At 41.2% G+C, this 72,089-nt stretch overlaps 1 protein-coding gene across 1 annotated transcript; it reads left to right on the forward strand.

The window, feature by feature from the left end:
- Positions 1-29,921: 29,921 nt before the first annotated feature.
- On the forward strand, positions 29,922-54,721 carry LOC145397010 (glutamate receptor ionotropic, delta-2-like). Its single transcript, XM_080270231.1, has 10 exons — positions 29,922-30,010; positions 32,633-32,723; positions 33,932-34,090; positions 34,205-34,208; positions 42,578-42,922; positions 50,607-50,788; positions 52,141-52,321; positions 53,470-53,569; positions 54,142-54,271; positions 54,599-54,721. Exons 1-10 carry the CDS (start codon positions 29,922-29,924, stop codon positions 54,719-54,721), a joined length of 1,404 nt encoding a protein of 467 aa, XP_080126357.1.
- The last annotated feature ends 17,368 nt before the right edge of the window (positions 54,722-72,089 follow it).

The following is a 72,089-nucleotide window of genomic DNA, read 5'->3' on the forward strand; positions in this document are numbered from 1 at the left end:
TTATGTAATGCCACTCAGGGATGAGTGAGGTTGGTCACTCTCATCTTAAATGTCGAGACCAACTGCCTAGCCCCGGGCTCCTACGCTCCTCGTGGGGTAATGTAGGATTGGATGATATATATATATATATATATATATATATATATATATATATATATATATATATATGGATGGGGTGATGAGAGAAGTATAGACACGAGTAATGGAGAAAGGGATGGTGTTGGTAATGAATGATTATGAATGGAATACCTCAAATTTGATGTACTGTACGCTGATGAAGCAGTGCTATTATCAAATACCGGACAAGAGCTTGATAAAGTAGTGCAGAGTTTTGTGGATGTCTGCGAGCATCTTGCCTTGAGAGTTAATGTAAAAAAGAGTAAAGTGATGGTTACAGAGAGAGAAGGCGACTGCCAGTGTGATGTTACAGTGAATGGAGAGACTAGAATTGGTGAGAGAGTTCAAATACCTCAGTACAGTGATCGAAAAGAAAGGAAACTGTGCAAAATAAGTGGAAAGTAGAGTGACACAAGGAAGAAAAGTAGTTAGTGCTCTGAAGGCCTTGACAAGAAACAGGCTTGAGTGTTGCAGCTGCGTGAGGCTTGCATGAAAGAGCATTGGTGCTAACTATTACATATGGGTGTGAGACTTTGGTGTTGCATGAAACTGAAAAGTAAAGAGTAACAGCAGTGGAGATGGGACTGCTGAGGAATGTATGTGACGTACAGTGAGTGGATAGGATACGGAATAATGTGATTTGTGAAAGATGCGGAGTGAGAAAGTCTATGGACACCACAATCGAAGAGAGTGTACTGAGATGACATGGCCATGAGGAGAGAATGGATGCCAATAGAGGTGAATAGCGTATATCTGAGCGAATTTGAAGGAGGAAGGAGGTGAGGTAGGCCATGAACAAGGTGGAGGGATTTGGTGGATGAGTGTGTGAGGAAGAGGCATGGAAGTTGGTGAGGTTAAGGGACTGACAAAAGACCGAGCTGGTTGGATGAATTTTGCACGAGGAAGCACATGAACAAAGATTTGGCACCCCTTTTTAACGTGACTGCGTTCGGATTGACCCTATCGGATACGTATATGAGTAGCTACAGAACTTGGTGAAAGTTTTTGACCTATCAGATGGAGACAGTGTCATAAAAAGACTTTGTAGTTACTTGTAGAGAAGTTATATATATTAGACTTGTGGACGAGCGGTTGTTATACTTGAGTTGTTTGTACGTTGATAATCTTGGTTCCCATTTGTCATGCAATGACAGGAGAGATAAAGAAGAATATGGGACTATTTCTATTTGTCTTGGAAATATTAACAAGTCTCTCGCACACGAGTGAGTATAAGTAGAGTCCCTGTCTCCCTGTCTCGCTCTCTCTCTCTCTCTTCCAAGTTGCCAGGCCTTTCTCCCCACTAGCTGCCGATTCTATGGCCTCTCTCCTTCTGAGCTCTCTTTCCTATATTCTGATAAACAGGGGTCGTGTCACGTGTGTTCACTGTGGTTGGAAAGCTCTAGAAGCCTGTGTGTGAGTATGTGTGTATGTGTGTGTATGGTCACGAAGCGCTGTCGTGTGCCTATAAAGCATTCCTTGAGTTAAGAGTGTGTAAGCATGTTTAGCATTGCTCGATTCTCGCAGACACAGTACCTTCTCATCATCTGACTTCCTGCTTCTATCTGTCTCTCTATCTATCTATTTATCTATCTATCTGTTATGATTTGTAATTATAATATGGAGTCCTAACAACAGGATTCCGTGGGTTTGAATGATGAGTGAATGGAAGCATGGCCTATTGAACTAGGCAAACTTTATATATAGATAGATAGATAGATATAGATATAGATATCTATCCATCTCTCTCTCTCGCTCTCTCTCTCTCTCTCTCTCTCTCTCTCTCTCTCTCTCTCTCTCTCTCTATTACATATACAAGTATACGTTATATTTATGTTACTACAGTGTTACTGTGCTTCCACAATTATGTTATTATAGTCAATTTTACAATACTGTATTTACATTAACGTGATTGTTTGACAGGTAGATAAATAGTAATGTAACACTGTTAATACTGTATAGATTATCACATCAAGCTAGATCGTAGGAACGACAGTTTGGCGTGACCGAGAGATATAGAGGCATAAATATGCCATGTGCAGTAGTTATAGACATGGATTAATTTTATAGGCATTAATATATAGCTCATAGCACAATAGATACCACTTCCAGTGTCTAGTGTTCAGGTAGAGACGTACATATCCTCTACCCTGAATGCAAAAAGAATGTATGGCAAACATTTTCCATATGACAGAGAATCCCCTTTTGCAGTAATCGCGTGGAGTATCTTGTGGGAACCCGGTTGGACCATGTGATGGAGAAGTACTAGACATTACATACATACCCACCTAGCACTATATATCCCTGAAAGTCAGGTATAGGAGTCAGAGAACCAGAAAGAACGACAGAAGACAAAATGAAGCTTAAGAGGGAGGATAATTAGGAGGTTAGCCATCACGCTACATTAGTGTGTCCAGCACACCAACGATAACTGTGTCACAATAAAGCCCCGTAATTCAAGAGTGTCTATCCCTCACCTACGATATGTGAGAGAGAGAGAAAAAAAAAACTAAACCCACAACGAGGTATCCAACATTTCACGACTTTATATTGGTAGCACAATTCCCCACATCATCCACATTATCGACACTGTTTTTTTTTTTTAATCTACTGTACAGTATTCACCTGACTACCTACATATCTCTCTATCTTATCCTCTTAATAAACCAATGAAACGACACATTAGCCTGGTAGCTGAAGCTGCTTCAACTTGATGTGGCACAGAAAGGCTTAAGTCTTACCTGAATTTTTTGCTCAGATAATGGCACCCAGGAGGTTGCACCTGGCCAATCGCAGCTTCAGTGTCTTAACTAAATTGTCTTGCGTAAGGCCCCTTTGCTTTTGATGCGGTAATAAAGAATGAACTGAACAATGGTTAGATGAATGTGAGACTGAGAACTACTTCCAATAAAGGTGTACCTTCATCCATTAACATATTACAGAGATGAATGAAGCAACACTTCGGGTGGTTTGTCGTGTTCTACTACTTGTGGAGGTTGCTGGGGGCCTAATGCCTCTTGAAAGTAGGTTCCTATGTGTCACTGACGTTCGTTTTTCTGTGGTATTTTGTTAAAACACTGACACATCCTTCTTTCATGTCAGTGTTCAGGAAACTGCGTCTTTAGTATAGGCTGATGATATTTTCAAGTGTATAATAACACTATTAATACAAGTAATAAAAATAAGTCGACTATTCCTGTCATATCAAGTTCATCAAGGAACACTGCTAGTTTAAATTGGTGTGTACTTCTTTTAAGACTTAATGGCAATAACAAAAGTACAGCAAATTATTCTCGAAACTGGGGAGAGGTGTTCCTTTATTTAACCGTATTTCTTCCTTTAATATAGATGCAAGTGCCAGAAAAGTGGAAGCAGAGGCTGTGAACGCTGTATTAGAAGCCGCTCCTCAGCCTGATGGATTCATTATCGTAATAATGGAGGCACGTTCCATGGTAGGTTATCTGGCTGTTATCATCATAGTTTCCACATTATAACACTTCCAAGAAGATGAAATCTTTTAACTGAATTTTTCTCCATGTCAGAGCTATTCATTTCAATTGCTACTAGCATATCTCTTGGTAGGAGTTAATGGTTGCTATATCTAACACTTATAATTCCAAAAATGTATTTTGAGCTGAATTATTTGGACTGAATAAACTATCCAGCTGGTAACAAAAGAGATGAGCAGAATAGAACATAATCCACGTGTTTAAAGTATTTAAAATTATTCTCCACATAAAGCTATCGATTAACAGCTTATTGATGTGGGTGAGCTGGCCACGTCCTGGGCTCTTAGTGTGTTAGAGGTGGATGGGGACGCCCAGGACACTAACGTAACGCACGAACATCTCTTCTGGGTGATCGGGCAGGCTCGCAGGGTAGGTCATATATCCAAACACAATTTTATATATTTATGAACACCTGTGTGTCTCGTTTGCAACTCTCAGGTTTTACCTGCCGGCCACTCTCGATTTTGCAACGTCTTCGAAAGTATCCGTTTCCCTTAACCCTAAGGTCATTTTTTTAAGACTTCATGACTTTAAGAGGAATGACTTTAAGAGTAATTCATTAAGCATTTGCCGCGGGACCCAATGAAGGTAGTAAATGTAAGGGGAAAGACCTGGCCAAAATCCAATCTGCTTTCCCCAATTTCTACTGACCCCCCTTTAAAAACTCACCCAAGCCAGTCTTCTTTATATGGTGGAATCTCCAGAATAAAGAAACAGTCTCAGTTAATCCAACTCTACCTCAGACAGCGTCATGTCTAGAGGTGATGAAGAATGCAAAGACGCATCAGAACACAGTAGTACTGCATGTGATCACAATCTCCACAGTCATAGCTTGCTCTCTGGATATGGAGCCTTCTGGCATTAGCCTCACTGCAGGTATACGATCATAATACTCTGCAATCACAGTCACATAGGGAACAGGCACAAAGACTGTAAAACATTGATAAATTCTTTCTTACTCTCAGATCATCACGGGGTTCGATCATTTTCAAGTCGTTTTCATATCACAGCATGCACTGGACATTAGGGGGCAAGGTTCACCTTCATTTCAGTGTACCACACTCCTGGCTTGACAAAAGTTTTGCTAATGACCTCATTCTCAAAACTGCACTGGCTTGTCTCTGTGTGGTGCATTGCAAATGCAATGTGATGCTCTTTTCATTGTTTCAAATATTACCATCTGTATTTCTCGAACACTTAAGTTGTCAGTGGAAACCATTAGTTATTGCAGTCTCACAGCCTATCCAATAAAATATCAGGTAGTCAGTACTTTGCATATTCCTTTAAGTTAGGAAAATCACTCAGTTAATCTTACCATTACATTTCCAGCTGCGGCAGGTATCAAGGTCCTTGACAGTTGTGGTTGTGAGTGATGACCCAGACTTCCTCACTGCCTTTGCCGAGTGGTCCCTGGAAGGTCGACTCTTTTTGTGGTCAACAAGGCTTCTAGTCCTCACCCGCGTGCAGTTCCTTCATCTCCAGGACCTCCGCCATACTCTTGCCATGACCAACTCCATACTACTCCACTTTAAAGATACACCAAATACAATGTTAGAGAAAACCATGAGAGTTTTTACTACGTGGCATTACAGCTCATAATTTTAAGTCATGAACTGCAGAACATTCACATAAATGTGTACAATATGTGTTCCATCTGGTTGGAGGTTCTGTATAGTATATATAAGCTGATTTTTTGTTGTTCCCTTCCACCCAATTATCTCACTGGCCACAATATATCTGTCACAGTAGTATCATATAGCAACAATAAACTTCCCGCCATAACCAAAAAACCTTACCCTTCACTGATGTTACCAGGTGCAATGTCTACGTGGAACTGCCATACTTACCCTCAGAAGCCAAACCACAGCTGGTAGGGGTCTGGTCTGCCTCGTATGGTCTCACACTCACTTCATGCACATCACTTTTTCCTGATAAGTTTCACACGTAAGATATGTTCTTAGTCTTTGTATCACTGCCAGTGATTTTTCAAGTGTTCAGTCAGCAGTAAAATTACATCTTCAGACAGTTGACAGATTCTATTCATGTTACATTCAGTACATCTTGTTCAGTGAAATGCATATTTTTTATTATTATTATTATTATTATTATTATTATGCTGAAGCATGGGGGAGAGATAGTAGTAGAATGGATGTGGAAGATGTGTAGATTGGCGTGGGAGGAAGGTAGAGTCCCGGAGGATTGGAAGTCAGGTATAATTATTCCCTTGTACAAAGGAAAATGGGAAAAAGAAGTGTGTGGTAGTCATAGGGGCATTTGTCTTCTTAGTATAATATGAAAAGTGTATGGTAGGATACTTATTGACAGAGTTAGAGAAAGAACAGAGGAATTAGTTGGAGAACAGGGAGGCTTTAGGAAGGGAAGAGGTTGTGTAGATCAGATATTCATTCTTAGATCTTTAGTGGAAAAGTTTCTAGAGAAGGGAAAGAAGTTGTATGCGGCCTTCATGGATTTGGAGAAAGCATATGACATGGTGGATAGACAAGGATTGTGGAAAGTATTAAGAGTATATAGAGTAAATGGAAAGTTGTTGAATGCTGTGAAGAGTATGTATGATGGTGCTAAGGCTGCAGTGCGTGTGGATGGTGAACTAAGTGAATTTTTTTCTTTGAAGGCTGGGTTGAAACAGGGATGTGTCATGTCTCCATGGTTGTTCAATCTGTACATGGATGGGGTAATAAAAGAGGTACAAGGTAGGGTAATGGATGTTGGAGTGGCCCTGGTGAGAGTGGATAGTGTTTGGAAACTCCCTGTACTGTTGTTTGCAAATGATACTGTGTGGTTGAGTGAAGATGAAGGAGAGCTGCAAGGCTTGGTGGATGAGTTTGGGAGTGTGTGTAAGAAACGGAATCTAAAGTTGAATGTAAGGAAGAGTAAAGTGATGGTCTTTGAGAGAGGTGAAGGCAGTGAATGTACAGCGAGGTTGGATGGTGAGGAATTGGAAAATGTGAGTACGTTTAAGTACTTGGGTAATGTGATGAGTAAGGATGGAAATTTGGAGGGTGAAGTGCTTGAAAGGGTACAGCAAGGAAGAAAAGTTGCTGGTCCCTTGAAAGCAGTGATAAGAAAGAGGGAAGTGAGCATGGAAGTGAAAAAGTTACTACATGACAGTATTGTGATAGCAACTCTAACGTATGGAAGTGAAACTTGGACGTTGTTGGAAGGACACAAGTCAAGAGTGAGAGCAGTGGAAATGAGTTATTTAAGAGGAGCCTGTGGAGTTACATGGAGAGACAGGCTGACGAATTAGGATATAAACGAGCGTTGTGGTGTGGATGTGGATGTGATAGGAAGCGTTATGAGGAACACACTGAGGTCGTTTGGCCATGTGGAGAGGATGGAGGGTGAAAGACTGACGAAGAAAGTGTATGTGAGTGAGGTGGAGGGGGGAAGAGGGAGGGGGAGGCCGAGGTTGAAATGGATGGATGGGGTGGAGAGGTATATGAGAGAGGGGGGCAGGGTGTGAGTTGGGAGCAGGGCAGTGATATGGCGGGAGACAGGGCGACTTGGAGGCGATTTGTTTGTGGCCACCCCAAACGGGACTGAAGCATCTGGCAATAGATATATAGAGATAGATTATCATAACTAATATTATTATTTTTATTTTTAATTTGCTAAAGAAGCCTGTGAAGGTTTTATATAACTACATTTCAGAAAGTCTTCCCTGAGGTTACTATAATCGCCATCATCATATAGTGTGAATAAAATGAAAATGACATTTAGGGAGACTATACACGAATTAAAGCCAAGTTATAACTGGAGGATGATGGTAAATGCCATTGTGAGCATTCTTTGTACGTATTTTCCAACAGGACTCGTATGTATGAAATACTGGCCCTGTCCTACCATGTCCTATTTAGATCCTGGATTTCCTAGATCCAAGGTTTCCCAGTATTTTATGGAGGTATCAAGCCAGTCTGAATGGGATGCATTATTTGGGTTTTCATATAAGCCATTCTAACGCAGAGGTTTGCTGTATGTCAGTGTGACCTGTTGGTGCATATTGCTGTTAGTGTGTGTGTGTGTGTGTGTGTGTGTGTGTGTGTGTGTGTGTGTGTGTGTGCATACGCACTTGTTATGTTCCGAGTGGTGACGTCATCGGAAGGGTCTTTCGGTATGCAGGCGGAGTCTCACTTGGAAGTGTGACGCCGGTGAGTTCGGTTGTTTCGCATCCTAATACTGGTAGCAGAGTGTAGTTCGAGCATAATGGCGTCGTGCTTAACTAGGTGGCCTCCAAAACTTGAAAATGATTCTGCCTATGAGAGTTGGAAGAAGGATATCGACATTTGGTGTGAACTGACGGACTTACAGAAAAAGAAGCAAGCTCTAGTCATTCACCTTTCATTGTCAGGAAGAGCGAGGGTGGCGTCTTCAGAAACTGACGCTGCTGATCTGAAAGATGATAATGGTGTTCAGACCTTGTTGAACAAACTAGACGGTTTATTTCTCGTGGACAAAGGACGTCGGCAGTTTGCAGCTTTGCATGAATTGTACAACTTCAGAAGACCTGGTGTTATGAACATTCGTAAGTTTGTGGCAGAATTCGAGCATGTTTATTTTAAATTTACGAAGCAGGACATGCAACTACCTAATTCTGTGATGGCTTTTATACTTCTGGCTTCATGCAAACTTTCAGATAGTGAGCAACAACTAGTGATGTCTGGAATAACTGAGGTAACTTAAGAAAATATAAAATCTGCCCTGATTCGTATTTTCGCTGGGGAAATATGTGGGCGGAACGATGCATCGGTGTCTGCCAGTGAGGTGAAGAGTGAACCAGTTTTTTGGAGTGATGAAGTTGGGGGTGAGGAAACGTTTTACGTTAGGGGTACTCGACGAGGAAGGACAAGGTTTCGGGGTGGTGCAGTACGTGATCGAGGTCGTGGTGATGGCCGTTCAACTGTGTCTGCTAGAATTTCCCAACGCTCATCCACTGGGAGGAGGCAGAACCCGCTCGGGCCTGATGGTAAGGTGTCGAGGTGTTTAGTATGTGATTCTCGATTTCATTGGGCACGTGACTGTCCGGATGCACACGAAAATAAAGGCAGTCGAGAGCGAAATTATGAAACAGTGCATCTGTCATTATTAATGGGCTATGAGGATGATACCGCTAGTAGAGGTAAATTACAGATGCTAGTAGAAAAATCTAAGAGATATGCTATTCTAGACACAGGGTGTTCTACAGTACAACTGTATGTGGGGCTGAATGGATCAATTGCTATCTAAGTGAGCTCAGTGATTACGAACGTGAAGCTGTAATAGAAGAAAAGTCATCCTCAACGTTTACTTTCGCTGATGATGTCACAGTTTCCTCCCTCAAACGTGTTACTCTGCCCTGTTACATTGGAAATATGTGTGCAACCATTGTGACTGATGTGGTGAGCTGCAATATTCCCTTGTTGCTAAGCAAACTATCTGTCTATCTATCTATCTATTGTCAGACGCCTCAATCCCGTTTGGGGTGGCCACAAACAAATCGCCTCCACATCGCCCTGTCCCCCGCCATTTCACTGCCTTGCTCCCAACTCACACACCCCTCTCTCATATACCTCTCCACCCCATCCATCCATCTCATCCTCGGCCTCCCCTTCCCTCTTCCCCCCTCCACCTCACTCACATACACTCTCATCGTCAGTCTTTCACCCTCCATCCTCTCCACATGGCCAAACCATCTCAGTGTATTCCTCCTAACACATCCTATCACATCCACATTCACACCACAACGCTCCTTTATATCCTCATTTGTCAGCCTGTCTCTCCATGTAACTCACAGGCTCCTCTTAAATAACTCATTTCCACTGCTCTCACTCTTGACTTGTGTCCTTCCAACAACGTCCAAGCTTCACTTCCAACAACGTCCAAGCTTCACTTCCATACGTTAGAGTTGGTATCACAATACTGACATGTAGTAACTTTTTCACTTCCATACTCACTTCCCTGCTTCTTATCACTGCTTTCAAGGAACCAGCAACCTTTCTTCCCTGCTGTACCCTTTCAAGCACTTCACCCTCCAAACCTCCATCCTTCCTCATCACACTACCCAAGTACTTAAACGTACTCACATTTTCCAATTCATCACCATCCAACCTTGCTGTACATTCACTGACTTCACCTCCCTCACTTTACCCTTCCCTACATTTACCTTTAGATTTCGTTTCTTACACACTCTCCCAAACTAATCCACCAAGCCTTGCAGCTCTCCTTCGTCTTCACTCAACAACACAGTATCATCTGCAAACAACAGTACAGGGAGTTTCCAAACACTACCCTCTCTCACCTGGGCCACTCCAAAATCCACTACCCAACCTGGTACCTCTATTATTACCCCATTCTGTACTGATTGAACAACCATGGAGACATGACACATCCCTGTTTCAACCCAACCTTCAAAGAAAAAAATTCACTAAGTTCACCATCCACACGCAATGCAGCCTTAGCACCATCATACATACTCTTCACAGCTTTCAACAACTTCTCATTTACTCCATATATTCTTAATACTTTCCACAATCCTTGCCTATCGACCCTGTCGTATGCTTTCTCCAAATCCATGAAAGCCGCATACAACTTCTTTCCCTTCTCTAGAAACTTTTCCACTTAAGATCTAAGAATGAATATCTGATCTACACAACCTCTTCCCTTCCTAAAGCCTCCCTGTTCTTCTCCAACTAATTCCTCTGTTCTTTCTCTAACTCTGTCAATAAGTATCCTACCATACACTTTTCCTATTATACTAAGAAGACAAACGCCCCTATGACTACCACACACTTCTTTTTCCCATTTTCCTTTGAACAAAGGAATAATTGTACCTGACTTCCAATCCCCCGGGACTCTACCTTCCTCCCAGGCCAATCTGCACATTTACCACATCCATTCTACTACTATCTCTCCCCCATGCTTCAGCATTTCACCACACACTCCATCAATTCCTGGGGCTTTCCCCAATTTAACTTTCTTCATTGCTTCCACAATTTCTATCCTACTGATTTCTTCCTGTCTTCTCACCTCCCTCCTTCTCCCAGCCATTCCCCAGCCACTCATACTCGCATTACTTCCATCCTGTATGTTCAACAATTCCTTAAAATGTTCTCTCCATCTGCCCACTTTTTCTCCCTTCTCCACTAGTAATCTACCATTTTTATCTTTCACCCCCCTGCTATCTTCACTTCCACCCTGTCTTACTCTTTTCACCTCTTTCCAGAACATTTTCTTACAGTCCCTCCACTTTACATTCAAGTTCCTTCCAAATTCCTCATCCGGTCTCTTCTTGCTCTCTGAGCAAACATTCCATGAAAAAAGCAAAAATGATTAATTTTGAGAGTGACCAGGTCAAAATTTGTGGAACTAGCATTAATTTGAAGTTCTTATCTTCAGGCCATTACTTGTTTCCAATTCCTTTGTGACTAGGCCGAGAGTTTTGTGAAACGATCGCACTGGCATCTCTTGGGCGTGATGTAGACAAAACAACTTCGAAGCTTCGCAGGCAATTTGGACACCCAACATCGGCTAAACTAATCAGACTTATTACAGATGCTGGAATTAAAAGTTCAGAACTGGAGCAAGCTATCAAGGATGTATCTGATGCATGTACAGTCTGTTGTAGGTACAAGAGGGCTAAGCCCATGGCATCTAAGTTTAACGAAGCCATAGCTATGGATCTGAAAGTTTGGGAAAGGCATTATTTCTTAGTCCTTGTTGATTTGACAACCAAGTACTGCACCGCGATAGTAATTGCAGACAAATGTGCAACCACCATTATCAAAGGAGTATTTCGGAGCTGGATTGTTCTGTTTGGCGCACCTGGAAAAATTCTTACAGATAATGGGTGTGAATTAAACAATGCTGATATACGAGCATTGGGAGAGGCCTTTAACCCGCCCCGTCCCGTCGACGTATGGGTACGTTGCAACGATTTGCATTTGCCAGTCCCGGCGACGTACCGGTACGTCATGCAATTGCAAGGTCCCTAATTTGCACAATTTTCAATTTTCGTGCATGATTTTTCGTATGTATACACGGGACACCTCCCTCTATTCCTCTACAAGATGCCAAGCAGGGACAATGCCTTACACTGCATAACCCCCCCTCCCCCCCTCACGCCATTGTCTTGGCAATTCACCTGTTACCAGTGACCTGGCCAATAAAGACATTCAGGGCCAGAGTGATTCCCCAATCGATGACAATGTGGAGGACAAGGTTTACATAGCATTACAGGAAGAAACAGTCAGAAATGATGATCAGGTAATGTGGGAAAAAAAGGTCATGAATGGTGATTAGTTAGTGAGTGAAACAATGCTTATAATGCCTATATTACTGCTTGAAAACCAATATACTCTCATACTACATATAAATTCGTACCAAGTAAATAAATAAATACCGTTTATGAGTGGATAAAATAGTTACCCTCCCATAGAACTCGTTTTCTTTGGTGCCAGCATGTTAGAAAACCCAGTCAGGTAAGGAGAAACTCCTACCTGGATTGAGTATTTTAAACCTCAGGTGAGCGATTTCTCTATGAATTTTCGATGTTTCTCACCAAAAGCGGAGGTTTTAGCCAAAAAAATTTTTTTCGAAAATACCTCGGGACTGGGGGATGTCGGAGGTGCGGAAAACCTCGGGACGTGACGGGTTAATATCAAGATCATGACGAAGTCTGCAGAGAGTCCATGGAGCAACGGAGTATGTGAGCGTCAAAATGCAGTCATAGGTGACATTGTTAGGAAGATAATGGATGACAGCCGGTGTGACTTGGATGTGGCCTTGGCTTGGGCAGTATCGGCAAGAAATGCTCTCATCAAGTATGCAGGTTTTTCTCCTAACCAACTTGTTTTTGGTCAAAACCCTGGCCTGCCTGATGCATATGTAAATGATCCTCCAGTCTTGGAACCTACATCATCATCAAAAATTGTGAGGGACATTTTGAACGCTCTTCATTTAGCAAGACAAGAGTTTATAAAGACTGAATCAGGTGAACGTTTGGCTAGAGTTCTGCGGCACAACATACGTTCGAGTGACTTAACCCGTCACGTCCCGAGGTTTTCCACACCTCCGACATCCCCCAGTCCCGAGGTATTTTCGAAATTTTTTTTCTTGGCTAAAACCTTCGCTTTTGGTGAGAAACATCGAAAATTCATAGAGAAATCGCTCACCTGAGGTTTAAAATACTCAATCCAGGTAGGAGTTCCTCCTTACCTGACTGGGTTTTCTAACATGCTGGTACCAAAGAAAACGAGTTCTATGGGAGGGTAACTATTTTATCCACTCATAAACGGTATTTATTTATTTACTTGGTACGAATTTATATGTAGTATGAGAGTATATTGGTTTTCAAGCAGTAATATAGGCATTATAAGCATTGTTTCATTCACTAACTAATCACCATTCATGACCTTTTTTTTCCCACATTACCTGATCATCATTTCTGACTGTTTCTTCCTGTAATGCTATGTAAACCTTGTCCTCCACATTGTCATCGATTGGGGAATCACTCTGGCCCTGAATGTCTTTATTGGCCAGGTCACTGGTAACAGGTGAATTGCAGAGACAATGGTGTGAGGGGGGGAGGGGGGAGGTTATGTGGTGTAAGGCATTGTCCTTGCTTGGCATCTTGTAGAGGAATAGAGGAAGGTGTCCCGTGTATACATACGAAAAATCACGCACGAAAATTGAAAATTGTGCAAATTAGGGACCTTGCAATTGCACGACGTACCGGTACGTCACCGGGACTGGCAAATGCAAATCGTTGCAACATACCCATACATCGACGGGATGGGGCGGGTTAAACGACATCCAAAATGGAGATGAGGTCTTCTGCAAAAGAAATGAACATCATTAATGGCATGGTCCTGGAATCGTAATAGGCAGAGATGAAAAACAAATTCTGGTAAGACAAGGTGGTATCTATGTACGAGTGCACGTGTGTCGTCTAGCACGTGCTCCAGAACGAAATATTGCAGTTGGAGACAGCATCAATAGTTATGAGAAGAACAGTGTAGTCCAAGAGAAGCCTAATGACGATTCTTCGCAAGTATTGAATGACTATCCACCGGATGAGTCGCAAAATGATGCAGTTCTGGATGATCAGCCTCCCACAGTTTCTCTTCCGGTTAAGGAGCCTCCCAAGGTTTCTGTTGCTCAACGTATAAATGGAATAAATTCAGAAACTGGAGAGTTGGTGACTGGAAGGATTGTGAGTTGGGCAGGAAAAGCCACTGGATAGTACAAACACTGCTACAATTTGAAAAGGGTCTCTGATGGCAATATTGATTGGGTGGATCTGCAAAATGACTCAGCACATGGGAAGTAGTTGATGATGAAGCAGAAATGCTTGTTCTTTTCAACTCTGAGGATGTATTATGCGCCAAGGAAAAAGAAATTACAAACTGGCAGAATAATGATGTGTATGAGGAAGTAGATGATGTTGGGCAAGATGCCAAAATGGTTCAATGGGTTGTGATGGAAAAAATGAAAAATGAGAAACTGATTGTTAAAGCCCGTTTAGTCACCAGAGGATTTGAGGAAGACACCGTGGATCTCCAGAAAGACTCTCCTACATGCTCAAAAGAGGCTGTGTGTTTGGCACTTTCTTTTGCCTCCACCAACCAATGGGATTGCCATGCTATGGACGTGAAAACTGTTTATTTGCAAGGTAATGACATTGACCGAGTTGTTCATTTACATCCTCCGCTGTGGAGACTAAGGAAAACGGTTTACGGCCTTTGTGATGCTGCTAGGCATTGGTACCTGCGTGTTAAAGATCAGTTGTTGAGTCTCGGAGCTAAAGTGTCATCACTGGATTCAGCACTGTTCTCTTGGAGTAATATGGGCAAGAGCGAAGGCAATATATGCATATATGTCGATGATTTCCTTTGGGCTGGTACACGTGAGTTCGAGCAGCAAGTGATAAACAGTTTGAGCCAAATATTCCTCATCGGCAGTTCAGAATCAACAGCTTTCAAATACGTTGGTCTAAATGTTGTCTCCAACAGCGATGGCAGCATAATGCTTGACCAGTTCCAGTACGCTTCGTCTTTGAAACCAGTCACACTGAGCAGACATCATGCAGCAGTAAAATCAGGAGAGCTGTCTGAGTCTGAGAAAACTGAGTACTGAGCGTTAATTGGGCAGCTCAATTGGATTGCCACACACACTCGACCAGATATTGCCTTTGATGTGTGTGAGTTGAGTATGACTAGCAACCGAGGTACCATAGCAGAATTGCTTAGGCTCAACAAGGTGATCGCAAGGGTGAAGACTGACAACATGAAGCTATACATTCCAAGAATGGGGCCACTCGATGAATGTTATATAAAATGCTTTTCAGATGCCTCTTTTGCCAATCTTGTAGGCAATGGGTCTCAGGGAGGCTTTGTGATCTTCCTACGAGATGCTAGTGGGGCGAGATGTCCCTTATTCTGGCAGACTAGAAAGATCAGGCAGGTCGTCAAATCTACTTTATCTGCTGAAACGTTGGTGCTGCTTGAATGTGCTGAAACTGCTGTATATCTCAGCAACATAGTGCACAAGGTTTCTGGATGTGGAGATTTCAAGATCAAGTGTTTCGTCGATAACAAGAATCTGGTGGACGTGCTTTACTCCTGTAGGAGTGTAGAAGGCAGAAGATTGCGCATTGATATTGCTGTATTACGAGACATGTTGGAGCGAGTGGAGATTGATGAAGTGTCTTGGGTGGATACATCACAACAACTGGCTGACTCTCACCAAGAAAGGTGCCTTGACTGAGCGGCTGCGTGCAGCAGTCAGCCAGGACTAGAAGGATTATAATACTTCAAGGGACACCACATGTCTGTATGTGGTTACAGACTGGGTCTTAATGGTGCTTAAACAAAATTCTATGTATTGGATACATAGTGTGTAGAGGACCCCAATAATCCATTCAGTTTGGTCATTGGGATCTTTCATCAAATTACGAAGAGAGGACGAGAGTGTTAGTGCATATTGCTGTTAGTGTGTGTGTGCACACACACTTGTTACGTTCCGAGTGGTGACGTCTTCGGAAGGGTCTTGCGATATGCAGGAGGAGCCCGCTCACTTGGAAGTGTGAGGCCGGTGAGTTTGGTTGTTTCCCATCCTAATATGACCGTCTGCCATTTGTCAGCAAAAAAAATATATAAATAAGTGGGTCTGAGTACCGTCTACTTAACACTGCAATGTTAGTTCAACTTAACTTCCATACAAGTTTCAAACATGAGATGTTGGTAAGGTCTTCATACCAGTGTCACTGTTTTTCCCCGGATAAGTTTGACACGAGATATCGGTAGTGTTTATATGTATCAGCTATCTTTCTCGAAGTTTCACAAGAAAGATGTAATAGTCTGAAGTCCGTATATCTTTATGAGTAACTTTTCCCTGAAAATTGTTAGAGGATAGAGATATTATTCAGAATTTCATGTCCGTGATTTTTCTATGATCAGTTTTTCTTTGGAAGAGCTATTGGCAGTGCTATTATTTACCTCATTTATTATAGCCCTGATAATTTTGACACGCAACATGTTGGTGTGTGAACGTTGGTGTGTATATGTTGGGATGTTTTTTATGTCAGTTGTTTTTCCTCGAGAAGAAGCACACAAAGAAATATCAATCTTGGTTCGTACTTTTCCGTAAGTTTCACAAAAAAGAGATAAGGATTAAGTTTTGTAGTAGTAAAGTCTCTCTGTCTTGGGCAGTGATATTTTCACCAAGTTCCTTACAAAAGAGAAAATGGTTAAATGTTCATGTCTTTGCCAATGTTTCTCTTCAATGAGATATCGTATTCTAACAGTATTGCTGGAAGGCCAACCCTGCGTGTGGCTCGAGTGGTGTTGCCGTCAGCCAAGACAACAGTGGTGGACGACCCAGAGGCACCTGGGGGCAAGAGGGTCATGGTTTTGTCTCCCAGTTTCACGGTCTTCGAAACCATTGCTGAGGCTATGGGATTCTGGTGAGTCAGTGTTTACTTCCTTCTTGGTATTTGCACGTTGAATTACTATTATCAGACTTCCTGATGCTGTGATATTCTGATGAGGTGGGTTCACGTTCATAATAAATGCAGTAGGTGAATCCATGTATCATCAGTCTTTAATTATACCCTGATAGTGAAACATAAATTTCGCAAGCTTGCTTGAGACACAGCTGAACTGTCTGTTTTCCCTCATGATCTAGACAAGGGTAGCAGATATGGCCTCATGTCATTCCACGTCCTGAAGTGCCTTCATTTTGACTCTTCTGATTCTATGGTCGACAATTCAACCGGCTGCCACATCCAGTGACAGTGACGACCCTTGCACAGTGGAGACGACAAGGGTGTAGCTGTAATAGATTAAAACTAGAATGGGTGCAGTTTAACTTTCCAACCTTCCACTCCGGAATGGAGGCAACATTATCTTGGCCGTTCCTCCCTCCAGGTTGTCAGTAAAAATCAGTTAGAGCTGCCCAGACATTGTTAAACCTTCAAATCAGCAGTTCACCTGACTGTTCAGGTTAAGCTCAGAGGCTGGTTTTACACAGAGGCAGTCCATCTGAGGACGCATCCACAAGTGATCTCGAACATGTGTCAACAACACGTTTGGTAACACATTTGGAAACATGTATGCAACGGTATTTGGACAGATATATGCAAACATGTTTCAGTGCAGATTCGAATTTCTACCTATCTCTGTCTATTGCTAGACGCATTAATCCTGTACGGGGGGAGGGGGGACAAAGAATTCGCTTCCATGTCGTCCTGTTACCCCACCAGTTAACTGCCCTACCTCCTCCTCACATCCTCCTCTCTCATATACCTCTTCACTCCATCCCTCCACCTCATCCTCGGCCTACTGCTCTCTCACCCCTCTCCACCTCACTCACATACATTCTCCTCATTAGTCCGTCACTCTTCATCCTCTGCACATGGACAAACCACATCAGTGTATTTCTCTTACCGCTTTTTATCACATCCACACCACAATGCTCCTTCAGTTCCTCATTTGTCAGTCTGTTTTTCCATGTAACTCCACATGCATCTCTCAAATAACTCATTTCCACTGCACACACTCTTGGCTTGTGTCCTTCCAACAAGGCCCAAGCTTCACTTCCCTAGGTTAGAGTTGGTATCACAATACTATCATGCATTGACTTTTCTACTTCGTTGCTTTTCTCTCTATTTCTTATCACAGCTTTCAAAGAACCAGCAACCCTTCTTCCCCTTGTACCTTTTCAAGCACTTCATTCTGTAAACATCCATCCTTACCCATCACACTACCAGGTACCCAGGTACTTAAATGCACTCGTATACTTCCATTTCCTCACCATCCAGCCTCACCATGCATTCAGTGACTTCATTTATCTCGAAAACCATAACTTTACTGTCCCCTACATTCACTTTAAATTCCGTCTCTTACACAATTTCACAAACTTATTTACCAAGCCTTGAAGTTCCCCATCGTCTTCACTTAATACAGAATCATCTCCAAACAACAAAACAGGAAGTTTCCAAATGCTAATTTCTTTCATTAGTTTCGCCCCAACATCCACTGCCTTACCTTGTATCTCTTTAATAAAGCCCATCCATATGCGGACCAAACAACCATGAAGACATGACACATCCCGGTTTTAGTTCAACATTCAGACAGAAAAATTCACTCAGTTCACGATCCACACACACTGCTGACCTGGGACCCTCATACATACAGTACTCTTACCAGCATTCAACAGCTTCCCATTTACTCCATATACTCTTCCTATTGTCCCCATTTCCTGTCTATCCACTTTGTCATATGCTTTCTCCAAATCCATGAATGCCCCATGCAGCTACTTCCCCTTCTCTAGAAACTTTTCCACTAAAGAACTAAGGATGAACATCTGATCTACACAGTCTCTTCCCTTACTAAAACCTCTCTGTTCTTCTGCAACTAATTCCCATGTCATTTCTCCAGCTCTGACAGTATCCTGGGATATATTTTTCCTATTACACTTCCATTTCCCCTTCGCCTTTGTACAGGGGAATAATCATACATGACTTCCAGTTCTCCGGGACTCTACCATCCTCCCATGCCTATCTGCACATCTTCCATATCCATTCTACAAGTATCTTTCCCCCATGCACCAGCATTTCACCACACACTCCATCAATTCCTGGGGCTTTCACCATTTGCACTTTCTTCATTGCATCAGCTACATCCATCCTACTAATCTCTTCCTCCCTTCCCACCTCCCTCTTTCTCCCAGCCATTCCCCAGCAACTAAAACTTGCATTTTTTGAATGTCTATGTGTAACAATACCTTAAAGTATTCTCTCCATCCACTCACTTTTTCTCCCTTCTCCACAATCAGTCTAACATTTTCATCGTGTTTCCTTTGCCAACTTCTTTATCACCGTGTCTAACTCTCTTTACCTCTTTCCAGATCATTTTCATACATTCCTTCCACTTTGCACTCAAATTCTCTCCAAGTTCGAATATACTGGCAGCAAGGATGATGTGATAAGTGTTTTAGTCGAGTTGCCAAAATGCTGATCCTGCGATGTTAACTCATGTTTTTTGGGGGGCGGGGGGGGGGGAATATGTTCTCTATAGTTAGGAGAGCCAATTTAGCTTGGTTGCTACTTGGGAAACGTTGAACATTTCTCAGAATTGAAGATGGCAGGCTGCTGGCATCTGGGATCATGACCAATTTTCAACCTTTGACTTGAATAAACTTAGTGGGTCATGTAATACCTCTTTTCAGTGGTTTCGAGAGTGAGGAGTCAATTTCTGAAGTTATTTGGGGAATTTATGGTGAAAGTGAAGTCAAATAAAGAGTAAAATTGATTATTGGCAGTGACAGAATACTAATTTTCATTTCAGAAACTATGATTCAATGACTGGGTACAAAACTTATTGCTTCTTACTGCCAATCAATGAAAACCCATTAACATCTATTTCTCTCTATTCATATTTTGTAGAGCTAGTGTGATCAGCATTCCAGCATCAGTCCTGTCATATTCCACACTGTCACAGACATGTCTACTGCAAGGGATGCCTGTTCAGTCCATGCAATGCCAAGGCCAAGTTACAAACATTGAAAACTGTCTGATAATTTACCAATATGCTGGGAATCGAACCAGGGACTCTCAGATGAGAGCCATATTCCACACTGTCACAGACATGTCTACTGCAAGAGATGAGAGCCCGAGTGCCAGGGGGTTAACTCATCCTCTTGATGCCCACAGTGGGGGCGGAGGGACGTTGGTTACAAGATTGTGACAACGTGAGTTAACTTTTACCTGGTCGTGGTGTAGTGGTATGCTGCCTGGCTCTCATCTGAGAGTCCCTGGTTCGATTCCCAGCATATTGGTAAATTACCAGATGATTTTTCCTGTGTACAGTACAGGTTTCTCCCTTCATTGAAAACTGTGACACTGCAGAAGATTGTCGCTACAAGCAAAAGCGAAACGTGATGAACTATACACAACTCAGTCAGAAAGTGAAATTATTGCCCGCAAATCGTGTTTTACTGTACTATTGCGGCCAGGACTTGTTAGCCACCCTCGTCCAGCCAACTCGTGTATGTGGCAGAGTCCCATTCACGAGCACAGAAGTCGCCTTCGATGTATTTCTGTCGAAAAATATCCCTTCAGCTTTGGGCTTGTACTAAACGTTTGGCTCTGATAAGACGAATATATCACATTTTTTATTTAGTAACTATTTTTCTCATACAATACCAAGCAAGTGACAAATATATTTCTTTGATTTCACTCCACGACTTCCAGTTCTGTAAATTTGAATCAGCGAACACAAAAAGTGAACAAGTTGGAAGCATTCATTTGTTACCGAGAGAGAGAGAGAGAGAGAGAGAGAGAGAGAGAGAGAGAGAGAGAGAGAACGTGTTAGGCGGGCGCCTGTGAATTTTGGAGAAATGAGGTGGAGGCAGATTGGCGCAAGGAAGTGCAAGAGATGAGAAACCCTGGATTCCTGTGCTCCACTGAAAAGAGGCCAGTGTGAATATTTCTTCCATCAGTCACTAGAACTTACCTTGTTCTGTGATAATTTTTTTTTTTTTTTTAATGATTGCTATCGGAGGAATAATGAATTAGGAGATAAATCCCGTTGATTTAACAAAGAGCTGTGCTTAACCCATGGGCTCCCGGAGTTCCTGTGTGAGCGATTTTGCTGGAAGGGTGCTAGGCATACAGCCCTCCTCCTGTCGGCTCATAGTTGCCAGACTCATAGGTCCCTTCCCCGGGGTTCCTTTCTTTATTAAACTTTGAAAATGCTCAGTTCCGTCCTATATTGAGGACACTGGACACTAATGGGTTAAGAAAGTAATTTGCCTCTCTGTCCAGAGAGGGATATCCGGTTAATGTGAAAAATACTCATGAGTTTACCAAAAATCTCCAGGTGCCAATCATCAGAGAAAAAAAAAAAAACATAAGGCATTTAACAGACGTTACACGGCCTGGCTAATAATTTGACAAAGTCATCTGGTGTTAACCAGAATAAAACCCATCTTTCATTTTGTCCGACGAGACGTTATCCTGTGATAAATAAACTCCTTCGTCATCAGCCAAAGGAAAAATTCCCTGTTTAGCTTGAGCAGGTTATTTACTCGTATCGCATAAAATCATTTGTATGTAGCCGGAATGAAGCCCATTATCTACGGCCTGGCAACGACCCTGTTAAGAGTACTATCTTCTACTGACAGACTGAGTTAAACGGTGAGACTCATCTTTAGTGTAGGGAAAACCACCCCGCCTGTGTGTGTGTGTGTGTGTGTGTGTGTGTTGAATGGTGAGTCATCTGACTTGTGGAGCATGGTATGCGGGTTGGTAGGTTGGTGACTGGGTGGGTGGATTGGTTAGTATAGGCTGGTGGTTTCACAGACGGATTAGGTGGAGTTGTTGGGCGAGAGGGAGGGAAACGGTTGGTGGGCTGGTTAAGTAGGGTGGAGTGGGGTTCGTGCATTAAGTGAGGTGGGTGGTGAGGCTACCTGTAGGACAAGGCAAGAGATGGGTTTATGTCGTCCAACTTTTGAGACGTACAGTACTGAGTCAGGTTGTGGGTATGTGCGTTGATGGGTGGGTGTGTAGGTGGATGGACGGATTGCGGGAAAACAGGCCTCTGAGATTAGGTCACTTGAGTGAATACGTCCGAGTTGGGAATAGATCAGTGTGCGGAAAATCGGTCCATAAGGGATATTATTCTGGAATCATGCTGAAGTAGGTATACTGCATATATCCAGTGGGTTACAACGGGTCCATCGTGGAATACGTCTGTTGGTTTAGAGTCTGTGTTTCAACTGCACGCATCAGTGGGTGATATAACCACGTCGGATAACAGGTTTATTGGGAAAATTGGTTCATTGTGAAAAGTATGTCCATGGGTATACGTCCATGTAGGAAACCTGTAGCCATGGAGAGATTCAAGGTCGACGGAAATATTGGTCCATGGGGAGAAAATACATCAGTGGGGAAAATTGGTTCATGGGAAAATAGGTGTACGTAGAAAAGTAGGCGTCTTAAAAAAAAAAAAAAATCATTAAGGAAAATAGGTCCATGGGGGATTTAGTTCCAAGTGGTGAAAATGTCCATTGATAAAAATATTCATTGGGTGAAAATAGGTCCATAGGGACATACACGTACTGTAAACATACATGGAGATATTTAAAATAAATAGGACTTAAAATATACAACTTTTAACAGCAACCGTTGCCTGGAATTAGGCTTACCGCTGCGCAACTTGGACCAAACAACCCTTAGCCTGATCCTAGTACCACTTCGCCATCCAGTCATTATATTTCATAATTTACCTTCATTTAGTCATTTAGGCATAGAAAGCCAACCGAAACGAAAGGAAAAATCCCATGTTGAGCACTTCAGTTCTCCACCTCATTCCTCTAAAATTCACAGGCACCCACTACTCTCTCTCTCTCTCTCTCTCTCTCTCTCTCCTGATAACAAATGAATGCTTCGAACTTGTTCACTGTGTTCGGTGGTTCAAACCTACCGGAAGTCGTGGCGGTGGCTGAATCGGTAGAGAGGCGGCTTGCAGTCCTGATGGACCCAGGTTCGAATCCCGGCTGGGGCAGGGAACAGTTTAAGGATTTGAATTTCATAACAGCAGACTTTCCTGATCTACCAGATGACCAGCTGACATGTCGTAAAAATGCCCCTGCTAATACCAGTACACTAGTCCTGTATGAGACAGCCCTAGCATGTATTCAATATGGACGGTGGATGTTAGCGCCGAAGTGGTGACATGTGGAGGTATAGGAGGACTACTGGGCCTTGGGATAAGCTACTGCCCCCAAGATATAGGTCCTGAAGCCTTTGCCCGGAGTCGGAGACATATATATATATATATATATATATATATATATATATATATATATATATACTGTATATATATTTGGCTCTATACGAGAAACAAGTTATTGAATAATAAATATGATATATTCCTATTATCAGTCAAACCTTTAAAGTAAATACTGTATTACTGCTGCTTTATCCATTAGTACAAGACCAAAGCTGAAGAGATATTTTTTGACAGAAATGCATCGAAGGCAACTTCTGTGTTCGGGAATGCGACGCTGCCACACACACGAGTTGGCTGGACGAGGGTGGCTAACAACTCCTGACCGCAATAGTACATACCATATACATCAGAGCAGAAACAAACAATAAAGAGAAAGATAAAGGGTGCATGGCGTGACACTGCTGCTTCCAAAAGGCTGTTGAAAGCTAAATGTACTGACTTTGTGTTCAAGCGAGATTGTCTGTTTTGTGGAAATGAGTGTAAGCCAAACGACAGTAAAAATCCACACAGATGGGAGGAGGTCAGAAAGTGTACAACTGTAGGTAGAGGCAGTAATATCACATTCAAGCAACCGTTGGAAAACCTCTGTGATGAGAGACAGGACGATTGGGCTAATGAGGTAGCAACTCGACTAAGTGGGGTCATTGATCTGCATGCTTCTGATGCTCAGCATCATGTCCATTGTTACAATCGTTTCCGTGTTATTCCCAAGACTCGTACCGCTACCATAGCACCTGTGGAAGAGACAATGAGGTCAGAACTCGACTGACACGTGAACGAAATCAGAGCTGTACTCCATGTACCTTGCTGTCTCAGGCACTGCATCAAAAAAACAGTTTGCGTCCAACGTCACGGCCCACTATAGAGACAATCTGCTTGTTCTCCACATCGAAGGCTGTGACAGTGCAGTTGGATTTGAAGCCAGCCTCGGAAAGTTTATCAAAATTATGAAGAAAAGCCACAGCAATGGCAATGATGACTAGGCTGAGATGCTGGTGAAAAAGATCAGAAGCGACTTCATGGCTGTACCCAGATCTAGGGACTATGATCTCGGTGCTTTTGTTTATCAGAAGGCAATCGAGAGTACCAGTGCAACTCTTCTTGAACTAGTATCCAGCTACGTATCAGGCGGCGCCATAACGAAGTCGTCACTGATCTTGGCTCAGTGAATTTAGCAGCACATTGGCAGAGTTGACAGAAATCAGACCACGCTTGGGCTGGTTGTGAAACTACATCACGAGCATGGCAAGTCAGAGCTCATCAAGACTCTCCATGAGCATGGCATCACAAGCACCTATGACGAAGTGCTGTGCTTCCGCAAGTCAGTGGCCATGTTTGTGTTGGACAATCAGTCAGACTACCACAAGAAACTTGGTTTAAGCATGGAGATCGGCCCTATATTTAGTTGAGCTGACAATTATAACTTGTACAGTCGCTCAGAAAAGTATCCTCCCACCGCATGAACGCAGGACTTCACAATGTGTCGGGCGATTGAAGCAGTGTCGGTATTGTTAGCAAGCCTGGCTCTCTCAAATATCACGATAGATTCGGTACCTCATATCTAGATCCGAAGTTTGAGTCGAGGATTTCAGATATCCGATACAGAGTCTATATTGTTCTGTTCTACTCATACAGGCTACGCATCGGAAATACATGAATAATTCCATTTCATATATCCGAGATAATTCTCTTATTGCATTTCACTAGGGCATAATGTTTCCATATGACATTTTAACTCGTACACTGCTGCGCCGTATGTAAACCGGGGCTATTAACAGATCTCACGCTCACTTAATATTTTCCAAATTTCTTCGTTCGTTGAGTCAGATTGATTCACGGGACCTTTGGGAGGATACTTTTTTGAGCGACTGTACATTGCAAGCCTCAACGGGATGAAGACTACTCATACGTTGGTCATGGAGTTCACACAGCATCCTTCTGGAATTACAGACACGGGAAAACTTGGCATAATGCAGCTCATGATCCCTCCAATAAAATAACACGAACTATTTTCTCCATAGCTCACAAACCAGGCTATTCAGCTGGAACACTGCACAGGGCCTTCTATGCTGAATCCCCCTATGCTTTTGACGAAAGCTCTGTCTGCTACAGTCAGGTTCAGTCAGCAGCGAGATGCAGTGTGGCTGTCACAAGTCCACGAGAGTGACAAACCAGTTGAGTGGACAGGCTTCAATGCCCAGCAAGACTGACTGAGGGCAAGTTCTGCTCAGGAGCCCAGAACACTGGTGGTGTTTGGACCAATGATCAACTCACCACCTGCTCATCCTGACACTGTTCTGACCACACTTGGGTGTCTTGAAAGGTCTGTCAATACTTTCGGGATGCAGTATACTCACCTCATAGTCGACCCCTAACTGTATGTGACTGCGTCTCCTCCAGTGGAACGACCCCTCGTACTTTACCCTGGTACGATGCACACTCTCATAGGTTTCCTGAGCTGCATAGGTACACTGATGAAGGCATCTGGCATGGACGTTCTTATAGTTGCAACATTTGGTGCCATCACCAGCATGAATGGGAAGGCCTGGACCAATGCTCTGCAGGCATACCGTTTCGTCATCGCCATGTTGCTGCAGAGATTCTACTCCAACGGCACCAAGACGTACTAGGAGGTGGGTGAATACCTAAAGAAAGCCAGAGAATACCTAACCAGGAGACTATGAGTAGACTGCCTCATCAAACTGTCCCTGCTGGCCCTAATGTTCTTGTATGAAGAGTGGAATGATGATATCTTCCACCAGCAGGACTGTCTCAAAGAGATGCTGCCATATTTCTTTGTGGCAGGTCACCACAATTATGCCCGCTACCTGCTTTGGTATGTGCACCTTATGGAGAATCTTCCCCAACGTGCCATAGCAGACCTACTTGCAGGTGCAAATGTCTGTCGGCACTCAGACGGAGGGACTGCAGTTTCAGCAGACAAGTTTGGTGAGCAAACGTATATGAAGTAAGGCAAGGGTGTTGGAGGTATGAAAGGCATTTCAATGAACTCTAAGCAAGCAGCTGTCTGGGTCAACAGCTTCAGTGTGTGTGCTAACCTTGACATTGCCATTGAAGATATGTACAGTGAAGCTGGGTAGGAGGAGAAGCATCATGGTGGAGCACACGAGGAAAACAAGCACAAGGAGGAAGAAGAGGGAAGAAGGAAAGTAGACGAGGATGATACGAGGAAGATTTCTGTGGAGCTGGAGAAGTGCACTTACCCTCTCAATGAGCAACATCAAGGTCTGTATAACATCAGCATTGGTTAAAAGGCGCCGAACACGGCGAATGTTCAGGATGCTCTGGCTATTGAGAGTGAGCCGAGCAAGCAGTTTTCCACTTCGCTGAGCAGTGACTTCCACAAAACCATAAGAAAGAATGTACTATTGCGGCCAGGAGTCCTTAGCCACCCTCGTCCAGCCAACCCATGTATGTGGCAACGTCGCATTCACGAGCACAGAGGTTGCCTTCGATGCATTTCTGCCGAAAAATATCCCTTCAGCTTTCGGCTTGTACTAGTGGATAAAGCAATAGTAATATTTACTCTGAAGGTTTGACTTTGATAACAGGAATATATCACCTTGATTATTTAATAACTTGTTTCTCGTATTGAGTCAAGCAAGTGACATATATATATTTGGCTGCACTCCACGATTTCCTGTAGGTTTGAACCAGTGAACACAGAGTGAACAAGTTCGATGCATTCATTTGTTACCAGGAGAGAGAGAGAGAGAGAGAGAGAGAGAGAGAGAGAGAGAGAGAGAGAGAGAGAGAGAGAGAGAGAGACTGTGAATTTTCGAGGAATGAGGCGGAAAAATGAGGTGCTCAGCACAGTTACACAGGGATTTTTCCTTTCGTTTCGGTTGGCTTTCTATGCCTAAATGACTAAATGAAGGTAAATTATGAAATATAATAACTGGATGACGAAGTGATACAAGGATCAGGCTAAGGGTTGTTTGGTCCAAGTTGCGCAGGGGTAACCCTAATTCCAGACAACGGTTGCTGTTAAAAGTTGGATGTTTTAAGTCCTATGTATTTTAAATAGCTCTATGTATATTTACAGTACGTGTATGCCCCTATGGACCTATTTTCACCCCATGAATATTTTTATCAATGGACATTTTCACCACTCGGAACTAAACCCCCCATGGACCTATTTTCCTTAATGACTTTTTTTTTTTTTAACGCCTACTTTTCTACGCAAACCAATTTTCCCATGAACTAATTTTCCCCATTGATGTATTTTCTCCCCATGGACCAATATTTCCGTCGACCTTGAATCTCACCGTGGATGCAGGTTTCCTACATTGACGTATACCCATGGACATATTTTTCACAGTGAACATATTTTCCTCATGAACCTGTTATCCGACGTGGTTATACCAGCGACTGATGCGTGCAGTTGAAACACAGACTCTTAACCAACAGATTTATTGCACGATGAACCTGTTGTAACTCACTGGATCTATATACCTATTTCTGCATGATTCTAGAATAATATCCCCTGTGGACCGATTTTCCGGACACTGGCCTGTTCCCAACTCGGACATATTCACTCAAATGACGTAATCCCAGAGGCCTGTTTTCCCACAGTCTCTCCACTCACCTACTTGTACACCCCCATCCAATAACGCACATACACACAACCTTACTCAATATAGTATGTCTCAAAATTAGGACGACAATAACCCGTCTTTTGCCTTGTCTTACACGTAGCCCCACCACCCACCCCACTTAATGCACGAACCCCACACCATCCCACTTAACCAGCCCAACAACCCTTTCCCTCCCTCTCGCCCACCCAGTCCACCTAATCTGCCTGTGAAATCATCAGCCTACACTAACCAATCCACTCACCCAGTCACCAACCTACCAACCCGCATACCATGCTCCACAAGTCGGATGACTCGCAATTCAATACACACACACACACACACACACACACACACACACACACACACAGAGGCGGGGTGGATTTCCATACACGAAAGATGAGTCTCCCCGCTTAACTCAGTCTATCGGTTGAAAATAGTATTATTTACAGGGAGTTTGCCAGGCCGATAAAGGGGTAGATATGGGCTTCATTCTGGCTACATAAACATGATTTTATGCGATACGAGTAAATAACCTGCTCAAGCTAAACAGGGAATTTTTCCTTTGGCTGATGAAGGAGTTTATTTATCACAGGATAACGTCTCGTCGGACAAAATGAAAGATGGGTTTTATTCTGGGTAACACCAGATGACTTTGTCAAATTATTAGCCAGGCCGTGTAACGTCTGTTAAATGCCTTATGTTTTTTTTTTTTTTTCTCTGATGGTTGGCACCTGGAGATTTTTGGTAAACTCATGAGTATTTTTCACATTAACCGGATATCCCTCTCTGGACAGAGAGGCAAATTACTTTCTTAACCCATTAGTGTCCAGTGTCCTCAATATAGGACGGAACTGAGCATTTTCAAAGTTTAATAAAGAAAGGAACCCCGGGGAAGGGACCTATGAGTCTGGCAACTATGAGCCGACAGGAGGAGGGCTGTATGCCTAGCACCCTTCCAGCAAAATCGCTCACACAGGAACTCCGGGAGCCCATGGGTTAAGCACAGCTCTTTGTTAAATCAACGGGATTTATCTCCTAATTCATTATTCCTCCGATAGCAATCATTAAAAAAAAAAAAAAATTATCACAGAACAAGGTAAGTTCTAGTGACTGATGGAAGAAATATTCACACTGTGGCCTGTTTTCAGTGGAGCACAGGAATCCAGGGTTTCTCATCTCTTGCACTTCCTTGCGCCAGTCTGCCTCCACCTCATTTCTCCAAAATTCACAGGCGCCCACCATACACACACTTTCTCTCTCTCTCTCTCTCTCTCTCTCTCTCTCTCTCTCTCTCTCTCTCTCTCTCTCTCTCTCTCTCTCTCTCGGTAACAAATGAATACTTCGAACTTGTTCACTCTTTGTGTTCGCTGATTCAGATCTAAAGTACAGGAAGTCGTGGAGTGAAATCAAAGATACATATTTAAGTCACTTGCTTGGTATTGTATGAGAAAAAATAGTTACTAAATAATAAATGTAATATATTCGTGTTATCAGAGTCAAACTTTCAGACAAAATATTACTATTGTTTTATCCATTAGTACAAGCCCAGAGCTGAAGGGTTATTCTTCGACAGAAATGCATAGAGGGCAACTTCTGTGCTCGTGAATGCGACTCTGCGACATACACGAGTTGGCTGGACGAGAGTGGCTAACAACTCCTGGCCACAATAGTACAATCAGTGGAGGTAATGAGAAAGTTAGTAACTATTAAGGGGAAGGCCGTCTATGATACTGAGACGTTGTTCAGTAGGTTGTTGGTCGTGGGGCAGCAGCGCAGCATGGAGGTAGCCGACACCTCAGTTTGAACTGAGTCCAGTCCCTCCAGCCCTGATTGATGAGTACGGCTGCTTGAGGAAAGGTGCCAAGGCCATGCTTATCAAGTGTCTTGGTGTCTTTGTCAAAAGCGTACCTGCTCCAGACGCTGTCCTAGAAGGCAATCGAGAGTATGCCGGACAGCTGCTGTACCATGTCATCTGGCCAGTGGCTGGGACCGAAGAAGACCTGGCTGAAAACTTTGGTGTTCAACTTGCTCACTACCCTCTTGACTCCAAGAATTTCTTTGTTCGACATGTATGACCAGGAAGTTATTAGCGCAAAGGATCATGAGCGGACAAATGGAGGAAGAGCTGAAGAAGTTTGGTTTACCCCAAACACCCCCTTTCCATGTGGAGAAGCTATTGTTCACAATGCCACAAACAAGAATCTGCTGAACAACATCAAATGTGGCTACCCTCTTCGACACAACATCCAGCTCGCTAAGAAGCTAGACTGTATCGTCACCTATGCTGAGGCAGACAACACTCTTTGCAGCTACATGCTGAAGGCAGCAATGGACGGTGCCAAAACCATTTGGATCCTCAGTGATCACACCAACATCTTTGTCCTCTTAGTGTAGCCTACTGGACAACGAGAATGGGAGTCCCTGCAAAGATTCAAATGGAAAAGTGGAACGTCGATGTCCTGGATGTCAATGAAACCACTGAGCAGTTAGGTCCCAGAAAGTACAGTAAATTACTCAGTCTCCAAGCACCATTGGGCTGAGATACAGCGTCACATCTCTTTGGTAAGGGAAAGAAGTAAGCTCTGAAGCTCCTGAAGATAGACATGCCAGGCTTCGATCAAGTGCTTGGACAGCCTGACCTGACCCATGCTGAGCTCAGGAAGAGAGCAGACAGTTCCTTCTTATCACTCTATGGACAAGAGAGTTGTACAACAATGAATGATGCACGTCCTCGTTTCTTCCACACCCGAAAAAAGCTTCCTCCACTTAAATTTCCACCAACTGATGCCAACCTGCAGCTGCACATGCTCCAATCTCACCTTCAGATGCTACTATGAAAGGGAGCAAACCAACCTGCCCCACCAAAAGAAGCTCGAGATACGAATAACTTTGGCTGGAATGTCGAAGGCTCCACCATCCCGTCAGCCATTTCAACATTGCCAGCAGCTCCTCAAGTGATCCTGGATGTAGTGAGTTGCAGCTGCACCGTAGATGGCAAAGCATGCACCAGTGCACACTGTAGCTGCAACAACGCAGGTTCTTCATGCACAAATTACTGCAGGTGCAAAAAGGAGGAACTGCCTGCTACAGTCACTTCACTAGCAAGCAAATGAACATAGAAGATGAAAAGCTGCTTCTAGATGATGATAATGAAGACTAGTAGCACTGTTGTAGTAGTATATATAGAGGATTGTGACAACTGAGAGCTGTTAATACTGTGCACAATGTGTTATGAAAAATGCCAATATCTGTGCATTTAAGTTTTTTGTCGTTTACTTCCATGATCACTATATTCGATTCCTGATAATAATGGCAATGTCACTACATTAAAGTTTGTTGGACTTCACCTTGTCTTTGACATTGTCTTTAACCTTGAATCAAGAAAATAACTTCAGAAATGGACTGCCCACCCTTACAAACCCCTAAAAATAGGTATTTTATAACCCACTAGGTTTATTCAGATCAGATGTTGAAAATTGGACATGATCTAAGATGGCGGCAATTGCCATCTGGAATCCCCAAAAAAGCTCAACGTTGCCGAAGTAGCAATCAAGTTAATTTGACTCTCGTAACAATCGAGAACATCATTCCGCAAAAAAAAAGTTTACAGGAGTTAACACTGCAGGGTCTTCTACAGGACATATAGGGTCAGCTACTCGACTATTCACATACAAGGCAGGTGAGACTTCATAATATTGCCAACATTATCTGGACGCTGCTGTTCCAAGAATGTTTGCAGCTTCGTTACTGTGTCGCTTTAATGTTACCAGCACTTGTAACAGCCCATGTGTGGACGTACACTAAAAATACGTTGGAACAGCACCAAATTATTATCATGCCCATTGGACTGATGGGCATTCAGGCTTCAAGGACTCGTTTATAGGTCCTGATTCAGCTTTGAGTATACTCTTGTCATGATCCTTACCGGCTGCTGTCAGCTCTTCTGAAATCTCTCGGTGACAGCACGGTCTTCATTTCCTCTCTTATTTTTGGTTGTCTATAGCTGATGGAAACCCCGAAGAGAAAACTGACGCCCTAAGGAAAGGCATCTGACTGTTCTGACACTCTCGTCATGGACCCATACCCACATCACACACACCCGACCTGCTACCACTAACAGACCTAACCTGACTTCCTCACTACGTCATGCATTTACATTATAGCCATTCGTATAGCAACATAACATATATTTTCACCTTGTTGTTTGATTATTTTATACCTTGAGAGTCACTTGTCAGGTGAATCCTCCAATGATTTCCTTTATCTATTATGTATTGGCCCAGTATTCTTGTAAATATTGTGTAAATATATCTATTAATCTTTCTCTAGTGTTTCTAGTTCCTGCAAGGCCACTCCAAATAGCATTCTTTCATATCAACATCTGGTGATTACTGTAAGATGAAGAATTGGAGATCAAGTTCCGTGCCTAAAATACCATCACATCAGTCGTGAATGTGACACTTGTTGCAAACCACGGCAATGGTTGAGAGTGAATGGTCAAGAGGTGACATTCTGGGTGTGCGAAGGACTTTAACCTTCAGTCCGAGAACGTCCTGTTTTAGTAAATTCTTGCTACCTAATGACGGTAATACTGTACTTAGGAGAGCATTCCCGCGATAAAAAAAGTCTCCTCATCAATGAATAACATTTTGCTTTAGTGGTTCATATGCTGGAAATACAGAGCAAAGAATATGACTGGTTAAAGACATAATCAAGCTTCCCAAAGCTTAGGGAATACATAAACGAAAAACAGAACCACACGAAACACGAATAAAACTTTCGTGAAATTCGACAGTTGTACAATTCTTCAATATTAAAAGTAAATTTGTGAAATATCGCACAGTAGAAAACTTCAGGCAAATTAAATGAACTAGTTTTTAGACCTAGTTCTCTTACTGTCCTACATTTAGTATTGTTATTAACTGAATATGCATCACGGAGTGTAATAAAGTGTTTAATATTAAGAGTATTAATGACAATAGTACTAACACTTCCAGATTCAAGCACTCAGACTCAGCTTAATAAAATCTCTTAGCATTAACTGAAACAATATTCATGTTGCTTCTACCGTGTGAGGGTTAACTGGGTATACTGTATATATTGTAATGTTGTCATTGTCCAGGTATACCTATGTCGCACCTGCTGACTCACTGTGGGGCGTCAAACAAGAGGATGGGTCTTGGAACGGCATGATTGGCATGGTGATTAGACAGGTGAGGAGGAGAACACACACACACACACACACACACACACACACACACACACACACACACACACACACAGACGCTGACAAAATCATTATCGCTACACCTTGCTAAAAGTGAGCGATAATAAAATATTAATAATAATAATAATAATAATAATAATATTATTATTATTATTATTAGTATTATTATTATTATCTTTAATGTCTTTTTTAGTCACCCCACTGCCTTATCTATACTCGTACATCCTCTGTAGTCATGCTACAACCTTATTTAAAGTTAGTGACAATCACTCACATCTCTTTGCTTACACTCACTATGCCTCACATGAACCTTGTACTCAGCTCGTTGCATTCTCTCAAACAGTCCCACACTCGTCCCTCCAGAGTACTGCAACCTCTTCCACCATTTGTACGATTCTTTCGGATATTGTATATTTTATTTTAACTCTTCCATTACAGTAACTTCTGTGTTAGTTGTTCTGTTTCCCAGAGATATGACTCAGCTTTGAATAGAACTGAATTATTTAATAACTTGGTGTCTCAACAAATGGTGCCATATGTGGCCGAAACCAGCATACCGGTACTACAACAAAATCGTTATCTGCTTCTAAGCTTTAACAACACAAAGAGAAGAAAAAAATTGGAGAATAAAATCATACCCAATTCTTCACACTACAAAATCATTAATATATATGTTTGATATCTTATGCCAGTGCATATCACACCCTTTCTCACTCATTAACAAAAAGTTCTGAATATTATTATAGATTATTTTCAATGTTTTTATTCATTATAATTGTATGATGACACATTTCGGTTCATATCCTTCCAGAGTGTAAGCCGACGTGTTGGTACTCATCCCCTTAGGTCTGATTACTATGTCAGTTCAACAGATCCAAATGCAACACTGGCTTATATATTACTGGTTCTCAATGGCCTTAGTACATGAGTATAGTGACAATATTATATCATGCTAATGAATCTATTGAGAACAATTTTTCCATGTTATATCTAACAGGATTCTTTCACTAATATCGAGAATACCGTATGTTAGCAGTTGGAATATAAAGGACGATAGGTAATATAGCAATGACCTTTGTGACATAGGATTTTATACAGTGTGAAGGTTTAGAGAACAAAATCCTGTGTTTACTCATTTTAACTGCTTGCCATTAGAATCAATCACACAGGACTTATTCCATTTAATTCTGACAGGAAGTGGACATGGCTTTGGGTCCAATCAGTGTGTCTGCTGAACGAGCTGAGGTAGTGGACTTCACATACCCTCTCGTCTTTAGTCATGCAAGGACAATTAGCGGTAGAAGCAGTCCAGAGGTGGATCCCTGGGGCTTTTTGATGCCTTTAGCCCCCATGGTTTGGGTGGCGATCCTTGCCATATTGGCTGTGATAACTGTGATTCCGTTTTGCTGTACTACAAATTTGAGGAGTCTGAGTAATGCAGACATTTTTATTCGTGTGCTTTTACAGCAAGGTAAGCTACTGTTAATGCATGAATAACACAGGTCTGCGAAAATAAACCCCTTAAACTGTTTTAAGAGTTGTTACTTTTTTCTTGCACTTACGAACACATATAAAATACATTTAGAATGTTTCAATCACATCACATTTCAATAAAATATTAAAAAGAAATTTAATTAAAATATAGTAGATTAAAAATATTGGCCGATCTATACAAAATTGTTTTAGATCAACTGAAAATGAGAATACTTAGCCAATGTAATTTTTAAATCATATACATAAAGGAAACAACACTACTGGTATATGTTCCATGACTTACATATAACTACTCTAGTCATTGTAACTTCTCAGTTTTTTTAGCTCCAAAACTTCGTTTGGTGGTTTTTCGGTGTTTCCCAGTGACTCATCCAGCAGTAGTCCACCATCATACTAACATCTCAACGTCCCTGGTACTATTGCGGACAGGAGTTCTTAACCACCCTCGTCCAGCCAACCTGTGTATGTGGCAGTGTCGCAGTCAGGAGCACAGAAGTTGCCTTCGATGCATTTCTGTCGAAAAATATTCCTTTAGCTTTGGTCTTGTACTAATGGATAAAGCAATAGTAATATTTACTTTGAAGGTTTAACTCTGATAACACGAATATATCTTACTGATTATTTAATAACTTGTTTCTCGTATAGAGCCAAGCAAGTGATAAATATGTATATTTGGTTCCACTCCACGATTTCCTGTAGGTCTGAACCAGCGAACACAGAGTGAACACGTTCAAAGCATTCATTTGTTACCAGGAGAGAGAGAGAGAGAGAGAGAGAGAGAGAGAGAGCGTGTATGGTGGGTGACTGTGAATTTTGGAATAATGAGGTGGAGGCAGACTGGCGCAAGGAAATGCAAGGGATGAGAAACCCTGGATTCCTGTGATCCATTGAAAACAGGCCACAGTGTGAGTATTTCTTCCATCAGTCACTAAAACTTGCCTTGCTTTGTGATATATATATATATATATATATATATATATATATATATATATATATATATATATATATATATATATATATATATATATATATATATTTAGGATTGCTTTCGTTGGAATAATGAATTAGGAGATAAATGCTGTTGATTTAACAAAAAGCTGTAATTTGCCTCTCTGTCCAGAGAGAAATATCCAGTTAATGAGAAAAATACTTATGAGTTCGCCAAAAATCTCCAGGTGCCAACCACCAGAGAGAGAAAAAAATGCGAACATAAGGTATCTAACAGAAGTTACGCGGCCTGCCAAATTATTTGACAAAGTCAACTGGCGTTACCCAGAATAAAACTCATCTTTCATTTTGTCCGACGAGACGTTATCCTGGGATAAATAAGCTCCTTCGTCATCAGCGAAAAGAAAAATTCCCTGTTTAGCTTGAGCACCATATTTACTCATATCGCATAAAATCATGTGTATGTAGCCGGAATGAAGCCCCTTATCTACGGCCTGGCTAACTCCCTGTAAAGAGTACCCGGTACTACTTTCTATCGACAGACTGAGTTAAGCGGTGAGACTCATCTTTCGTGCAAGGAAATCCACCCCGCCTCTGTGTGTGTGTGTGTGTGTGTGTGTGTGTGTGTGTGTGTGTGTGTGTGTGTGTGTGTGTGTGTGTTGAATTGAGAGTCATCTGACTTGTGGAGCATGATATGCGGATTGGTAGGTTGGTAACTGGGTGGGTGGATTAGTTGGTGTACGCTGGTTGTTTCACAGGCGGACTAGGTGGAGTGAGTGGGCGAGAGGGAGGGAAAGGGTTGTTGGGCTGGTTAAGTGGGGTGGAGTGGGGTTCGTGCATTGTTTAAGTGAGGTGGGTGGTGGGGCTACCTGTAGGACAAGGCAAGAGACGGGTTTGTGTCGTCCTACTTTTGAGACATACTGTATTGAGTAAGGTTGTGGGTATGTGCGTTGATGGGTGGGTGTATAGATGGATGAACGGATTGTGGGAAAACAGGCCACTGGGATTAGGTGAATTGAGTTAATGTCCGAGTTGGGAAAATCGGTCCACAGGGGATATTATTCTGGAATCATGCTGAAGTAGGCACATATATTCAGTGAGTTACAACAGGTCCATCGAGCAATACGTCTGTTGGTTAGGAGATCTGTGTTTCAACTGCACGCATCAGTGGGTGATATAACCACGTCGGATAACAGGTTTATGGGGAAAATAGGTTCATTGTGAAAAATACATCCATGGGTATACGACCATGTAGGAAACCTGCATTCATAATTTAGAGATTCAAGGTCGAGGGAAAAATTGGTCCGTGGGGAGAAAATACATCAATGGGGAAAATTAGTTTGGGGGCAATTGGTTACGTAGGGAAGTAGGCGTCTTAGAAAAAAAAAAAAAAGTCATTAGGGAAAATAGGTCCATAAGGGATTGTTCTCCGGGTGGTGAAAATGTCCATTGATAAAAATATTCATGGGGTGAAAATAGGTCCATAGGGGCATACACGTATTGTAAACACACATGGAAATATTTAAAATAAATGGGACCTAAAACATCCAACTTTTAACAGCAACCGTTGCCTGAAATTAGGCTTACCACTGCACACCTTGGACCAAACAACCATTAGCCAGACCCTATTACCACTTCGTCATCCAGTTATTATATTTCATAATTTACCTTCATTTAGCCATTTAAGCATAGAAAGCCAACCGAAACGAAAGGAAAAATCCCTGTTTAACTGTGTTGAGCACCTCATTTCTCCACCTCATTCCTCTAAAATTCACAGGCATCTTCTACTCTCTCTCTCTCTCTCTCTCTCTCTCTCCTGTTAACAAATGAATGCTTCGAACTTGTTCACTCTGTGTTCGCTGGTTCAGATCTACAGGAAGTCGTGGAGTGGAACCAAATATACATATTTATCACTTGCTTGGCTCTATACGAGAAACAAGTTATTAAATAATCAGTATGATATATTCGTGTTATCAGAGTCAAACCTTCAAAGTAAATATTACTGTTGCTTTATCCATTAGTACAAGACCAAAGCTGAAGGAATATTTTTCGACAGAAATGCATCGAAGGCAACTTCTGTGCTCCTGACTGCCACATACACAGGTTGGCTGGACGAGGGTGGTTAAGAACTCCTGTCCGCAATAGTACCTTCTTTCCATGTTCTTGATATCCTGATGGACTCTTTCACTCTGTTCTTCACCCACTGGTCCAAGATTTTGAAGGAAAAATTCCAATGCTAATCCTAAAAGTGAACTTTGAGACTTATATCGGATACGAACTCCTTAAACCTAACTGACAAATTTCTCACAATTTATTTGTTATTTTGATCCTTATTGTTACATAAAAACTTAGAAATTACTTCTGTGAATGATACCAAAACCTCCCGTTCCAGGCGGTTCATTGCACCATCAAATTCCCCATCAGATATAAGTTTTCTAATATCAGGTCCAGTTATTTCACCCTATTTCAATTTAGCTTGAGTCAACCCACAACATTTTTAGCACACTGACATAAAACAGGCTCCATCTTTTGATATGGCTTTGACAAATTGCTTCATTAATCCAAACTTAATATGAAGCGGTGATAACAGCACTTTATCTGGATTCACCAAGGTAGGTCTGATGACTGGTTTTTGTACCATGCTGTATTTTTTTTTTTTCTATTTGGCCATTCGCTCTGAGCCCAGTGCAAATCCTTGGCTCTGCTGTGCCACTCCCTTTTTTTTTTTTTTTTTTTTTTTGCCTATCGACCATTGGGGCCGGAGCCCCTGGTCATTAAGGCAAAAATATATGTATGTATATGCATTGACATATATACATATATATACGAACACATATATATACATACATACATACACACATCCATGCATTTGAACATACACACATTCATGCAAACGTACACACAGCATAAAAACTATCGTTACAGGGGGGTCCGATGTGTTTCATACTGAACAACCTGGCTGTCTCGCTAGGGTTGGTAAGCCTGACAGTGGGTTAGTTGCCAAATAGGACGAGGTAGAAATATGCATGGGAGAAGCAATGGATATAGCTTATAATAAATATGCAACAAACACACGCCGGGATACCAATGGAGGAGGCTGTTATCAAAAACCTTCATTCGTGTGTCATTTTATATCGCGCAGAAGGTGTAACGATGGTTTTTTGGTTGTGTGTACATATATATAATATTTTTTTTTTTTATTATCTTTTTGTTTTTTGTTTTTTTTTAATTTTTAACCCTATACTACTTATAAGCAAAAATACCTAATCTAAAGACCCTAAAACTAATCACCTAACAGACAATGCCACTCCCAGGGCAACATGGAAATTTTGTATACCCTGACTGCTGACCCAGTAAGATACACAGAACTCGCAGGTCCCCATATATGAGCCAGCGGTGCTCATTGTAGATGATATTCACGAGTAGCTTTGCCAAATTCTGGTATGTTTTTTATCAAATGCACAGAGCGAGGAACATGTGTGAAGCATATTTATTACCATCATGAAGAAGGGCCCCATTCAGGCTTCTTTTAGTTGAATTTATAAATAGTCTCCATTCTTCTTCATTATAACCTCTGCCAAGTTTCTGCACTAGGCCAATTACGTTAGGGGAAAAAAAAAATAATAATCTTTCTTGAAATATGGTTCAAACTCCTTTTCTGTATTTCGGTGCCAAGAGAAAGTTATGCCTGGATGTAATAAGTTTTATTCTTTTAATTGGGACCCGGAGAGCTCTGCAGCATCTCTGGGGCGACTGATGTCTGTTACTAAATAAGTTCATCTTGAGAGAATGGCTGCTGCTTAATGCTTGAACACACTGAGACAAATTCCTCATCGTCTACTGCAGCACTTTCTTACTCTGAATGAGTTTCTACATAATCACGACTGTTAGGCAGAGTAGGGATTGATAGAGTAGGTCCATGTGGTACAGGTCTTGTTGCTGATGGAAGATTAGGATAAACAATTTCCTTCTAATTCATTTTCCTGTATCCTTGAATTTTGCAGTAACAAAAATAAACACCATGATTTTGGAATTCCCTTCATATCATAGGAGTACCAAAAACAGTATCCTTCATTTTACCATTTGTCCATTGTCTTAGCTGCTCAACACAAATACAACAGACACTCTGAGGGACCTACTTTTTGTCCTGTTCACCAAGTTTTTTCCGAAGTCGGTGTAATAAGTTTTTTGTTATCAGGATCTTTTATATTCTTTGTTTTTTCACTACAATTTTTTCACAAATGTAACAAAAAAAGCAACAGTCAGGACTGTTCACACAACCTTTAGATGCCATAATATGATCGTTGGCAGTAAAAAAAAAAAAAAAAAAAAAAAAAAGTAAGAAATCAATAAATATCACTACTTATTCAATAAAACGCTATTATTTTCAATAAATATCACTGTGATGAAAAAAAGGAAACACTCCATTGAAAGTAATGTACAAGTGCACGAGTCAACTGAGTCACGCTGAGATATATCTGCTACACTCCAATAATGGTATGACTCATCACTGGATTATTGTCATAAGTAAATCCTAACTAATTTATTTTCTAGGGTTTTGTTTGTTATGACTTCAATTAATATTTGCTTAGTTTGCCATAAACATACCACAGGTTGTAAAAGCCCTTACTTACAGAGTCGTTCTCCAGTCATAAACTGTCCAGTAGTCTCGTGATGGTTTTCCTGAGGGATTGTTTTGTAGGAATCTGGGGGAGACAGGTGTTGTGAGACCAGCAGTGGGGAACCAGCACAGGCAGTTACTACAAGCTCATTCCGTCCCTCTCCATCGGACACGGATATACAGTACCGAGGTGTTGGTATTGGGAAAAGGAATCCCTGTGACATCACGCCACACTCCTGCCTGTTCAAGTGTCTCCTTCCTGCCCTGCTCAACTCACTCGTTCAACTAGATTCCGCATGTGTACAGAAACATCTGCGGACGTACACTCCCACCAGACAAGATCCTCCACTAATTTTGTGTTTAACTGTGCTTGTGTTATGTGTTTGTGTTGTGTTTTGAGGCTGTACTGTGCACATATCCGCGGTGTTTACGGTTCATTGATTGTAACGTGCGGATTAGGGGAACTTAATACTTAAGTTAGGTTTAAGGATTTGTTATTTTGGTGGTTATAATTTTTATCTAGGGTAGCCTATACTTTGACTGTATAATGATTCTTAATTTTGCACATTGTTTTGACATACCCCGACCCAGTGTTACTGACTTGATCATCTGGAGTGTTTGTAATAACAACCTGGGAGTCAGGGTAATTTTTCACCTTCATTGTCTTACTCTGCAAAGGCATTATTGAAACAAAACCCTGACAACATGGCGCCCGAACAGGGACACCTGAGATCAAATTGGCACCAGTGTGGTGTTGAAACAGTGAACCATTGGAGATCTAAACTGTAATTTACTTGTTATTATTTCTGTAATTACTCTAGCTATGAGTGGAGAACGAAGTGTTAAGGAGTTAACTGACGATGGGTCATTACTGGGTTATTCTGGTGAGGAACTGCAGACGTGGACAGAGGGTGAGACAGCACAGGACAGAGAAAAACTGAAGCGAAGGGAAGAGGGAGAAAGGGAGAAAGAAAGAGAGACGGAAAGGAAGAGCGAGATAAGCGTGCAGCGGAAAGGGAATTGAAAAAGGTTAAAGCTGAAGGCAAAAATTAAAGCTTCGAGAGCTGCAGCTGCTGACAGTGTTACTAATGTTGTGCAGCCAGTTGCTAATGTTGTCATGTCGTGCAGCCAGTTGCTAATGTTGTCATGTCGTGCAGCCAGTTGCTAATGTTGTCATGTCGTGCAGCCAGTTGCTAATGTTGTCATGTCGTGCAGCCAGTTGCTAATGTTGTCATGTCGTGCAGCCAGTTGCTAATGTTGTCATGTCGTGCAGCCAGTTGCTAATGTTGTCATGTCGTGCAGCCAATTGCTAATGTTGTCATGTCGTGCAGCCAGTTGCTAATGTTGTCATGTCGTGCAGCTAATTGCTAATGTTGTCATGTCGTGCAGCCAGTTGCTAATGTTGTCATGTCGTGCAGCCAGTTGCTAATGTTGTCTACGCACCTAAGATGTCAACCTCTGACGAATCTCGGGACGACATTGACACATAAATATCCCGTTTCTAAAGGGTGGCTAATGCATCAGGATGGTCACGCTCAGTATGGCCAACAGCTTCGGCATCTCCTTTGACGTGCCCTTGGGAATATATCATCAGCTAACGGATGATGTAGTGAAAAATGCTGAATCATTTGAGAAGGCGCTACTGAAGGGGTACGATAAAACACCAGAGGGATGCCGGAGAAGATTTTGCACATAAAGTTCGGAGGTGAGTCTGCTGACCAACCTGTATGCAGATTGAAGAAATCCTTCTCAAAGTGGTTGGAAAGGATTTTTTTTTTTTTTATGTGTCCAACTCTGGGCATAGGCTTCACAGCCTGCACTCAAGGCCCGGTAGTCCTCCTACATACCATGCTCCTCTACATGTCACCACTTCGGCTTTAACACCCACCGCCCATATTGAATACATGCTAGGGCTGTCTCATACAGGACTGATGTATTGGTATTAACGGAGGTATTTTTACGGCATGTCGGCGGGTCTTCTGGTAGATCGGTAAAGTCGGCTTTTGTGAAATTCAAATCCTTAAAATGTTCCCTGCCCCAGCGGGGATTTGAACCTGGGTCCGGTAGGACTGCAGGCCACCCCTCTACCGACTGAGCCACTGCCTCCCCTGGTTGCTGCCAGACATTTGAGGGGATGTGCGATCTTGTCATCAGGGAGCAGTTCAATAAATTATGCCCTCATTCTCTTACTATTTTCTTAAAGGAACACAATGCCAAGAGTTTGCAGGACTGTAGTGAGCAGACAGATTGGTGAATTGACGCACATGAACATTTTTTTGCCACGAGCAAGCCCAATGAACAAACAAGTGAGGTTTGACAAAATTCTCGGGAAAAGACAGATTTACTTCCATTCAAAGAGGGAGCTCTGTCGCACAAGGAGGGCCGGAAGCCAGGTGCTGCTGTCTGCTGGAGATGTAGTAAGGTCGGTCATAAGCAAACTAGCTGTAAAATAAAGAATAAGGAAACTATTGCAGCAATGAGAGATGCAAAGGGGAAGGAAAGTGAACGTGAAAATGTGAGGAATAGATTTTTTCAGAAATATAAACGTTTAATTCTAGGTAAGGGTGTTGTTAATTGAAAAACTGTTACTGCTAGGCTTGATGGTGATTGCACAACGTGCCTTGTGGTCGAAAAACTAGTGTCAAATTAGATCACTGGACATGAATTGAAACTGACTTTGGTAAATGGATCAGTTGTAGTTATGCCTGATGCAAAAGTAGAAATTTGCATCCCGTGGTATTCGGGATCAGTATATGCTGCTGTCTGTCCGACACTAGTTTATGACCTTGTTGTTGGTGATGTCCAGAATAACCAGACTCTTCTTACCAACAAACAGAGTGTGGAAAAGTCTGAACATGAATCACAGGAAACCACTTGCACTGAGTCTGAAGCGGGGGATGGCTGTGCTGGTGATGACACTGGGGGTGACTCAGAAGCCGAAGAGCGTGATAATTTGTCCACTGCAGTGACAAGAGGTCAAGCACAGAGAGGTGAAACATACATTACGCCCTTCATGGTGAGCAATGTAAGAAACCTTGTGTCTGCATCAGAGTTTGTGGAAGCTCAAGAAAATGACAATTCTTTGAAACACGTTGCAGCAAAGAAAGTATTTCAGGGCAAAGGTAGAGTGTCTAAATTTGTCAACAAGAACAGAAGACTGTATAGGGTTACTGAAAGTAACGGTGTAACAAAAGAACAATTGGTTGTGCCAAGTATGTATCGGAAACAAGTGTTCAAGCTGGGTCATGAAGGTATAATGAGTTTCATATTGCACACAAGAAAACTTTGGATAGAATCCAGAACTCAATTTCTTTGGCCAGGGATGGTGTCACAGGTACATAGATAGGCACGCTCATGTGATGAATGTCAGCTCACTATAGACAAAGGACGAGTCCAGCCAGGGAAACTTCAGCCATTACCAGTCATTGATATACCCCTCTCTAGAGTGGACATAGTTAGCCCTAGGACACCAAGAGCATCAAATGGAGCTAAATATATTCTTACACTTGTAGAGCTTGCAAACAGGTATCCATAGGCTATTCCACTGAAAGATATCGAGACTGCAATAGTAGCTGATGTCTTGCTTCAAATTTATTCAAGGATAGGTATTCCTAATGAGGTATTGAAAGAACGGGGAAGCCAGTTCACATCTGGTATGATGGAGGAAGTGAACCGATTGCTTGCTAATAGATCACTGAAACCCACATCCTACCATCAGATGACAAATGGCCTTGTAGAGCGTTTTAACAGCACGCTAAAAAAGATGTTGAAACGTATGTGTGCTGAATATCCCAAGGAATGGCCAAGATATGTTGACCCTCTAATTTTTGCATACCGTGATACTCCACAATCCAGCACAAAGTTTTCCCCTTTTGAACTTGTCTATGGCAAGGCGGTAAGAAAGCCTTTGGGTGTGCTTTAGGATATATGGGACGAGTCAGTATGTACTCCTGAGACAGTGAGTACTTACTGTTATGCACTAGACCTTGCTGAGAGACTGGAACACACCTGTAAACTAGCCAGGGAGGAACTAGTGAGGGCTACTGAATTAGACAGAAGCCACTATGACAGAAAAGCTGCAGATAGGAACTTAAGGTTGGTGATATTGCATTGCTCTTAACAATAAGTTGTTAACGCAGTGGAAGGGTCCATACATGGCTGTACACTGTACAGCTCCTTTGAATTATGTGATTATTGTTGCCAGACAAAGAAAAAGGTTTCATATCAATATGTTGAAGAAATAATGGCAAGACAGTGATTCTAACCAGACTGATATTGCGGAAACCAGTAATTCAGCTGTAGGTGCATGTGCGGTCATTGAAGATACAAATGAGGTGGGTAGTTTATTGTCGCCTACCTTGGCTTCCAGAGAGATATGGTCTGATGTGATGTTAGAGAAAAATAACCTGTCCTCAAGTGAGAAAAAGAAGGTATGTGACGTGTTGAGCAAATACTCTGAGGTATTTTCCAGTACTCTCAGACTTGCTAAAGTGTCTTCGTATCATATCACATTAACAGGTTCGCTGGAGGCCTTACACAATCCCACATAATCTTAGAAATGCTGTAGAAGATAGATTCCATGGAAAAGGCTGGAATCATTGAGAAATCAGATTCCCTTTATAACAGTCCTATTGTGGTTGTTCGGAAGAAAGATAAAGGAGTTAGACTTTGTGGCGATATTCTCAAGCTTAACTGTGTACTGCAGTTTGAACTGAACCAATGTTCAGTGAAGAGGATATATATTGTAGGTTGTCAGGTTCACACTACTTCTCAAAGCTCGACTTAGCTAAAGGATTTTGGCAGATACCTTTACATATGAACAACAGAAAATATATAGCATTTAGTACGAGTAAGGGTTTGTATCATTACAAAGTGTTACCATCAAGACTATGTTGCCCAGGTATGTTTAACAGGTAATGAGAGAAGTTTTGAGTTCTTTGCCAGGGGTTGAAATTTTTGTTGACATTCTGATACATTCTTCTATATCTGTGGACCATTTGATTTTTTTTTGGATCAGGCTCTTCGTGGATTAAGTGAAGCTGATCTAGTGGTGAATCCTACAAAGTGAGAGAATTGATTTCTGGAAATAGATTTCCCTGGTCACAGAACTGGTAATGATCTCTGTCAACATCAAGATGAAAAGATAAGAAAGATAGCACGTGCTCTTCCACCTGGGACTAAGAAGTAGGTTCTTTCATCTCTTGGGTTAACGTTTTTTTTCAGAGATTTTATCCCTAACTATTCTGTGGCAGCTGAACCTCTGATTAATTTAACAAAGAGGAATGAGCCAAACTTACTTGCCTGGACAGAACTTGAGCAGAGGTCATTTGAGACATTAAAAGCTAAAGTTCACAAATAAACCGATATTACATTTACTTGATCCGACAAAAGATATTGTTTTGAGAACAGATGCCTCTGGTGTTGATACTGGTGCCATACTGATGCAATACAATGATAGTGAATTGTGGCCAATATCATATTTAAGCAGAAAATCAAATAGGGCAGAGAAAAATTACAGCACAATAGAGAGAGAATTGCTGGCGGTTGTTGAGGGAGCCAGGAAGTATTGCCAGCTCCCGTATGGTAGGAAATTTACATAACAGACGGACTATATGCCTCGCCACCCTTTCATGCACGGACTCCAATCGAGTCATTAAATACCATCCTGTACAATGCACCATGATGCACATCGTGTCAAACAAAGGAGGACACAAGTTTCCCGCCGATGTGTCATTTTTTTTTTTTTTTTACCCGATACGTGTCATGGTGCGCTTTACAGGTTGTTAAACAATCTGATGACTCAAACCACCTGTGCCTGAGAGGGTTCATTATCTTGAATCAGCGAAAATCTCAAATGCACGAATAATAAGATGCGCTTTATATATGCAACAGTTTGAGTACACCATTAACTATATCAAGGACGCTGAAAATGTGGGTGCGGATTTTCTTTATAGAGTATCCACCTGATGATGATGATAATGGGACACATAGGAGTCTGTGTTACATTGGTGCCGATCAGCTGCTAGGTACTATGGATAGTAATTTGACTAATGGTTTCATAGATGTGATTGCAGAGATATAGCGTTGATAATTAATGTCATCCTTTATTATTCTAGCATAGATTAAGGTCATGGGTAGCTGTGTCATATGTTAAGAACTTACAGGTGAAACTTCCTTTGTCAAGAGGGAATTGTCAGAAGTAAATCCTGACTAATTTGATTTCTAGGGTTTTGTTTGTTATGGCTTCAATTAATCCTTGCTTAGTGTGCCATAAATGTGCCGTAGGTTGTAAAAAACTCGTACTTACAGAGTTCGTTTCCAGTCATAAACTGCCCAGTAGTCTTATGATGGTTTTCCTGAGGGACTGTGGGTAGGATTCCGGCTAAGCGAGGGAATGAGGGAGGCAGGTGTTGTAAGACCAGCAGTGGGGAACCAGCACAGGCAGTTACTACAAGCTCTTTCCGTCCCTCTCCATCGGACACTGATATACTGTACAAGGGTGTGGGTATTGGATATCACACTACACTCCTGCCTGTTCAAGTGTCTCCCTCCTACCCTGCTCAACTCCCTTGTTCAACTAGATTCTGCATGTGTACAGAAACATCTGCGGACGTTCACTCCCACCAGACAAAACCCTCCACTAAATCTGTGTTTAACTGTGCTTGTGTTATGTGTTTGTGTTGTGTTTTGAGGTTGTACTGTCCACATATCCGCAGTGTTTACGGTTCAGTGATTGTAATGTGCGGACTGCGGGAACTTAATACTTAAGTTAGGTTTAAGGCTTTGGTATTTTGATGGTGTTATAATTTTTACCTAGGTTATATTTTGATAAGAAGCAGAGGCTTGAATATTGCAGCTACGCGAGGCTTTCATGAAGGAGTATTAGTGCTAACCTTAACATATGGATGTGAGAATATGGTGTGGCATGAAAATGAAAAGTCAAGTGCGAGAGCAGTGGAGATAAGACTGCTGAGGAATGTATGTGGTGTATAGAGAGTGGATAGGATACGAAATAATGTGATTCGTGAAAGATGTGGAGTGAGGAAGTCTGCGAACACCAGAATCGAAGAGAGTGTAATGAGATGGTATGTCCATGTGGTGAGGCTGAATAACAATAGAGTGATGAAAAGGTATATCTGAGCGAATTTGAAGGAGGGGGGAGGAGTGGTAGGCCAAGGAGAAGGTGGAGGAATACGGTGGATGAGTGTGTGAGGAAGAGAAGTATGGAAGTCGGTGAGGCTAGGGAAATGACATGAAATCGAGCTGGCTGGATGAAGGTTGTGAGAAGAAGTACATGGTCAGGGATTCGGCACCCCTTTTTAATGTGACAGCGTCCGGATTGACGCCATCGGATACGTTTATGTGAAGCTTCAGAATGTGATGAAAGTTTTTGGCCTATCAGATAGAGCCAGGATTCCGGGGACTTGAATGATGAGTGAATGGAAGCATGACCCACTGGACTGGACAAACTTGGGCTGCCTGGACGTTGCTACTCCTCATCATGCCCTAGGATAGGAAGGTCAGGATGATGATGATGATGATGATGGTGTATTTTGATTGCCTAATTAATCTTAATTTTGCCCATTGTTTTGACATATCTCGACACTGTGTTATTGACTTGATCATCTGGAAACTTTTTTTTTTTTGATAACCGTGGAATCAGGTTAATTGTTCACCTTGATTGTTTTATTCTGCAAAGGCATTATCGAAACAAAACCCAGACAGTTGTGTTCCAGCTATATTCTGGCTTATTATCAAATAAAATAACTATGTTGTTTTCTATCTATCTATCTATTGCCAGACACCTCAATCCCGTTTGGGGTGGCCACAAACAAATCGCCTCCAAGTCGCCCTGTCCCCCGCCATTTCACTGCCCTGCTCCCAACTCACACCCCTCTCTCTCATATACCTCTCCACCCCATCCCTCCATCTCATCCTCGGCCTCCCCCTCCCTCTTCCCCCCTCCACCTCACTCACATACACTCTCTTCGTCAGTCTTTCACCCCCCATCTTCTCAACATGGCCAAACCACCTCAGTGTGTTCCTCATAACGCTTCCTATCACATCCACATCCACACCACAAGGCTCCTTTATATCCTCATTCGTCAGCCTGTCTCTCCGTGTAACTCCACAGGCTCTTCTTAAGTGGTAACTCATTTTCACTGCTCTCACTCTTGACTTGTGTCCTTCCAACAACGTCCAAGCTTCACTTCCGTACGTTAGAGTTGGTATCACAATACTGTCATGTAGTAACTTTTTCATTTCCATGCTCACTTCCCTGTTTCTTATCACTGCTTTCAAAGAACCAGCAACCTTTCTTCCCTGCTGTACCCTTTCAAGCAATTCACCCTCCAAACCTCCATCCTTACTCATCACGCTACCCAAGTACTTAAACGTACTCACATTTTCCAATTCCTCACCATCCAGTCTCGCTGTACATTCACTGACTTCACCTCTCTCAAAGACCATCACTTTACTCTTCCCTACATTCACCTTTAGATTCCGTTTCTTACACACTCTCCCAAACTCATCCACCAAGCCTTGAAGCTCCCCTTCGTCTTCACTCAACAACACAGTATCATTTGCAAACAACAGTACAGGGAGTTTCCAGACACTATCCTCTCTCACCAGGGCCACTCCAACATCCACTACCCTACATTGTACCTCTTTTATTACCCCATCCATGTACAGATTGAACAACCATGAAGACATGACACATCCCTGTTTCAACTCAACTTTCAAAGAGAAAAATTCACTTAGTTCACCATCCACATGCACTGCAGCCTTCGCACCATCGTACATACTCTTCACAGCATTCAACAACTTCCCATCTACTCCACATTTTTTTAACACTTTCCACAATCCTTGTCTATCCACCCTGTCATATGCTTTCTCCAAATCCATGAAAGCCGCATACAACTTCTTTCCCTTCTCTAGAAACTTTTCCACCAAAGATCTAGGAATGAATGTCTGATCTACACATCCTCTTCCCTTCCTAAAGCCTCCCTGTTCTTCTCCAGCTAACTTCTCTGTTCTTTCTCTAACTCTGTCAATAAGTATCCCACCATACACTTTTCCTATTATACTAAGAAGACAAATGCCCCTATGATTACCACACACTTCTTTTTCCCCTTTTCTTTTGTACAAGGGAATAATTATACCTGACTTCCAATCCTCCGGGACTCTACCTTCCTCCCAGGCCAGTCTGCACATCTTCCACATCCATTCTACTACTATCTCTCCCCCATGCTTCAGCATTTCACCACACACTCCATCAATTCCTGGGGCTTTCCCCGATTTAACTTTCTTCATTGCTTCCAGAACTTCTATCCTACTGATTTCTTCCTGTCTTCTCACCTCCCTCCTATTCCCAGCCATTCCCCAGGCATTTATACTCGGATTACTTCCATCCTCTATGTTCAACATTTCCTTAAAGTGTTCTCTCCATCTGCTCACTTTTCTCCCTTCTCCACTAGTTATCTAGCATTTTTATCTTTCACTCCCCTGCTAACGTCACTTCCACCCTGTCTTACTCTTTTCACCTATGTTGTTTTAAACATGGAATTTGATATAAGAAACATTATTTTCAAACATATAATCATTGTAATAAAATATCCGCAACTATGGAAATAATTACAGAGTGGGAAATGATGAGAAAACTAAAAAAAAAAAAAAAAAAGTTTTGTGAAAAAATGTAACGTGATGAAGAAAAAAGGTTTTCATAATTAAAATTAGTGGCCAAAATATATAAAATCAAATGAAATAATCATTATTTTTCAATCTCTCTCTCTCTCTCTCTCTCTCTCTCTCTCTCTCTCTCTCTCTCTCTCTCTCTCTCTCTCTCTCGCTGTATGTATGTATCTGTGCAATTAATAAATCGTGTGTATCACTATACAAATGAAAAGATTATACCGATAGTTTTTCTTGTCTAACTTGAATTTACTGTCCTATGGCACTGCCGTCTGAACTATTGATCTCAATGCTGAATCATTTTATTCTTAGGCGACCTTCCTTCCTTATGTAAAGTTTGGTTAGAATTAAATCAAAACTGTATTAGTTATAGAGTCGATCATTTAATCACCTCTTGTGACCTTGATCTTCGACTGATTCTTCTCAGAAACAAAATCCTTCATCCTTGTTTTACTCTGAACCCTTTCACAAAGACTGGTCTAAATCAAATTAAAAATAATTTCATCGTACCATGTGACCTTCACATGTTTATCTATTGTTATAATACACTGGGTCAACCCCTTGGCTTACCCTCAGCCCTTCCACCAGTTTGGGGACAAATAAGATCAAAATTGTTTGTGCTACTTTCTTCACACCTAGAAACACACGTGTCTAACTGGCCTTGTACTGTGATCTTGACCTTTGATTAATTTGTCTCAAAACAGACATCCTTCGTTTTGGACTTACCCTCAGCACTTCCACAAATTATGGTCAGAGTCCTGTCAAGACGTGACATTGCCATGTGACCCTGAACTTTGACCTGTTGTTCCCCAGAACTAAGTCAATTCCCCTCAACATTCACACAAAGTTTGGTTAAAGGCGGATGAAAATTAACCTATTTGGTTCATAAACAGACATAGGCAAACAGAGTGACAGACAGACAGGCAAACACATATATATACATTAAAAATCTATACACACCGCCCTGCATGTGAACAGATTGTAATTATGCCTAACAGAGAGGACTCATGATGCAGAAATTTGCCATGTGAAGCCCTCATTGGTTAGGGCGAAGTGTATTCTGACAAGGTGAATAGCTTCTTTCAGGTGTTTTAATTATTTATACCTTCGTTCCAGATGTAGATGAATCTAGTGAGTGGTGGTGGTGTGAGCGTGTGATGGTTGGTGTGTGGATGCTGGCCACGCTGGTGCTGATGCGGAGCTACGCCGGCAACCTTGTGTCCCTCCTGGCCATCAGATACATGCCCATGCCAATACAGTCTCTCAGGGATGTGGTGAACAACTCCGTCACCCTGCTAGTACAGAAAGCTTCTGCTCATTCTCTTGCCTTTTTGGTATATACTTTTTACCCTCCACCTGACACAATCAGAGTAGAGTATTGTTATCACTGGGACTGGGATCAATAGGTAGCGTAGTAATTTATTTTCCAGGCCAGAACTCAGAAAGTATTCACTATAGAGTCATGAAATTCCATAAAGTTATGTGTTTTGTAGTGAAATGGTGCTTTTTGATAGGTGGAATGCTGTGTCTTAAGTAGTTATTTTGACAATAATGAAACATTTAAAAAAAGAAAATCTCAGAGATTTCAATACAACCTGCGCAAGGAATGTAAAGGGCCCAGTGTATTAAAACTTTGCAACTGTTGCACCTAGAAGGCAGAAATTGTACATGATAAGTGATTATATAAATATCTAACTACGTATTACGTTTCATGACTGTACCTAGTATGTAATAATAAAAAATGGCTGCCAAAATTAACAAAGCACGAGTCATAATTTCATCAGATCTTCTTATAACTTCGTTATTACCATGGATAAACTACTGAAATTTTTAAGTTTTAATGTCTCTGTTTTATACAAGGGGAGTGGGGTGAAGGCCGTTATGCGCTTGGTTGTGTGTGCAGGGAGGTGGGGGATATGTGCTTGGTCAATGGAGTGTTGCAACAGCGTAGCGTTGCCTATGTTTCATATTCTAGTACACCTTCATGACTGTCATTTGAAGACATTGGTTTTTGAACCCTGATTTATTATTTTATCCCTTCTGGTCAGGAAATATGTATATTTTACTGAGGTATTCAAGAATACCCTGAAACTGAAGAAAAACACGTAGAAAGTGTAAAAGACAGGTTAAATGTGGTCTACAGGCAGCACAAAGCAAAGAGCAATGGTACCTAGCAGATGGGCCTGATGCTACCTTGATGCGTACATTTCTTGCTTCACTGACATTTTGCATGTTCTACCTACTCTGTTTAACTGCGAGTGCCAAAATGATATATCTTTATTACGACTTCTCATTTGGTTACTGAACAGAAGACACACAAAAATATATATGAGACTGAAAAAGAAATAGGTCTCTCTTCGTCGCAGTAGTCTCCGCTACTGCTAAGAGTTAGTTCAAGTGTGGGCATTTATTTCATTTTTACAATTTGCGAAAAGTTGTTTTCACAATCAACTGACACGAACATAAAAGATTCGTATAATCATGTCTGGAACTAGAACGCATTTAACAAATTTAGGCCTCTGTCTGTAGGCTAAACATGATTTTCATCTTAACATGATCGACATTATCAAAAATATTTACTTTGCAGTTCTGCTACATTTGCGTAAAGGAATACATATAGCTTTGTTCTGTGGTATTGCTTGACACGCAGACTGCTGAACAGGGGATTATGCGTGAAGTGGGTGACCTGCAGAAAAAAGGTCGCCTTGAAACAATTCATATAGCAGAGTTTGTACCCAAGTTAGAGACGGTCGTAAGGCAGGGCCACCACATCCTCATCACTGAAGACATCATCATTAAGATGATGATGGCCCGTGATTTTACTAGCACAGGTAATGTAATGAAGACAGTTCATTATTATTTACTGATGATGGACCATGATTGTGTTGGATAGCGGTGCTCCTTTTAGGTATTATATTTAGCCACATTTTTTGTCACTGCATCAGGCCTGATTAAAATGATGATGACTCATGATTACCAAGGTGCCGGTATAAGGTTCGTATTAAGTTTACTAATAAGAACAGTGTTATGTGCGACTGCCTTTTCCAAAGGGATGTGTTGCAACATTCTTTTCATTTGCCTTATTCAAGATTTTTGCCATTCCTCTTATTCATCCCTGAGCCCGCTATTCTGTTTCAAATTTCAGGCCATACAATTTTGTAAGATAAGATACATACCTGCACATGCCCTGCAACAGTTCAGGGGGAAGGTCCTCGTTTTAAGAGTTTAGTGATTATAAGGAATGAGTTTGAAGCTCTGATTAGATAAATATGTCGAATAATAAATTCGAAACCTCTGCATTACTGTAGGAGAGTTGTTGCTGGCCTCTTGATAACCAGCCCTCAGTCAGCATGGTTAGATATTACTATGTTCTAAACTATATATAGTCTTTTTCATATTCTAAACATGATACCAATAAACGATTTTATTTAGCTTATGGAAGGCTTTTTGCTGGACTATGGGTTAATGGCAGTTCATTCTAATTCATTCAACATGACATGTCTTTCCTAAGGAAAATATCCTTGTCTGGTCGTAGCGAAAACATGATGTAATACCCATGTCATAATCCGAATGAAGGTGTTAATCACACTTCAGGATATTAATACAGTTAATGTGGTATAATCTTGGGGTATATATCCTACTTTACCAATATAGTGTGAGGTACAGTTGTGGGACATCATATCGATACAAGACTAATTATTGTTATAATGAGCGGGTGAAAAGTGTCCTCTGAAATCCAGTGGGGCAATATTTGGAGCCCAACAAACTTATCTCACTGTTGTTTAAGAGTTTCATAATTCTTGTACTATTAAGTGAAGCGATATTTCTGTAGTACTCTGTGGATCATATAACCAAACAGTTTTAGTATAAGCGCCTTCCTGTTAAGACATTATGGATCGTCAGAGGTACCTGTACTATCATTGCTCACATACGGACATACAACTTCAACATTTTCTTTGCCAAATCTATCATTTAACAGGAAGCTGTGACTTCTATTTGTCTCGTGAAGAGTTCCTACCTATGATATATTCTCCTGCTGGTCCAATGGGCACCCCACTGATTCCTGCTCTCAGTCGCAGGTTAGCTATTAAGTGTTTATGAAGAAATTGTCAAAATAAATAAATGTTGGATAAATCTAATACGTTTTTTTCAGAGAATCAGTCCAATGGCTGCTCTTTTATTTTATTTCTCAGTTGCAAGTTTGCCGTACTTTTGTAATTAGTAAAGGGTTATTAGGTAATGGGTAATGTAGTTCTTCTTGTCAGTTGAAATGAGGCACTCAGAACTTAAAGCCGACATTTGCCAATGACATAAGGTAATAGTCTTACGTTAGAATAGAAAAGAAGATAGGAGTACTCTGCATCATTTTTGCCTTCGCTTCTGAACACCACAAACATTCCAATCGTATTATTAATTAAGACTCCTTCATGGGGTATCGAAGTTCATTCATTGTTGTTTTTGACACACGAGTGTTCTCTCTCTCTCTCTTTCTCTCTCTCTCTGAGTGTGTGTGTGTGTGTGTGTGTGTGTGTGTGTGTGTGTGTGTGTGTGTGTGTGTGTGTGTGTGTGTGTGTGTGTGTGTGTGTGTGTGTGTGTGTGTGCTGCCACTTTCATCATAATGCATAGTAATATTCTTTGCCTACTCCACCAGGATCATGCATGCCCAAGAGGCTGGTCTGTTCAATCACCTGATGAAGATGTACGCTCCAAATTACACCACCTGCCTCAACCCATCAACAAGAGTAGCTCTCAAGACTTCCCTGGGTATTACACAGATTTGGGTAACGGAGATCATGATATTTTTCTTTCTTTTGCACAACAGTGAAAATGAATGATCTAATACGTTTGTTCACACCCATTCAGCTAGAGGAAGTTTTTATTTCTTTACTGAAGGTTGTAGACGATTATTTTGTGCTTCGGGTATTTAATTACTTATTCTTTTCACGGCTGCTTCTCCTAACCCTTTCACTGAAAGATATGTCTAAGTTGTATGGAATCGCTTGGTTGTAGTACGAATAAAATTAATAAGACATCCTAACGAAGAAGATAAGCAAAACCGATTTCACATATGGACAACTTGAATATCAGCAGCCTTCCCTCTCCAACAGGGAATGTTGGTTGTGCTGGTGGCTGGAGCATTCGTCAGCTTCATCTCCCTCATCCTGGAACTCTTCATTCATCGTTCCTGCGCTGACTCAACCTTAGGGCAGAACAGTGCTGAAGCTGCATAGACAGAAGAGTAGAACAATTCAGCGTAGCAGATAATATGTACTGAACTGATACAATGTTCCATTTCTGAATAAACATAAAATAACCCAGAAATGAATAATTTACAAGACCGCAATGCAATTTTGAGATGAGAGCTCCCTTACCGACAGAAGGAAGGATGCATCAACACATTCGATATTTCTTCATCATGACCTCTGAGATGCACAAAACAATATTTAGTTATTTCGCAGCTAGAAGCCAAGTAAAAATTGTATAATTATATTTTAAGGTTTTAGATAAAGATCTTCATATTTCAGGGAAGGGACTTTTTTTTTTTTAAAGTAAGGAGAAATAAAATATTGAAGACGCTCTTATCCCTGATTATTATCTTGAAACATGTAGTACAGAAATCATGAACTTCATAATCTTTAATATTTATTGTTGTGGTTGACATATTCAAATATCATGTAAATATTCATTAAAGACAAACTCGTAAATAGTTTGTCCTGAATGTGTGTTGGCATTGATGAGAAAAGACAAACAACTGCCTCGCTAGCCACGCTTAAGTAGATAGTCACATGCGGCTGGCTATAGCTATCCCTACTACATTATACTTTGGAGGAACATAGGGTCATATTCCATGAGGCATTGGCGATTTCGTAAAACATTCTTAAGCGCCTTTTTCCGCACATTACACATTAGTTTTCTCTGGCTGTGTGTGGAGCAAATGCCTAGTAAGCTTCAGTTTCTGCTGAATGAACTGGAAAGGGAAAGTGGCAGAAAACAAACTCAAATACCTTGAACTTTTAATACTAAATATACGTTGCCTGTGATCTGTGTTTGATTGCAATTTATCTCAGATTCAGCATCAAACACTTTGAGTCTTATGGTGTATTTTATTGATTTTTTTCCCTGCTGCTCTCAGAATTTATAATGGAGTTTTTAAGGGTCTTTCTTATTAGAGGATTATATAAGGCATATAACTTACCTTCCAGTTCAAAAAATATATTTAAAGCTAAATAAAACCATCTATTAACAGCAAGCAAGAACTTAATTGACGTTCTTGAGGTGGTGGTTACTTACGATTCTTCGAAATTTTCAGTACAAATTCAGGCTTTATTCAATTACTGGAGGTATGTGTATCAAGCAAAAGAGGGTCACAAGTTTGTTGTTACAATATATTCCATTACCATGCATCCTGCAATGGAAGAGGGTCACAAGTTTATTGTTACAATATATTCCCTTATCATGCATCGTGCAATGGTCTATAATACATGAAGAGTTCCTGAACTGTGCAGCTGGGAGAGTAAGAACAACAGGAGAAGTAAGCTTCTCCAACAATCTGACCAGGCCAAGTATCAAAATTAGCTTGACTGACTGGTCAAAATAATACTGGTGGCAAACCTGCCAGGGTCGCATGCCACCAGCACTAAGAGTCATTAAGCAACGGTAAAATGGGAGAACAAAAAGTAACTAAAATCCTATAATAAATGAGAAACTGAAATATATTAAGATAAAATAATCCCTCAAGATAATCCTGCTGTACCCACATAGGACAGAGTTTCCCCTTCCATACAACAAACACCCTCTCTTAGCACCGGAGAAAGAATGTAAGAGTCAGTCCGTCTGGTGCTCGGACATATACTGTTTGAGCAAATCCCTCAAACCGAGGCACTCCACCATCAAGTGCTGAACAGTGAAGGGGACCTAGCAAGTTTCACAGTAAGGAGGGGGAATGCCCTCCATTAAAAGGCCATCAGAGAATCGGGTGTAGCTGATGTATGAACCGCGTAAAACGGTCATCCACCCTTGAGAGAGTCCACAATATCAAAATAAGATTTTTCCAGTTGCAGGGCGAGCTAAGCTATGCAATCATTAAAGATGTGACCCTCCCCACTAACTCCAAACCCAGTAAGAGTACTTGAAACTAGAAAGAACCAGAAAGCGCATACCTCCGCCAATCCCATTGCCATTAAAAAGGATCCGGATCTGCCCCTAAATTTATTAAATTTTCTCTTGGTCCATGGCCCACCTATCTATAAAATATCGTTGAAATTCATAGAGAACTTTTTGAGTTATTGTGCCGGATACTCCGGATCTGGATCCGGATCTGTCCCAAAATTAAATAATTTCATTCTTGACTCATGGCCCATCTTTCCACACAATTTCATCAAAATCCGTTCGTAACCTTGGAAGTAAGCCTGCTAACAGACAGATAGACAGGTAGACAGACAGAAAAGCAAACAAACGCTGGGTAAAACATAAACCTCCATTTGCGGAGGTAATAATAATAGTAATGAAAGAAATGCATTCTGCTCGTGAATGCTAATCCCCCGTCAGAATATGCTGTTGGTCAAGTCCAAGATTCAGGCCATATAATGATACCCTGAAAGTTTCATGTTGATAGCTAAAGCCGTTAATGAGATCTAATGGTGCTAAAAGCGGGCGATAGAAACTAATTGACCTTTGGCAGCCAACTTAGTGACCTTAACCTTGACCCTGAGTGACCATTTTCGAACTCTTCCAAGATTTTGGCCATATATTGATACCCTGAATGTTTCATGTTGATAACTCAAGCCGTTCATTAGATATAAAGGGAAAACCACACACACACACACACACACACACACACACACACACACACACACACACAGATGCAGGCAATGGCATTATCGCTCCACCTATTAAAGGTGGGCAGTGATAATAATAATAATAATAAGAAGAAGAAGAAGAAGAAGAAGAAGAATGTTATGATGATGATGATGACGTTGACGATAACAAGGATCATGAATACGACAGCAACCATTTCAACTAACAGGCAGGTCTGTACAAACGATGGACAAAAGAATCACCAGAAGCTGCTGCTAGTGGGTGCTGGATACACCAGTGGGAGGAGCATAGGAGACAACAGGAACGGGACAGCATCTTGTCAGGACACTAAAATATCAAAACACTACATAATAGCTAGTAACGTATATATGTATTATAGAGGTTAGATGAAAGTCGTGCCTAAGTGAGAGGGCTAGAGGAAACAGCAATGCACATTCTGACTTATGAGTTTCACACACAGCACAATGAAGGAAACTCCCCAGGCTCGGGAAAGTTCCACATAGCCGTGCCCTTACACGTGACACGACCAGTTATATACAGGGGAAATGGGAGAGACATGGCAGAAGAGATTAGGAGAGAATAGAGGCACGGTGAGGAGAGGAGGAAGGAGCATGCAGGGTTAGGAATAGACTGTAGCACCAGTCGAGCAGGGCAGTACTCCCAAGGCGGATGGAAAGCTGATGACAGGGAGTGCTGGAGCTCCCGTTTCATCAGCCCTCAGGACTAGATCCTGACCATCCCCCTTTGCTGCACTTTTTCAATGTTTCAGTAACACAGCGTGTAGGCCAGCATGCTCTCCAATACAAGTTTCTCTATCATCACAAAACTACATGCACAGTACACACTACACTTCCTTTTCAAAATTAAATAAACAAAAAATGGCACAAAATAACAATGCCTCGGAGTCCCCGGGGGGGGGGGGCAGAAATGACCCTACCATCCGCCCCTCTTCTGGTAGCGACTCTTTGAGTTCCCTGGATCCACTGTCTGACTCACTTCTTGATTTCTGCAATTTTCGTGGCCTTTCCTCTAACTTTCTGTCTGTTGAACACCACTTCTCCTCCTCTAAACCTCACCTTCTCTTTCTTACTGAGACTCAGCTGTCAGAGGGAACTGACAGCAAACCCTTTTCTGTGTCCTCCTACTTTACACTCATTTCAAAGCCAAAGGTGGCTGTTGCGTACATGTACGCAACGACCTATCTTGTTCTCGTGTTCCTGAACTTGATTCTTCTGAATTCTCTACTCTCTGGCTTCGGCTTTCCTGTCATTCTCTGACTAAATATATCTGTGCTGTTTACTTACCTCCTAATTCTACTGACTATCAAAAATTCTTCAACTATCTTCTACGATGGAACACATTCTATCCATTTCTCCTTTCTCTGAAATCTCCATGCTAGGATTTTTTATGTTCACCACCACCTTTGGCTCTCCTCTCCTTTAACTGATCCACCTGGTGAACAAGCCTTCATCTTTTCTATCCTTTTTGATCTAAAGCAGCTTGTACAGCACCCAACCTGTATCCCAGACCACCTTGGAAAGAGCTCCAACATACTTGACCTCTTCCTTACAACTAATCCTTCTGCTTACACTGTTAATCTTTTCTCTCGGTTGGGCTCCCCCAGTCATGCCCTTGTTACTTTAACCTGTCCTATCGCTCCAGTACTGGCTGTGGACCCTCCAGGGAAACGTCGTCTGTGGCACTTTGGAGCTGCGGATTGGGAGGCCCTCAGGCAGTACTTTTTTTATTTTCCCTGGAATGATTATTGCTTCCATGACTGGGAGCCATCTGAATGTGCCTTGCGCATTACAGAGGTTATTCTCTGGTGCATGGAAGCATACATTCCTTTCTCATATCCTCTGACTAATGCAAGAAAGCCTTGGTTTAATCACGCTTGTTCTAATGCTGTCCGCAACTAGGAGAGGGCCAATAAAAGGTACAAGAGCCAACCCACCACCGAATCACACATTTTTATGTTTCTGCCTGGAATCGTGCCAAGTCTGTTCTTCGCTCTGAAAAAAATAATTTCATCCATTCTAAATGCTCTCAACCCCCCAACTCTAATTCTTACCGCTCCTTCTGGCACCTTGCCAAAAACCTTTCTAACAACTTTACCTCATCATCCTTCTCTCCTCTTTTCTTCTCTGATGGCTCTGTAGCTATTTTTTTACTGATAAAGCAGACCTGTTTGCTCAAACTTTCTCCTCCAATTCCAGCTTAGAAGATTCGGGTGCTGTTCCTCCCTCATTTCCCCCCTCTGACATCCTCATGGCTGACATTAAAATTTCTTCAGGTGATGTATTTCCTGCCATTACTGGCCACAATACTAACAAGGCATATGGGCCTGATGGAGTCCCTCCTGTTGTCATCAAGAACTGTGTTTCTGTGCTTTCACCCTGCCTAGGTATACTCTTTCGCCTTTGTCTTTCTACTTGTACCTTTCCTTCTTGCTGGAAGTTTCCTCTCATTCAGCCAGTCCCAAAGAAGGGTGACTGTTCCAAACCCTCTAACTATCGTCTGATTGCTTTAACATCCTGTGTTTCAAAAGTTTTTGAGTCCAATCTTAATAGAAAAATTTTTAAGCATGGTTCCTATTACAACCTTCTTTCTGATCGTCAGTATGGGTTCCGTCTGGGACGCTCCACTGACGATCTTCTCACCTACCTTTCAGATTCCTGTTCATCCTCCTTTTGGGACTTTGGTGAAAGCTTTGCCATTGCACTTGACATCTCAAAGGCTTTCGATCGAGTCTGGCATAAATCTTTAATTTCCAAACTGCCCTCTTACGGTTTCCATCCTTCTATCTGTGCCTTCATATATAGCTACCTTTCCAGTCGTTCTATAGCTGCTGTTGTAGACGGCCATCGTTCTTCTAAATCCATTAACAGTGGTGTTCTTCAGGGCTCTGTCCTATCACCAACTCTCTTACTTTTATTCATCAATGACCTTCTAAGCTGTATATCTAACCCTATCCACTCGTACACTGATGATTCCACCCTTCACCTTTCCATTCGGTTCCCGCAACGTCCATCTCAGCAGTTACTTCAGCAAACGAAGGATGAGGCTATGGCACACCTAATGTCTGACTTGGCTCGTATCTCTGACTGGGGTAAAAATAATCTTGTTGTTTTTAATGCATCAAAGAATCAGTTTTTACACCTATCAACCCGTCAAAATCTTCCACAAGAATTTCCACTAATGTTTAATAATATCCAGCTCAATCCTGCATCATACTTGAACATGCTTGGGGTTTCATTCACACGAGACTTATCTTGGAAAGATCATATTGCATCTCTTGTAAAATCTGCTTCTAAGAGATTGGGTGTGCTGAGCTGACTTCGTGCCTTCTTTACTCCTGTACAGCTGTTGACTTTATACAGGGGTTTTATTCGCCCCTGTTTAGAGTACAACTCTCATGTCTGAGGAGGCTCCCCACATACAGCTCTTCTCAACAGGGTGGAGTCAAAGGCTACTCGTCCCATCAACTCTCCTCCTCTTACTGGCTCCCTTCAACCTTTATCTCTTTGCCGCGCTGTTGCATCTTTATCTCTTTTCTATCGCTACTTCAATGATCACTGTTCCTCTGAACTGTCTGCTTGCATCCCTCCACCTCTGCAACGGGTGCGTAGAACCCGTCTAGCAACAAACTCTCATCCCTTTGCTGTCCAACTTTCTAATGCAAGAGTTAACCGTTACTCTCAGTCCTTCATTTATGCAACAGGTCAACTCTGGAACTGTCTCCCTCTGTCTGCATATCCTACTTCCTATGATCTTCCTTCTTTCAAATACAGTGTGTCCAGGTATCTCGAAATGAATGGATCTTGAATTTGGCTCTCTTTTGTATTGTTTTGTTTCTTTCTTGAAAGGAACGTTAATGCTGGCTCAGCCTTTGGTTCCTTCTTCCTCGCATAAAAAAATAAAAGAAATTAAACTGCTCTCACCGCAGTACTGCTCTTGTGAGATGCTACCTAGAAAACTCACCTCATTACTGCTCTTGTGAAATACTACCTAGAAAACTCATCTCAGTACTACTCGTGAGATATTCCCTTTGAAGAAAATAAACTGCAATCAAACCCCAGGCTCATCTTTATCTTTCTCCTGCCGTCCATGACAAGTAAAACGAACATTCTCTCCTTCGTAAAACCCCTACAAATCAACACGCTGTTACAATAGCTCGGCGACGACCAAGATATATTAACAACTATGATATATTATAATTTGGTGGCAGCAAACGTACGAACCACCTCTACCAGCCTACAGTCGAGTCTACAGTATCAAGACAGAAAACAAGTTCGAGCCACACGACACCTCACAACTTTATACTGACAGTGGCTTGACAATCTACAGTTACAATCAACCCTCCAATTTCTACGTCAGTCTACAGTCAACTTGCGCCTCACGATTTTATCAAATTCAGTATTCAGCCATGAAAATTTTATTCAGCTACGAGCATCAGTTCTACGATTCACGATAAACTACAAATATCTACGATTGTCACAAAACAACCCACATATACAAGACAACACTACATGCCTACAAGTACATCATAAAAAGTAAGAAGCAAGAAAATGAAGTACTATAAGGATAGCAGGAGGAAGGGAACTGTAGTAAGATCACTGACTCAGCTTACCGACACCCACAACCACATCGACCCCCACCTCACCCCACCATTCTCCATAACTGCTCTTCATCACCACCACCACCACAACTACCAGACTGAGGAGGCATTGATGCAGTGGTGACGGGACAGACGACGCACCAACTACCAGACAGCCCTGACCCACCACTCACTTTACCCAACATTACTTATCGCTGATCCATCACCACGGCGCTGAGTCTACCTCCTGCCTCCTAAATGGGTGTGTATACTTTACTTATATTTCCTAGAGAGCTTAAACATACAATCCTTTTTTTTTTTTGTTTATAGCTTCACAGATGAATATCATCACTATCCTATAGGGATGTATTGCTAATACAAGAGTGATGAACACTTTGCATGAGATATACAGTACAATTACCGTTTTTACAACAATCAAACTAAGTAGCACTTAAGATAGAGCTATTAAGGAGAACAGGGTTAGAAGAAACAAATACAAAAACATAAACAGGCAGTGAATGACGTGGCGACCTGAGATAGCCTTTTCACACGCCATTTATTTCTTCATTTTTCTTACCAACAAATACCGCTTCATCTATATACAAACTTATGTACATAAACCTTCTTCACTTACTGATTACTAGTACCAACTGATTACTAGTACCAACAGTAACAATTATATATATATATATATATATATATATATATATATATATATATATATATATATATATATATATATATATATATATATATATATATATATATATATATATATATATATATATATAATCATTCATTCATTTATTACTAATCATTGTCGTTATCTATACAGTTAACACATACATAAAATGTTTCGTGACAACATTCCTTAGCAAAATTTGTTTCCTAATTAGTGATTAGTGCTATTACGGGATGTTTGCAACACCACCAATTTTATTGCCAGGGAGACAGCATCTGATTTACCTAATGACGATTCACAGTTAGTAGAACAACAGGAAAACGTAACAAACACACATAGTTCTCCACGAACAAAAGATCAAGAAACAAAGATTTCTGGGAGGAGAATTGAGGATAATGATGCTTCTTGGACAGTTTTCTCTGACGTAGGAAGCGAAGATTATACATCTAGCATACACACCTATGAAAATTTACTCGATAGGGTTGACAGATCAGGAAACATAGGCCTACTCAAAAATTCCTTCCCATAAAAACTAGTGACTTCAAGTGAATTTGGCCAAACAAACACCATGGCTAGCGGATCTAACACCACAGCTCCAACTTCCCCAAAGCAGGTGTTTGTGTACCATGAGGATAAATATTTCACAAAATTCTCAGGCACAGAAAAGGACCGCATCGACGTGATGTCCCTTATTTATCAGTGTGAGGAACTTTTTGTCAATAGATATATAACAGATGAAAGTGAAAAGATACCTTTTTTTTTTTTTTTCCCCACCATGAATTAACCAAGAAAGATGCCCAGCTGGTGATCTGCTTAAATCTGATAAGCTCTTACGAGCTCAAACATATGATGAGTTTTAGACAAACTTCGTATAGAAATTTCTGGAGGTATAAATTTCTTGCCAGGTATATTTCCAGAATTACATAAGATCATGGACCTTATGAGACAACATACCACAAACACTGTCTTAGGTGAAATAACAACAGATGTGTCCACAATTAAGGGAACACTGTAAGCCACTATAGAGAACTCAAATTGGGTAACAGCTGATGGGAAGATGTCACCAATGCATGTTGTAGACATCCTTGGTAATGTAGCTATTACCTGATAGGGTATTAAAGATTGCTAAATCTGTAGCATATACCCAAGGAGTGTGTTTGTTAGATTTTATGAACGAGGTAGAGATGAACTGTAACAAAGCAGGGGTGAGTGAAATATCACAACCCAGTACAACCAGAATGAGAATTACAGTCACAGTGGCAGCCACGAACACATCTAGCACAAGTGCACAACAAAAACGATCGCGACCTGAAAACAGACAAACCAAACAACAGCTGATATCGAGGCAGCGATCTCAAACACCAGCCCACAGGCAGCCTCAAAAGTTTGCACGTAGTCCAAGCATAACCGTACCACACAAAAATCAAAATATGGAAAGTCATCTCGAGGGTCACATTCGGGAGATAGGTCCACTCTATGTTACTTTTGTGCGAATCCTGGTCGCACGAAATCTGAATGTTACTTTAAACTTAGGGAGGATCGAGACAGAGAAAAGGAGCTGCAACCATATTGCAGAAAACATAAAAACACAGGACGCTGGACGTCACACAGTAAAACAGTTGAAAGGTTAATAACTGTTTTTAAGTCGGGGGAAGGGCATGCCATGACAAAAAAAACGACGATACATAAAGAACGCCAATTCTAAAGTGCACATTGGAAGCATACTCACAAACGCTTGTGTCTTGGTGCCCGCTTGCTGTGAAGATCAAAACATTTCATTATTCTTGGATTCAGGCTCTAAAGTGAATTTAATAACACAAGAGGAATTAGAAACGATTTTTTGAAATAAGAAGAAAGTAACCTTCGTGGAGGAATCTGATTTAGACTCATATGCTGTACCTGGCAAACAAATAACTGTAAAGGGCGTGATACAGTTAGACATCAGTTTTACAGAGATTACGAGTAAAATTTCCGCTATTGTCCATATAGTAGAGAAATTAGCTATAAGAGCTGACATGTTACTGGGTTTGAGAACTATGAGGACATGAATATAGTTTTACTCCCACAAATGAATGAGATACAACATGGTAATGAATTCATAGAAGAATTTTCACCAGAACTGTCACCCAACAATGGTAGAAAATTGAAGGGAGTTGGAACTATGAAACAACTAAACAGAACTACTTAGTGTGACGAGGGTACACATGCACTCACATCATCCCTCCCATCCCGCCCATCCCCTTTGTCCAGGGACCGAGGTGACAGTAAACCCCCATCATTATTCCCTGCACATCTCGCCAATGGTGTAGTTATTCTTCCTAACTCATATATGAAAGTCACCATAAAGAGTAAATTGACGAATGGTAATGTTCATGTCTTAGAAGAATTATGTAAAGTGAACGGACTCTCGATGGAAAACGCTTACGTCAGGTAAATAACGATGGGGAAACTCATGTGTTTCTATTTAATCAGATGAATGAAGAAGTGCAGATAAAAAGGGGGACTTGCACATGCAATATATGCAATTCAGAGACATGTCCTGCTCCAATACCGGAAATAACTATAGCTGGAACTTCAAGTAAGATCAAATCTACGGACAGAATGCATAAAAGAGAATTTAATTCACTCAGGAAATTTTGATGTGGCAAATGATTTACTAGATTTATTTCAAAATCACTGACAAATGTAGCATTAACTGGAGAACATTTAGGGTGTACTAACCAGATTAAACACATGATTAAAGTACACCAGGACACACAATCAGTATATATACCAGCCTATAGGGTAGCACACTCAAATTGTACCCATGCAAATCAGTATGTTGATGAAATGCTAAAACTTGGTATTATTGAGCCATCAGTCTCCCCGTGGAATGCTCCATTATTTTTCGTGTCCAAACGAAATGGAGAAATGCGTGTGGTAGCTTATTACTGTACATTACACCAACACACAATCCCAGACTTGTTTCTTATTCCATTGTTAAATGACAACAAGCAAAATATTGGACCAGAAAATAATGTATTTTTCACAGTCGACTTGCTTAATGGCTTTTACCAAATTTCCCTTGATCAACAGTTACGCAAATACATTGCTTTCTTCACAAATACAAGGCATTATCAATATAAACGAATGCCGATGTGGTCAAGGACAGTGGCAGGCACATTCCAACGATTAATGAATTGTGTACTGTCTGGAATGCTAAGAAATGGAGTATTTGTCTACTTGGACGACATCATTTTCAGTACACACAGTAGATGAACATCTAAAGAAATGTGAACAGCTTCTACACAAGTTAGCCAATGCTGGTTTGAAAATTAAGCTGTCTAAATGCAAATTTTGCTTTAAGGAAATAAAATTATTAGGCCACAGACTACTGTAGATGCAGAGGGGACAAAATACAAGCAGTAAAGGATTTCTCTGAACCCACAAATGTAGATGAAGTAAGACAATTTTTAGGTCTGGCGAGCTATTACAGACCTTTCATAAATCATTTCTCTCATATAGCAAAACCATTATTCCATCTGCTGAAATAACATGTTGTATTTGAATGGGGAAAGGAACAAAAAATAGCATTTAATGAATTAAAAGATAAAGTTACATGTGCACCGTGCTTGGCCTATCCTAATTTCACAAAACCATTTATAATTTGCACGGATGCATCTCTTAAAGGATTAGGGGCCGTATTGATGCAAGAAGATAAGCGTGGAAAAAATCAACCAACTTCATTCACTAGCACACAAATAAAAGGTGCAGAGAAAAATTATTGCACTACAGACCTAGAGGCACTTGCAGTGGTCTTTGCATTACAAAAGTTTCAAGATTTGGTATATGATTACAAAATTCACCTATTCACCGACCGTACACCGCTAGCGGGCATGTTCCAAGAAAAACTCCTCTCTAGAAGGATAGCAAGATGGAAATGTACAGTATGGTTGAAAACTATAGTGTACATATTCACTTCGTCCAAGGCAAAACAAACTTAATCGCTGATGTACTGTTTAGGAACCCAACGACAATTCATGGCGCAACATTAGGTCTCAATGAAAATATCCCAAACTATGATGAAATCTCAAAAGCACAAAGACTTGATTCAACGTGGTCTAAATTTATATTCATGTTGGAAAATGGCGAGGACATACAATTACCCAAGCTATATATACCACTCAAACAATTCACAGCAGTCGATAATGCCTTATATGGAATCAACCCAGGAAAACCAAACCATAGAGGAAATAAACAATTAGTGGTACCTAATGAAATGATACTTCAAGTATTAAGGATGATACACGATAGTCCACATGCAGGACATCCTGGCAAAGACAGGACAGTTAGACAAGCCAGGCTGTTATACTACTGGCCATCGTTACAAAAAGATGTATACAGTCATATAGACAGATGTGAGTCATGTACGAAACACACAGGCTACACGTTAACACCTGCACCTATAGGGAAATATCCTGTACCTAACCAACTGAGGGACGGTGTTGCAACTGACTTACTTAAGTTACTCTTACTTTACAATAATAATAATATCTCTTCGTTGCTACGGATCAATTCTCATGATATGTGATTTTAGTCCCAATTAAGGATTAGACAGCAGAAACAGTGGCAAGTGCAGTCACAGATAACATCATATGTAGGTTCACCACACCAAAGGAGTTAATAAGTGATAATGGAGGTGAATTTAAATCTGAAATCTTATAAGAAATTTGTAAACAATACAATATAAAAAAGGCAAATGTCTTAGCCTATCACTTAGCATCCAATGGGTTGGTAGAGACAAAACAAAAAAGTGTTGGATGTGCTACGACGGATTCTCAATGAAAATTATGCAAGCTGGGATGATTGGATTCCCAGAGTGGAAACATCAATGAATGGTGCAATAAACAAGTCTATAGGAGACACGCCCCATTTCATTGTCTACGGGACAGGCAAAAAAATTACCATATGAAATTCTAGAAGTTGAAAATTTGACTGTATACAATTATGACGATTATCCTAAACTCCATTTGCGTGAATTCCAGGATATACACAAAAGGGTGAAGAAACAATTATCGATGTCCAAGGAAGAAATGACGGAGTCATTCAATAAAAAGGCAAAAGAATCAACTATCAGCTTAGGAGACATTGTCCATGGTATCATTCACAATAGAAACAATAAACTATCACCGAAATTTGAAGGCCTGTACAGAGTAATTAAGAAGACAGCAAACAGGGTGGTAATTAGGCCCCTGTCGAGTGGCGTAGAAAAACAAATTCATGTTCATCATTTAAAATGGGTCTCAAGGAATTTAGCCAGCAATTATGCAACCACGGACACCACTGAAAAACCGAACACAAAGGATGAAAATAAACTAGAGGAAATAATACATACAAAAATAAAGATCGCAAAACAATCAAACAAAAATAGGTGCAACCTGTTGTTACAAATGCCACAATACAGCATTTACATGATCTAGATATTGATATAAACTCCTTCTATACAGTAAGAGAAACAACGAGCAAAGTTGTTGTTCTCCAAGAGCCAGTTGTAATGCGCACCATCACTATCATCGACCTCACCATGACTGGATTAGGTAATTAATAGATTTTTTTTCGGTAGGTAACGATGAGGAGACTTAAACCATGGATTCTCATCTATATAGCAAGAGGATCAGCTCACTTACACCCTCAACATATAGTAAGGCCAGGATGCCTCATAGCCCCAATGGCCTCGACAGCAATCGTGAAAGATATCATGAGTACTGAAATTAGTTTTGAGATCTTATATGAATTACCAGTATTATTGGAGGACACTGCCAAGCCACTGAGGACACTGGAAGCTATGATAAGAGGTTCTGTTTCAGAAGCTCATATCACAAAGGAAGTGACTGAATTCCTGAAGTTGGCCAAACGGAAAGCAGAACAAGCAAAAAATACTGGGTAAACTTTTCTCCTAAATCACGACCGTTTTCAAGGATATATGTCTGCTACCCAGTCAGTATCCTAACAAGCAGTTGTATCTGCACTGTTTGGTTCTTTACCTTGTTCAGCCCGAAAACCGCTGCTCGGATGTTTACCATATATTTATAAATGACGTATTGATAAGGCCTTGTGCTACTTAATTTTTTTTTTTTTTTAGTTCTGGCACTACAGTACAGACCCTGCCTATCTACCTCATACTCAGTCACAAGCCCAGTCTTCTTCCGCAAGCTTTACGCTTATTATCTTTACTGCGATGCCTAATTTGATCTGTTCTCAGGAATTTCAAAACCTCAAACTGCTTCATGCCGTATTATGTGATCATGCATACTATCGAAAGGCAGTTCAACACTTTACCACATTACCACTGCTGAATATTCAATTGGTATTTTATAGAAGTGGGTATACTTCAGGAAAGTTCAGTTTCACTCAGCTTAATTGATTCAGCATTGCTCATAGGCATAGATCCAGGTGCATCAAGGATAAATAACATTAATATGCTGACATAAGTCTGGTTCTTTTAAGCCCATTCCTTAAATTTATCTATAATTTTACGTTAATTTGGAAATAATTAGGGTAATCTAGTAAATGTGTGTGTTATTAAATGTGCATAAACGATTTCTACTCTGTGGAGAGACGTAGACAGAATTAGTTCGTGGTATAACAAACACAGTTGGGCGGGAAGATCATCGTTCATGGGTAGGTTTCAGCATTCTACTACCGTTGTTTTATTTGGGACTTTTCAGGAACAGTAATGAGGTTAGTCACTGGATAAAAAGTGCATCGTTTTATACCGGTTATTTCCACTTTGAGTGTACAGTATAATTATTCACAAAATCTCTGGCATTTAGCCTTTATGACATAGGGTCACAGTGGACGACTTGACACTGGATTTGCCAGTCATTTGAATTTGAACGAAAACTTTGATGTCAGGAACTCGCAAACTGTTACCGATTCTAAGTGTCAGACCGACATGTTAGTAGAGTATTTCATTACATGAATTATCCAAAAGATTAATCTATTAATCCCTAGAACGCATAATTATAACTGTGGGGGAAGAGTAACTAGATGCACAAATGAGGCTATATTCATTTACATTTACAGGACATCGTCCGAAAGACTATATTAGAATGACCTAAAATATTTTTTCCGTTACCATATTATTTATTTTGAAGACTCGATACACACACAAAAATATGAAAAAAAAAATATATATAAGTTTTCTTGGGAGGCATTTGCTGTTATTTCTAAGGTAAGTTTGCTGTTTTTGTTCTCGTCACTTTGTTTATTCATCCCGGAAAACAAAATGTCAGGCCAAGCAAAATGCGGCAGAGCAGAGCCTGTTGTGCGTCGTCGCTGTGTGTCTGGCGCTGATGTATAAAAGTGAGATGATCGAGAAGACACTCAGTAGGGAAGGTATCCGAGTGATGGAAGTACCTGCTGTTTGGAAACCTTACCAGGACAAGGTAGGGCCTGCCATGCCCTTAAAGAGGTGTGTTAATACTTCGTGTTGTGATTTGTTGCAATTCCAACATCTCTCTCTCTCTCTCTCTCTCTCTCTCTCTCTCTCTCACACACACACACACACACACACACACACACACACACAGAAATGACAGTTGGCTGTATTATTAACTAGGTAAAAAAAATTGTAGTTTAAAAATGGGGAATAGGTATCGCTAAAAAAGTAAAAAAAAAAAAAAAAAAAAAGGAAGGCTGGCTGCAGAACATTAAAAACCAGTAAGGATCAAGTAACGTTGACAATGTAAACCCACAAATCGCTTTTGACTCTGGTATTAACAGTTTGTAAAAAGTCAGAATAGGAACTTTGGTTTTCTAAATATAAGAATAGATATCTTTCATAACATGAAATTGAAATCTCTAGGCGGTTGTATTGAGGTTGGCAGAAAAAAATATGAACATGAACTTGGGGGTCAGATGTATCTTTCCTGAACCCCTTGAATACGAGATATTCTTCCTGAGTTTAACAATAATTTCTGGAAGTAACAATAAATTTATTACGTCATCGTAGTAACCAGGTTACTAAAAGAGACGGTTTTATGCAGCTCGTAAGAGACCTCATATGACCTTCATTAAACTCTTCAATAGACACCCTTCGTACTTTCAGTAAAATCGTTTTGTGATTGCTTGATATACTTGAAAAAGACGTCACTGGGCTGAAGTTAACCCTGTCTGTCGCGCTGCATCTTCGTTACGTAATTACTAGCACATCCTGGTGCTTGGAGAGGATGCGTATGCTGTGGGGTGAGAGGAGCTGGTGTGAAGGATCTTCACCTTTGTACAGGCATCCAGACTCCTTAGTAGTTCTAGTGTTTAATGCTTTCAGTGTCTTTACGTTATTGTCTCCTTTTATTCTTTTTACTGTCGTCTATTTCACTGTTGTCCGGTGCCACACGAGGCACCTGCGCCGCAAATTTTTATTTGGGTTACTCAATCAGTCAATTATAACAGCTCCAGGCGATTTTACTTAGTATTGGGAGTGCTTTCCCAAACTAACACTAAATGCTGTCATACTCTGATGTTTCTTCTGGTTCCCTTCTTGTCATCACAAGAAATAATTCTTCAGTTTTCAGTGTTATACTGGAGAAGCTATAGCTTGATCTAAACCTGGTTTGAGCGGATTATATTGAACAAGGGCCAGTTAAATTACTATAGATTACAACCAGGGTCAGGATATAAGGAACACCCTTCAAATTTTGTTGAACCATGAGATCTGTGGGTCCAGAGACTACAAATTAGTACTATGTTAGTTATTAGTCACTGAAAACTGCAAGTGAGGGTGAAGCACAAACCACTGAGGTACCGTAACATACAAGTAACGTTTTCAATATTTCTCTTTACAAAGAAGAACAATAACCCTTCACACTAGGACACGTAATGTTTAACACAGAAACATTAGTCTGCTTGAATGCATTGATCGATGACATGTGGTAGCACGCTTGATACATCTCTTTTTTTTTTATGCAAGGAAGAAGGAACCAAAGGCCACGAGCCTGCAATAACTGTTCTTTCCAAGAGAAAAACAAAACACAGGAGAGAGCCAAATTCAAGATCCATTCATTTCGAGATGCCTGGACACACTGCGTTTGAAAGATTGGAGATCATAGGAAGCAGGAAATACAGACAGAGGGAAACAGTTCCAGAGTTGACCTGTTACATAAATGAAGGACTGGGAATAACGGTTAACTCTTGCATTAGAGAGCTGGATAGAAAAGGGATGAGAGTTTGCTTCTAGATGGGTGCTATGCACCTGTCGTAGAGGTGGAGGAATGCAAGCAGACAGTTCAGAGGAGAAATGATCAGTGAAGATTATTTTTATCCCAGTCAGAGATACGAGCCAAGTAAGACATTAGGTGTGCCATAGCCTCATCCCTTGTTTGCTGAAGTAACTGCTGAGATGGACGTTGCGGGAACCGAATGGAAAGGTGAAGGGTGGAGTCATCAGCGTATGAGTGGATAGGGTCAGATATACAGCTTAGAAGGTCATTGATGAATAAAAGGAAGAGAGCTGATGACAGGA

Source organism: Coenobita brevimanus, chromosome 40, assembly GCF_032717465.1.
Source record: "Coenobita brevimanus isolate Jiangsu-jjx chromosome 40, ASM3271746v2, whole genome shotgun sequence".
NCBI classification, from domain to species: Eukaryota; Metazoa; Arthropoda; class Malacostraca; order Decapoda; family Coenobitidae; genus Coenobita; species Coenobita brevimanus.

What these genes read in the sequence shown, in the direction of transcription:
- LOC145397010 (XM_080270231.1), top strand. Translation starts at nt 29,922, where the DNA reads ATGGGAGTCCCTGCAAAGATTCAAATGGAAAAGTGGAACGTCGATGTC. An exon ending in CCGTGATTTTACTAGCACAG is followed by an intron (nt 52,322 to 53,469) that starts GTAATGTAATGA and finishes ATCATTTAACAG; the next exon opens with GAAGCTGTGACTTCTATTTG. An exon ending in TGGGTATTACACAGATTTGG is followed by an intron (nt 54,272 to 54,598) that starts GTAACGGAGATC and finishes CCTCTCCAACAG; the next exon opens with GGAATGTTGGTTGTGCTGGT.